Source organism: Cicer arietinum, chromosome 1 (assembly GCF_000331145.2).
Source record: "Cicer arietinum cultivar CDC Frontier isolate Library 1 chromosome 1, Cicar.CDCFrontier_v2.0, whole genome shotgun sequence".
In the NCBI taxonomy this organism is placed as follows: domain Eukaryota; kingdom Viridiplantae; phylum Streptophyta; class Magnoliopsida; order Fabales; family Fabaceae; genus Cicer; species Cicer arietinum.
This window is the reverse complement of record NC_021160.2, coordinates 3467358-3528305: the sequence shown is the minus strand read 5'-3', so window position 1 is coordinate 3528305 and position 60948 is coordinate 3467358. Positions and strand designations below refer to the sequence as shown.

The following is a 60948-nucleotide window of genomic DNA, read 5'->3' as shown; positions in this document are numbered from 1 at the left end:
AACATGGAGTATTTTTGTATTCATAATCGCCATTAATGCAAATTAAAAGTTAGTGAATTGAGAGGAAAGTATGCACTAATCCATATGAAATGAAATAAAAATAAAAATAAAAATATTAGTTTAAAAGTTAATATATCTGGTTATAAATTTAGTTTATATACTTTTCAACTTTTCACCTATAATTTTTACTTATAAATGAAATATTAATAAATAATACATTTGGAAAAATAATTAATAATACATTACAAACTTAAATATTCTGAAATACTTCTTTTACAAATGAAAAAATGAATAGTCAACTACTTAACATTGATGATTTGTAATACTAAATTATATATACTTTACATTACTATATTTATGATTATCATAAATAAAAAAATTAAATAAAATAACTTAAAAAAACTGTATAATTTTTTTTGTCTATAAGTGATGTATAAAATTAATGAGAGAATGTAATTCAAATAAATAATTAATATTACATTAAACATAATATTTATTTTTAGAATTTATCTACTAAATATGACAATTGTTATGAAAGGTATAGTACTCCCTCCTGTAATATTTTGGACAAACTTCTCTAGATTTAAATATAAGTACAAACATCAAATATATTTTGGTTAAATTTAGATAAAAATACATTTGACTTTTTGACAAAATTGTCTTGCCATATCCGAAAGGATCCAAACATGATGTAACAACAAATCAATAGGGCCCTCTCCTTTCCTCTACAACATTTAATTTAGAGCCTCATTTAATAAGTTTGGTAAGAAACTTTTAAAATAAAGTAAATGTTCATTAATCTCTTTGATGTAATGTATAATAAGTTTAAAAATTTAATTGTAGAGACAATATCGTAATAAATATTTAAAGGTATCGTAAGAAATGAAGTAGAATAAAATAGTTTATTAAAAAGAAGGAATTTAAATCCTCTTAGATTTAAATAAAATTTAAGTAGAATTCGATATATTTTAATGATAAAACGATAAAAATAACTTTATCTTATTTAATTCAAATATAATAGAGTCTAAATTCGAATAAAATAATAAATTTTACTAACTCTCTTTAGAGATGAGAATATGTTAGGTCGACCAACAGGAGTCTATGGCCTAACCTAAGTCAGGTTAGACTTTTTTCTTAAACAGATAAAACAAAGACTTCTAAAAAAGTATATTTAGTTAAAAATGTCAAGCTACAAGCCATATAATAAGTCTTTTAGGTCTATTAGGTTGACATATTTAAATAAATATAAATAATATTCTTTTACTACATTAATTATTATATTAAATTTTAATATTTTTGTTATATATCAACTTTTAGTAATCTACACATATTAACCTCATTTAGTTTATAATATATTTAAATATATTATTATAAAATATAATTTAAGTATAATTATATAAAGTCATATTCTTCAAAGTGTGATGTTAAATATCAAAATAAAACTTAATTTCATTGACATATTAACTCGTTAATCTATTTAAAGATATGTTTGATTACTTATTTAAAAATATTATAATGAAATAGACTTTTAAGTAGGCTAAAAGACCATATCAAACTACTCATGTTTAAAAAGTAAATCTATGACATACCACATATCAGACTTAGCTTTGCACTTTTTGACAGCCTGAGACCTAGTAAAATGTAGCTCGGTCTAACCTATTTCCACTCTTAATTCTTCTATAAAAATCCCAACTCTAATGTAGATAAATAAAGAAAAAAATTGAGACAATAAATACTTAAATTTTATTACTTGTTTTACTATACATAAATAACTTTAAATGACAATTAAAAAGGTAAAAAAATGCTAATAAATAACTCCTAAGATATTGTTTAAAGAAACAAAAAGTTTATAAAAAATGATGTAGTTATTACCTTAATATATGTTTGAATAATGTCTCCAACAAAAAAATTAAATTTTATTGAATCTTTAACCAATGCAGTTAGGATATTCTTAGCATGATTTATTACAAAAAAAATATTTAATACTCCCTACATTTTAAAATATAAATAAATTTTAGTTAAAGAAAATTAATAAATTTAATTTAAAATTTAGACAAATTACAATAATTTTATTTTATATATTGAAATGGAGTACATGAGATTACATATATACTAAATTTCTTAAAGAAAGAATTAACTTATCTAGAATATTCAAACAATATTTCTGGTACACACGTTAACAAGACATTCAAAAAATCATATTGTAAAATTTTGAAAAATAAATTTTTTTATACATTAAAATTATCATTTTTAAATCTCAATTATTTTAATTGATTTCATTTGACTTTTCATAAAATTTATAATTCTTCAAGAAGAGAAATAAAAGTTTTTTTTAATAAGTTTATATGGAAATTGAGTTTTCAGCCAAAAATATATTATTATGGAAATTGAGTCTTAATAAAAAATTATATTATAATAAGCAATTCTTATGACTTGCTCAGCAAGTCGATCAATTAAAAAAATATAGTCCATTTTAATTTATTTGGAAAAAAATATATCAATCCACTGTTACATACGGTTGAAAAACTGGTCAGAGTCCTTATAACTTTTAGGCAAATATGGACAGAATTTTGAACTAAAATACGCAATATTTTGTTTGATAAAGAAACTTCCAACCGTTTCTGTTTTTATGTTATGCTGGTTACAGTAGCTTCACCTTTGCTATTTGTGTAAAAAGCATTTGAATGAATCTGCAAAAAATTTCACCTTTTTGGGTTGTGATTCATTGCCAGCTAGTGGTTCAGTGAAGATAATCTTGTGAGCTTTTTATTCTGAATAGTTTGGTAATTCAATTGGAAAAATTTGTGTTCTTTGTTTTGGGAACCATTGATGGACATTAGCTTGAATTGGAAAAACCCAGTTGAAATGGAAAAGGGGAAAAAAAAAGGAAGAATTTTTATTGGTTAATTTTTGTTAAATTTCAGAGGGATTATTTTGTGTGAGGAAATTATACTATATAAAGGGTGTTTGAGGATTCATTTTGTATTGAGATTTGTGTTTTGGGTTTGAGGGTTGTGATGTGATGGAGGAAGGTCATAGCAGTTCCAATTCTATGCCTCCTTTCTTGTCCAAGACTTATGAGATGGTTGATGATCCTTCAACTGATACCATTGTTTCATGGAGTGTCACCAATAGGAGTTTCATTGTTTGGAATCAACCAGATTTTGCAAAGGATTTGTTGCCCAAATACTTTAAGCATAATAACTTCTCAAGCTTCATCAGACAGCTCAACACCTATGTAAGCAAATTTAATTTTCTTGTTGTATGTTTGGTTTCAATTTTAGACGATCAAAATTGATTTAAGTATTTTGGAATTGATTTTGACATGTTTGCATGCCATTTAATAGAACTCATGTTATGTCTAAAATTGATTCTTAGTTTACATTGGGATTTGTAGCTTTTGACTCCATACATACTTTTGTATTCAACATTAATTTTCAAGTCACTTTATCCAAACAAAACCATTTTATCTTCGATTGGCTTTTAACTAATATCAATTTTATAAAATCAATTCATTCAAAATCAAAAATTTTCTAGTACAGAATCAAACACGCACTTCGAATATGTTTGATTTCACTTCTGGATGGAGCAAAATTGATTCTGGAGGCATATAATTGATGTTGACACATTTTGGTGTGCATAATAGAATTGATTATGATAATTTTAGATGTGCTCGAGAAAAAGTGATTTTGGCTCCAAAGTCAATTCTAACTTAAAAGCTAAAATGTCGATCTTGTAACTCTACAATTGATTTTTACCTTTAAATTCATTGTTCTACTCACTTTTACATGAATGTTCTCAAACATAAATCATTTTACATTCAACTCACTTCTAGTTAGAATCAATTTTATAAAATTCATTCATTCAAAATCAATTTTTGTCACCACGTAACCAAATACACATTCATCTTCATGGATTTGTTAACACGTTTTGTTTGGTTTTGTTGTTGTTTGTTTTTATGATTTATCACACCATAAAGGTTTTTTTATTGCTTGAACTCTGTCATGGTTTTTGGTTTGATTAGGGCTTTAGAAAAGTTGATCCAGAGCAATGGGAATTTGCAAATGATGATTTTGTAAAAGGTCAACCACATCTTATGAAGAATATCCATAGGCGCAAACCGGTTCATAGCCATTCTTTGCAGAATGTCCATGGCCAAGGGGCTGCTGCTCCTCCATTAACAGAATCTGAACGGCGGAATTTGAAAGGCGAGATTCAAATACTTAAACATGATAAACAGCAACTTCTTCTGGAATTTCAGAGACAAGAACAGGAGCAGAACATCAATGAGATAGATTTACTTTGCCTGAAGGATAGGTTGGAAAACTTGGAACAGAAGCAACAAAACATGCTGTCTTCTGTTTCTCAAGTGCTGCAGAAACCTGGTGTTGAATTAAGTCTCTATCCACTTACAGAGAACACGGAGAGAAAACGAAGGTATCCGAGAAATAGTTCCTTTAGTGATGAAGCTAGCATTGAAGATCCTATTGAAATTTCTCAAATGTTATGTGGAGAAAACGCTGATAGTACATCTGTTCTCTCATTAAGCATGGAACGATTGGATCTGCTCGATTCGTCCATAATGTATTGGGAGAATATTATGCTCGATTTGGGTGAAGCTTCTTTTCAAAGTCATTCAAACATAGATTTTGATGATTCTATTAATTGTGCAGATAGTCCGGATATATCTTGTGTACAACTAGATTTTGAAGTTCTGCCCAAGTCACCAATGATCGACGTGAACCCTGAGCCTGCTGTAGCCGTTGTTCCCTATCCTGTTGCATCAGAAGAACAACCTGCAGCAACAGCCCCTGTGACTACTGGTGTTAATGACGTATTTTGGGAACAATTCTTGACAGAAAATCCTGGTTCGAACGAAACTAGTGGAAAGAATAATGAAGGTAAGCCTGGTGAACAGGACCAATTTTGGTGGGACTATAGGAATATAATTAGATAAACTTCCAAAACAGATGGAGAATTCTTAATCAAACAGAGAAAACTGTGGAAAGTGATTATTCCTTTTAGCTTTTGATAATTTTGGCTGTAGGTATGCATATGGTTGGCTCTGCTATATATGCATAACCCCTAGTTTTGGTTGAATGTTATCATGAACTATACAGTTTTTTTAGGCATTTATTTTACTCTTACCTAGTTTTGGACTGGTTGAATTGTTGGCTATGCTATATATGCATAATCCTTAGTTTTGGACTTTTTGGTTTGATGTTATCATCTATTATAGAATTTATTCAAAGATGTTACTCAAATTAGTTTATCAAATATCAAAAGTGGAAGTTGGTTTATCAAATTGTGATGTTGAGTCACAATGCCATATAGAGAAAAAGGGCCTAATATTTTCAGTTACAAATTGCCTTTGATGGCATTTCTTGAATCATGTAATGGATTAAATTAGATGTAAATAAAGTAGGTGATAAAGGTTTAAATATTCTCTATGCTACCAGATTGAAAAATGAAATGTTCTGAGTACCTGTTATTTGTATTAAGGTTGAGGAGGGGTAGTTGTTGTCCCTTTGTTTTCAACATAAAAACCGATATATTCTGAGATTATTATGCATGGCTATGCTGGTTTGCTTATTAGAATGGAAAGAACCATTGATTAATGAATTTATGACACATGAGAGTATTACATTCAAATGAAATCTAGGCTAGATTATTGGTTTAAGTTTTTCATATTGGGAAATGCAATAAATTATTTTGAGTATATTTTTGTACTTTGTAATGCTGTTTTTTTCATTCAATAATTTTTACCGAACTGTTGAGTAGTAAATTTATTCAATAAGGACTTGGAGTATTTACATTTTAACTACAAGAACTTAATGAAAACTAGACTTATAAATAAATACATTATGGTGTGTGAGTTGGGGGAGAGAATAAGATAGGTCGACCAATAAGGATATATGACTTAATCTACGATAGATTTATATTGGGCTTGATTTTTTTTATTTATAAAAATAAGTAAATTAAAGCTTTTATTAAAATCAATTTAGTTAAACATGTAAGAGTGTCAGACTATAGGTCGTCGATAAAATCTTTTAGGTTTATTAAAGAAAATATAAATAATATTCTTTTTTTACTATTAATCATATATTAAGTTATATACTTCTTACATCAATTTTTAACATAGTTAAACGTACGATAAAATAAAATATCATAGTATAAAATTAGATTCTTAAAAGATTATGTTCGATATTAAAATAAAATTTAGTCTTATTAAATTATTACTTTATTAGTTTATTTACGAAAATTTTATTAATACCGACAATTTTAGTAGCTTTAGGTTGTCTTAAAACAAATTATAAAAATTTTAAATAAATTTTCAGATCAAATAATATTTTTAAAAAGGTAAGTGAAAGTTAAAAGTAGATCTATAAAATAATCAAGTTTAACCATTTATTGTAGGTCGGACTAATATATTATTGTTGCACACACTAAGTACATATTGTGAGGCTTACGGTAAGAAAGCTTCAAGATAGAATGGTGATGAATTACTATATATATTGTGAAACTAACTTGTGGTCTTTATTGTATTAATTTTTCTTGTATTCCTCCTATATTCCGTTGGTAAAAGTAATGATGGAAATTTGGATTTGTGTATCGTTTGATGAATTAACAATTACTTGACTAGATTCAAAGTTTTGTTATTATGGGGTTGAATTCAATCGGTGTGCATAGTTTATTCTTATTACTTTAAATGATGTGTCATGTGTTACGTTTTCATTCACATGAGCATATTATTATTATTTTCAAAGTACGTAAGAAAATCACCATCAAGGGCCCGCAACAAAGTTCCAATAGCTGTGACTATGATGTAAAAAGACCTTGATTTTGTCATTTAGAAATGTAGTTACTACGTGGTGTGCTCAAATGGCAATTCATCATTGATTATTTCCTTCCCAAAAAATGTCTATTTTGTAGAGTTAGAGAAGACTAAGAAAAGGTAAAGATTAGTCAAAACAAAACAATAAAGGGTAAAAATGGTATATATTACCCATTCTGCTTATTGGATAATATAAGGATTAGGATAAATTGTATGAACAATTTTTCTCACCCTCACATTTCTAAATTCATGTTAGACAATAAAATAAAATAAAGTTTTGAAGTTTTATTCTGTTTTGATTTTGCACAAATTAGTTGAAATTAGTGTCCATGAACCCTTTGCTGTTAATGGTTTTTTAGCATTTTGGGTTGAGATTGGCAAATTGCCATGTCTTCAACAATTCAACAAAAGTCTATGATGATCAAATTAGAGGCTTCCACCAAATTAAAGGTAATAATCACCAGCCAGCAAATTAAAGACAGTTATAAAGATAAAATAAAATAATCCACGTATAGCTAAACCCAAACCAGACTAAAAGGTCCTTGTATAAAATGCATGTTTGAATTTAAATCGAAACATAGAGAAAATGAAATACTTTGACCACACAAAATTCTCGAATCTAGTATAGTTTCAATGTTTCTTTCTAGAAACAAAATATGCGATATAATGATCGCAGTCGTTGTGATTAATTTATTACAAATACTTCTTAATTTATCATTGATTATTAATTTAATAATTAATTTTATTGATCTTAATGATAAAATAAATTTTATTTACTAAAATATCTTTTTAAATATAGTTAATTGATAAGTTTAATTATTTGAGATATAATAAATAAATATATATTAATATAAAAAGTTAATTATGAGAGAGAGTGAGATAAATAATTTTTAGTAATTAAAATGTTAAAAGATTTTTTTTCTCTCATAAATGAACCATTAAGTATTTGAGAAAATCTCAACTCATAAAATAATAAATAACTTAAACCAAAATAATGACAAAAGACACTTTTAAAATGAGCCGAAGGGACTACTATTGAAAATTTCAATGTCAACTAAAATTACAATATCTTGTATAATTAATGTTTTGTTAAATTAAGAGATGAATCAATTATGTATACTTTCAGACCAAAATAATATGTCTATGGCCAATATTACATTGGTCTCAAAATACACCAGATTTAGATCCCTTAAGCAAAGTATCATATGTTCAAACTTTGTGGATAGATATATTAGATATAATATTATAATCACTCTAGTAATTACGATTAGTTAATTATTTTTATTATATTAATAAGAAAAGCAAACAGTCAAGAAAATAGATCCCATTAAAAATAATCATTAAAGTTTTTGATTGAGATTAATAATCAACAAAATTAATAAATATTACGTACCAATAACATGTCATCGCATAATATTGCGTCTTTTAAGTAAATGAGAATGACTCTAAAAATATTTCAAGGAATTTAATACATGAGATCATACATATATATTAATATGGAGTCCATAATTAAATGATATAAATTACTATGATAGGTAAATCGTCAAATAAAACTTATAAATTCCCAAAATTTGTTAGGGAGTTCGGGACACCAAAGAGTAATGGACTAGGATTGCAATAAATTTTGATACTATATTTCTATGACTCAAGATATTAATGCAATAGATATATAAATAAGGCTTAATTGCACTTTTGGTCCCCCTATTATAGGTGAAAATTGAAAGTAGTCCCCCCATTTTGTTTCTCCTCAGTTTCAGTCCCCTAAACAGAATTTGAGTCCAAATCATGATGAGTTGTCATTTTTTTAATGACGTGTCAATAAAAATGCGGACGTGACAGACGCATACGTGGAATAAACTTATTATTATATTATTTCTGATTAAAAAATATAATTTATATTTTTAAAAATCATTATTATAATTGTTAAAAATCATTATTACAAATAAAATTTATTTGTTAAAATTAAATTAAAAGAAAAAATACCTAAAATAAAAAATCCTAAACAAATCAAAATCAAAAGGATTCACTCATGAACCCTAAAATCATGAACCCTAAAATCATTCTGAATCCTTTTGGATTTTATGAAATTTTATGAGCGACAGATATATGAAATGAGGAAGAGAGCTGAGCTTAAGGCTGTTGTGTCTAACCTGGAGAGGCCTTGGGAGGTGGTGGAGAAACCCCCCAAACTGTTCTCTGTCAGGGCCGATGAGCAGCTCAAGGTTTTGGCTGATAGGTTTCAGAAGCCTGGTGGTTTTGACCTTTGGACTGAAAATGATGGACCTCAACTGTTTCAAACACCTGATGAGTTGCCTTCTGCAAGGTTCTTTCCTAAAGGGGTTGTTCATAGTATCAAGCCTTATATGAAGGTTACTGGTGATGATTTGGTGGAGGGACCAAATGTTTTGGAAGAGGATGGCGATGAAGAGCGTTGGTCAGAGGATGTTGATGACGGTGAGGGTGGTTCTTCTCCTTTGAACTATGGGAGGAATGGAGTGAATGTCAGCGGGCGATTGAGAAAGAATGTGAATGGAAGGAGGTATTTGTCAGAGGATGTTGATCGGTCCCATGGTGAGCGTTCTTCTCATTTGAATTCTGGGAGGAATGAAATTGAATGTTCATGGTGTATTGAGAAAGAATGAGAATGGAAAGAGACATTCATTACTGGACATTCATTATGATATGGGTTTGCAACAAGATGGAAGTTATCAATTTTTAATTTGAGTCCAAAAGGATTCATGATTTTAGGGTTCATGAGTGAATCCTTTTGATTTTGATTTGTTTAGGATTTTTGATTTTAGGTGTTTTTTTTTTTTAATTTAATTTTAACAAATAAATTTTATTTGTAATAATAATTTTTAACAATTATAATAATGATTTTTAAAAATATAAATTATATTTTTTAATCAGAAATAATATAATAATAAGTTTATTCCACGTATGCGTTTGCCACGTCAGCTTTTTATTGACACGTCATTAAAAAATGACAACTCATCATGATTTGGACTCAAATTCTGTTTGGGACTAAAACTGGGGAGAAACAAAATGGGGGGACTACTTTCAATTTTCACCTATAATAGGGGGACCAAAAGTGCAATTAAGCCTATAAATAACATCTCTTTATATCCAACATTCAACAAAATTACCGTGCATTATGCAGTAAAATGTTAGTAGATGCGTACGAATGCCCGAAAGGAATGAACATTTTGTTGGACTGTCGGTCATGTAATAAAACAATGGTAAAAAGAAAGGGTTGAATAATGTGATTTAGGAATGGGTTTGAGTTCCAAATTCCAACAAGTATTACTGAATTGTGAATAGCAGCATAATATATGTCAGAAATTCTTACACGTACGGTATCAAACAAGTTTTGCCATATTATTTTGCTAAAGACAAAGCCTCTGTTCTAAGTATGATTCAAGCAGATATAACTATTTACAACAAGGAAACTTTAATGCTTCTACTTTTTAACAGTTATATATATATAATTCCATAATGCAACTATACTCTGGAATTGGTACTGTAACTTAATACTGTTAGCTTGGATTTATACAACCATTATTAATTAGATATTTTGTCATCGTGTAGATGTGGTGGCATTAATGCCTAACATCAGAGCAATTGGGTGACGTGTACGTTTTGCATCCCTAAGAGAATATCATGAGGAATCTAGGGATCTAAATTCGTTGCAACTTAATGACCATCGTTACAACATTTTGTTGGATCTTGTTTTGGAGGTACGGTGCAACAACTCGATAAATTTCTTGTATTACAATTAAATATATATCTTTATTAGATAGATATATGCATGCATAAATATCTCTTTACTAATATTTTCACCGTAATAAAATATTCTGTTAGAGAGAATGTAATAGTTAACTAGAGGCTAGAAACATGAAATTAGAAGAGATCTATATGCAACTAACATTAAAATTGTTAAAGATGTGGATAGAAACATAAGAGTTTGAAGTAAAATGAAAGCAAGAAAAAAATAACAAATACTTGTAGAAATAAACTATTTACATTTCTGGTTAAGCCAGTTAAATAGAAAGAGATTGTTATTGATAGTAACCCCAATGAATTTGTGAATTGAAACCAAAACCATGTTGCTTCATTTCAAACCATACCTGTCTGAATACTTTGATTATAAGGTCATGATACTCATCAGCATTCAAAGTCAAATAACATGCCAAAAGCTCTTCCATTTCTTCTGGTTTCTTAATCCCTTTCTCTTCAATCATTTCAATCATTGAATCTCTGAAATCCTGTTTTGGATTTAATGAACATTTTATCACAGCAAAACTATCTAATTCTGGTTTACCAATTTCCTCCCTTTCTAATTTCTTCATTTTCAGTTTTGCTTTGTTCCTCATTTCTTCTAGAGCTTTTATTCTGCAAATTTCAATCTTTGAAACCATCCTTGGTGAATATATTTTGACCCTTGAGACTTTCTTTGGTTTCCTCCTTTGAATTTCTCTGTTAAAATTCAATGGTCTTTTCTGTTTCTCACTTTTTACCTTCAACTCCTTCAAATTCAACTTCTCAGAACAAAGTTTCTTCTGAAACAGCCTTTCACTTTTCACATAACCATTTTCTTTGACACTTCTTAAACTAGAAGGATTCTTCAACCCTGCATAATAAGTAGCAAAAGAATGTGTTCTTGGTGTACAAATTGTTCTTGGTGATTCAAATTGAAACAGAACATCTTCTTCTTCTTCTTCTTCTTCTTGTTCTTCAATCTCTTTTACTTCTCTTTCAAGTTTCAAGAGTTGTTCTTCCAAAACTTGTTGTGCTTTCCTCTCAAATCTTCTCCTTATGTTATCATATTCCTTGTCTCTATCATACTCATCAATCTTCAATAAACCCTTCTTATTATTATTATTATCATTGAACAATTTTCTCTCATGAACTTCTACACCAATCTTCTTCTTCTTCAACTTGAGTGTGCCTTGTCTTCTTCCATTTTTCTCATGTGGTGGTGAAAGTGAAACAACAGATGAAGAAGAATTATGCTCTAGTTTTTCCTTCTGCTTAACTTTTGCATGATTTGAATCTGAATTAATTCTCATGTGTTTTAGCTTTGAAAGCCAAGAAAAAGGAGAGGCATAAGAAATGAAAGAAGATGAAGATGAAGATGAAGTTGAAGTTTTTCTTCCACCCCATTTCATGATTATGTGTTTGTTTGTTTGTTGTTTGCAATGTTTTGGTAAATACTAGGTTGAAGAAGAGAAGTGGAAGATAATGTGAGTGGTGAAAGACATGTGTGATACGGTTAGAATGTTAAATAGGAACGTGGGTTTCCTATTGTTTCCTCACTTTCATCTAACTAAAATTTTATGTTTTAAAAGAGAAAACCCGCCATAAATCTTGTGACAATTAACAACTTTTTTGTTGCTTTATAGTTTGTAGAGTCAGAGAAAGTTGTGTACTAAATCAATGAATTACCCTCTTTTTTAGGCCCACGGAGTACTGTGGTGGTTGGTTACATTACATTACATCTAGGCAACTTCTTTGTTTATTATAACTACTATTATTACTTTGGTAAACACTTTATTACTATTTAATTACCATTCATTTAGTCATGTCAGAGATAAATTCAATTTCTTCATCAAATTTTTAGTTGATATACATGTTGGGTCATAAAGGATGTAATGATCAATATTATATTGGATTCAAAAATTTTAACATTTATTTTTCATCTATGATAAAACTTTTATTCACAGTTAATACATCAACAGTAAAAACATACTTAGAAGATTTTATTTATATAACAATGATTTAGTTGTGTGAGAGAAAACCTAGTACCTTTGTTGACTTTTCAAGTAAAGATAGATATTCCTTGCCGTTGAAAAATCTCGTATTTGACACAGTTTGTTTATTATTTTAAAGATAGTGTGTTTTTGAATTACAAGTTAGTTGGAGCTATCAATAAAAAGTTTATGATGAAAAAATAGTTTTTTTTTTTTTACTTATAATTATTTTTTTAAGCGGAATTAGAGTGTAAAACACATACTAAAATTGACATTTCGACTATATTGATCATCGTGATAAACATATCACTCTATGAAGCATGACTATATCAAATGCAAAATTTTCTAACAATAAATAATCCATATTGCATGAGACTAGGTAAGTTTGATTTTTTGTTGGAAAGTCGCAAGCCTCCATTCAAATTTATGTTTGGGAACTTCAATCTAAAGATTTAGTTGTGTGACAGTCAGAGAAACTAGTTTGTTTAATGACTTATGTACAATTATGTATCTTCTTTAATCTAAATTTGCGAGTACATAAATCTGAGTATTATGAATCAAGTACATTTGATGATCTTCTAGTGAAGGGCACCGACTCTACTAGTGCACTATTAAAAACTAAAGTTTGTGTTGCATGGTTACATGATTAAATACATAATGTTTATACATACACAAAAGAAATTTTTTTAATAATAAGAAAAATTGATTATATTTTTTATAAACAAATTTTTTTACAACGATAACTGATCAAAAATTGTTATTGAAAAATTGATATATTTGTCTTAATTTAAATAAAAATGATAACCGATAAGTTGGTGTGTCTGCTTTTAAATTAAGATCAAATACATTAATTTTTTAATAATTATATTTTATTTTGGAGAGTATTAACTATGAGATGGAAATTGGCATTAATGTGGTTAGATGGAAAGATTAATTAGATGGGTTATAGGGGTTTCTTTTTGGATTTTGTAATGGTCCCTCTAGGCGACAATTTGCTTTGTATTATTCCCGGCCAGAAACGCACATCTGGTCCAACGTTTTGTTTGTTTATTTTTGGCAGTTGAGAGAAGCCTAAGTCTCAAAGGTATAGATAAAAATAGGTCGGACAATACTTGTCTTAAATACATACTTGTTTTGGTACACAGTATAATGTCGGAGTAGATAAAAAGAAAGTTATGGATAGTAAGGAACCGGCTGTATGTTTCCATACTCAACATTAGTAAGGAGTCTTCTATTTCTTTTGAAACATGGAGATGATTTCTATGAAAGTAGTGTCATAGTCATCATGTTTCTAAGGTTTATGTGACATACTAAAACTTTAAAATTTATGTTTTTATTTTTTTTAAATGTGTATTTATTTGACTTTTGAAATAAATCATTATCATAAAGAAAATATGAAATGCTAGTTAATAGATATGTATTTTTGAAAATAATAACAATTTTTTACATTTTTATTTTTATTATTTTGAGTTAAATATATTTTTAGTCTTTATAAAATTTTGACCTTTCAATATTAATCTCTATAAAATAAAAATACATTTTTTAGTTCATAAAAAAATATCCAGATATTACTTAAACAAAATATGTTTAATTGTCTTTTAACTTTAAATTTTTAAATATTTTTTGCACTCATGTTTATAGTATTATAAAAAAATCCTCCATAAAAATTTAAATTAACAGTAGAGACTAAAGTGCATGTATGATGGTATTTTTATTTTAAAAAGACTAAAATTAAAATGTTGAAATTTTATAGAAACTAAAAACATACTAAATTTTTTCTAAAAATATAGACAATTGTTCATTTTAAAATTCTCGACAAAAAAAAAAGTTACGCAAGTTTTAAAAAATAAAAAACAAAAATATCTTCACAAAATAAATAGACCTTTAATGTTTTAAAAAAGTGTCAATTTAGCAAATATTCAAATTTATTGAGCTAGCCCGCTAAGCTTGATCTCCTATAAAGTTGATTCAACTCAATTTTTGGAAGAGATTTTCTTCTCTCCTCCAATATTCTAAAATACTCTTAAAATTGTTTTTTTTTTCTTTCAATTTTTATCTGTCTTTATTAACTAATCTATAAATAATATGTTTGAATCGATCAATCTATCTTTTTAGTATTTAATGTATTTCTTACTTCCGAATTAATTACTTTAGTGAGTGTTTAAATTAACTAATCTAAATACGAAATATGAATTTCAATATTTTCAAAAGCTTTTTAAATTACCCAATTCATACACAATTCAAACGCCGTTGCAAAGATAGAAGTTTGATGTATGCACCAAAGTGCATGTTTGAAAACTCATCAAAAAACTACAAATTGAGAATTAACTAATGGATCTTAATTGTTCTATACTTGCTGAGGTACTTGATCTTATGAACTGTAGCAGACTATTTGTAATGTGCTTAGTACTAATCCATAAGTTGGTATGGCTAACGCAGTAACACCGTACGGATTGAATAGTTCATAGGTATAAAATCAATGAAAATGTTAAAGTTGGTATTTCATAAAATATTATAGGTTTGGACTGGTTAATTTGGACACTATCAATTTAGACGATTGATATTTGTAACTACCATGATTGGTTAAATTTTGTATGTATATATATAATAATCAACTATCAATTTATTAATCAATTATTCAATATTTCATTTAAGGGGTTATGACGTGATACATTAAATGAATATAATTATTCCACCTTGATTTTATATTAATGTGATACACTTCAAACTAATTTATTTTTATATAAAATTTAAGTCTCTTGAAGACTTATTTCTCCGTAATTAGTCATTAGACAATTGTAATTACTGACAAATTTATCCTAAAGATGACCTAAGTTTTATAGAAAAGTTAGTCTCGAGTGTGATTACAATGATGTAGGATTAGGGATGTAATAACGAGTCTATTTGGTTCTTTTATTTGGAGAACAAATTATGAAAAATAAATAATAGTTAGTTTGGTTTAGTTTTTGCAATTTTTTCTAAGAAAATCTGAACTAAACCGCACATTAAATTGATTTAATTTGGTTCAATTGAGTTGATAGTTTTTAAAATTTAACACACTTATTCTAAAAGATGTAAATTTCTTTCTCATATTCTATTAAAATAAATACTTAAGTTACAATGAGGAAAAAAAAACTAATGATTAAAAACATACATTAATACAATATATTTTTTAACATAACAAACCTAATAGTGTGTAATAATAAAATATAATGGTTTGTTTGGAGAGATTAGTTTTTAATGACATTAAATTGATTTCCGATGGAATAGGGTCATGTTTGATTGTTTTCATTCGACCACACATGGCAAAATTCGAACCAATTTAATTTGTTTTGAATTGGGTCTTCGAATTCATCAAATCATTTGCATGTTACTTAAACTCCTATGTAGAATCCACATTCGATGTGACATATTAACTTCACATGTCACGCCTTATAGATTGGTAAGATTGATCTACCCGATCTTGCCTACTTTGTCATGACAAGCTCCATTACACAAATGGACTAGATTGGAGTCGTTCCACTTGTTATTTTCTTGTAAGTTATTAAGCTCGTCCTACCAAAAAAAAAACTCACAATAGTTAGGATAAAAATCCACATAATGAGAATGAACACGAAGAAGAGTAATTATTTGTAAAATTAAGTGGATATTAGTGCGGGTACGAGTACGGAAACTATAGTACCCTCTCCTTCCCGCACTCGCACTTATAAAAATATATTATTTATTTATTATATTAGTGTTTAGTTTAATTAATTGTTTTCTTTTATATTTTAATATCTATTAATATCATTGGACCACTATAATATTTATAATCAAATGATTAATATTTGCAAACTTTTTAAGAATTTGATTATGATGAATAGGTAAATAACTGTGACTTTATAACTAAGAGTTATGTCTTATTAATCGTGACTTTATAATTATACTTGCAACTTCCTATCAATTGTTTTTACAGATTTCGAATAATATTATCGTAAGACTTGCAACTTCATAAAGTATTATTATAGATATTTGAATGTGTATCGTAACAAGTGTTCATTTGAAATGTTTTGAGTTAGAAAATATTTTAGTTTATAATACTTTATTATTGAATTTAAGATATTTGAATAATTTTTAAATTTAATCATAACAATATCATTTATTTATCGATCATTTTAGTTAAAGTGTGGGTAATGGGTAGGATACAGGCACTTAGATACCCAGATGGAGTGGATACACGGATATGAGTATTTTTTTAAACTGCAGATATGAGAACGGATATTATTGTACCCTACCCAACCCCTACCCATTGTCATCTCTATTAGTCACTATGAGCTACGAGGGCCAATGGGCAAGAATGACTCGTTTTAATTTTCTTCTATTTTTTCTGATAAATTTACTATTTTAATTTTTTTATGTCACTTTCTTATATTAATTTCTCACAATTATTTATTTAAAACAATATTCAAATTTTTTATTAAAAAAAAATCGATTTAATAGATGTATGATTTTATCTAACTATAACGTTGAATACCAGTTAAACTAAAATTTTATTCCTTCAGTTGAACTAAATAAATCACTTATAAACTTTAAAATTTTAAAAAAATTTGGCTATTTATTTTATTAAGTTTATATATTTAAAATTATTTTTTATACATAACTTTTAAATTACATAATCACTGTCAAATTTTTTACTAATAATACTTTTTCATAAACCACATAGTGTGATGTTGGAGCTAGACTGGAATTAGAGAGAGTTTAACTAAATAGATAATATTTTTTCAAAAACCAACCAGTAATAATAGTAATTAGACACATTTTATACTATTATGAATATATTTACCTATTTGCAAAAGTAAAAAATTAATTTGAGTGATGTTTATAATTCTGAAGAATTTGGCTATTTATTATAATGAAATTTGGAATACCCATCTTTGAGAACAAATCACCATTCATCCCTCTAATTTCATTTCAATAAGCCATTTTATTCTATAGTTCATATTTTTTTTTCATACTTTTGTCCTAGCTAGTTCATATGTAGTTATTAAGCGCAAAAAAACTCGGTGCATGGGAGGAAGAAGGAGTTGTTGCAATACCTTTGTGATATTTAAATTGTGATCGAACTAACAACTCTTCAATTTTAAAATACATCTCAAGACTCAAAGTATATCATGTGTCAAGACTCAAAGTATATTATGAATTGATTCTCAAATCAAAAGAAAATATTATATAGTGAAAAACAACTCTTTAATCTTTAAGATAAAAGCACATTTGCATCAAAACTTAGAGTGACATTACTAATAACTTCCTGATAAAATGTTAGGTTGATGTTGTACTATTCTAAGTTTAGGGTTTAAGTAGACTAAGAAGAGAAATAAAAGTTATAACTTGATTCTTCAATTTTTTTTTTTTTTGTCAACTGTTTCTTCAATTTTTTTTTTTTGTCAACTGTTTCTTCATTGTCTAAAATGAGAAAAACTACAATTGAAGTACTAATATAAATGGGCCAAAAGAAGAGTCCAAACTCAAATACACATCATAAAATTATTGAATTAAAAGATAAAATACCTAAGAAATAATCCCAAATTATATATCATAGTCACGAAAATTTTATCTTATATCCCTATATTTATATTTATACCTCCACATTTTAACAAAAACTTAATTTTATCATTTAAAAAAAATCAAACGTTATTTGTGCTACACGTTTGTGTTATGAGAAAGTTGAAAAAAATATTCTAATACACAAATGTGTTCGAAAATTTAAAAAAAAAATTATGAAACACATAGTTTAGTTTGAGTTTCTTAAAAGAATTTGTGTTTCAAAAATTTGAAAAAAATTTATAGCACACAAAGTTTAAATTTTCTGAAATATTGTCGAAAACTTAACAAAAGTTTTTAAATACACAAATTTCGAAATTTTATAAACACATTTGTGTTTTTAAATTTTCCGAAACTCAAGTCGAATTTAGTTGAGTAGTAAAAAAAATTATCTTTTTTGAAAAAAGAAAAGGATAAAATATGTAATTTGTATGAAATATGAAGTAGGAGTATAAATGCAGGATATAAAGTATAATTTTCCATAATCATTAAACTTAATGGGTTTTTGAACTGCCCTTTTGGGCCTCACTTAATCTTCACGGCCCAATATTTTATGACTTGGGCCTCTATAGTAAAACAATTCAGAAAATTGGATTTTGTATCACTCAATAAATTAATTGTATTGTAAAAAAATTGTTCCAAAATCATGTCATTTCACTAAAATTTTCAGCAGTAAATTTTTTTCTCCAAAATTCAGTAGACAAATTAATATTACCGGAAATTTTATTTTAAAAAAATTCAATGTGCAAACTTCTTTAGATTATTAAAATATTCTGAATTTTAAAAAAAAATCAAAATTTCTGATAGTTTGTGTACCATAATTTTTCGGTAGTTATTTATTTTCTGAAAAATTAAATTTTGAAATTTTCGATAATAAATTTTATTTTACAGAAATTTCAAAATTTGAAATCTCTTATATTAATTTTTTTTTTTTAAGGTTTAAGGTTCAATACACAATATAATTATTAGAAATTTCGAAAATCATAAAGTTCTGAACTACCAGAAATTTTAGAAAAATGAGATTTTCGATTAGAGAATTTCAGTGATAAAAGTTTACTTTTTTGGAATGTGAGAGTATGTTCGATTATCTAAATTTGTTTTAATTTTTACTATTCACTTAGAGGTATTTTAACAAATTAAGAAATAAAAATTATAAATAAGAGGTACATGTATAATTGAGAGAGTACAAAATCCAATTTTTTCAAACTAAAGTCATACGGTTTTCTTCACAAAAATATTAACAAAGTAAATCAACTCATTGTTGGGATCCAAAATGCTCTACTTGAGTTATTTGGAAAACAACTTACCAAATGATTTAGAATCATAAAAGACTTTGATACAACATCTCAACTCAAAACCTCCTTAAATATTAGGTATATAAATCATTACTCTTATATAATCAACATTTACTACATTCATACCTGATATAGGACTAATCACTTAGACTTAAAACTCAACAATTTTCCTTCGCCCTTAAAATCCAACTATATGAATAAACATAATTTTAAATTGTCATTCACAATCACAATTAGAATTATAATATTGTAAATTTTAAAATCTAAACAATAATATTACAATTATCATATAAATTGTATCATCTATATTTTTTCGTGAAACAAGATGTTAGTAGCATACCTCCAATCACGACTGTAAATTATTATATATATATTTTGTTAGTGTCATCATTAACAACCTTTTTACTCCAAATGCGGCATGTCATTCAAGCTCAACTGTGCCATCATGTCTCTAAATACAATACAAGTCTAGCAAAATCACTAATTATTTGTATGCCTCCACTCACTTTACCATTCATTTAGTCATGAATATTAAACACTCGAATGATAAAGGCATGCCCCACCTTACCTCACCCGTTAAAGAAAGAATCTCAAGAAGAAGATCATGCTTGTAATGAAATAATTTTAATCAATGAGACATGTATGTGTGTCTAACTGAAACCCTTAAGTTTCCTTTCAAAAGGTTAATAGAGCCACTATTAATAATTTGCAACACCACAGCCAATGCGCATGCATGAGAGAATTTGAAATTACAAATTCAACAATTTTCGTTCTTTCTTTTTTTTACGAAAGATTTAACAATTTTTTTTATTGGTATAGCAAATTGAAACTGAAATATAAGAAATTCGAATTTTGTGCATAAAAATTGAAACTAAAATCTTCTTACTCTTGAAATAAAATAAAAATAAAAATCATAACTGATATACTTAATTATAATACTATCTATATATCAAATTTTTAATTATTATTTTTATTTATACTTCGTTACAAAATGAGTGCTAGATTAATAGTTTATAGAAAAATGTTAAGAAAATCAAATAAAGAAATAAAAGTAGTGCATTCTACACTTTAAAAATTCAAGAAATAACTTTTTTTACATAATACTTTGATTTGATTTTTATTTATTTATTTAACATGTGTTTAAAGACACTTATTAATATGACTATAATTTATATTATATGTGTACTTAACAAATTATGAGTAATTCGATTGTTTTCTTTTGTTTTTTTACTCTCGACGAGGGACTTATCTAGAGTATCAAGGGTAGGCTCCAGCCCCTCCCCCTACCCAAATTTCTAATAGCTTATTTATTATTATTTATATAATATTTGGTATTTTACAAGGTATGTTCCATATTCAATACTAATATATATAATTATATTATATATATTAAAAAAACACATATGTGAGTATATCTGATTACTTATATTTTTTTAATTAAGTATATGTTAATATGTATTCTTAGACACTTATTATTTATTAGTATACTAATAAAAAAATATAAATTTTATATTAAAAATTATATATTTTTCTTATTAAAAATTGTACATTTTATTTTATTAAGATATATTTACGATAGAATTCTTAACATGTGTCCTTTGAATTATTATTATCTACGTTTTTGTTTTGTAATATTATCAATTAATTTTGTTAGTTTTCCGTTCTATTAATTTCTAGATTCATCCGTCCTCGTGAATTATCACATTAGTCAAATCCTTACACATAAATTGTTAAACACCATATACTACCTCTGGTCCTAATAAATACTCATTAAATACAAAAGAATTTGCCTCTTAATATAATTTATGTTCAATTTATTAGATATATTTATTTATTTTTCAAACTTTATCTTAATTAACAGTACATTAATGTATTTTAATCATTTTTTATATTAAATAAACATATTTTATATTATCAAATTTTCTTAATAAAATAAAATTTACACTAAAGATTTATATTTAAGGAGAGAAGTAACATAATCTTCGCTTGGTGTTAAAAATTCAATTGAATATTTTTTGACGTTTACAATGCATGAATGTAATTGGAGCAAAACTTGGTAATCAATTGGCTGTATGTGTCATTATGTTGAATGTGGAAGAAGAACAAGTGATGACTCCCATGACTATTATGCACCACTCAATGGAGCCAATAATTTTGGTTTCGAGAATAATCCCCTCTTTGAAATATCTTCCATCTTTTCAAGATCTTCATAATTAACCATTATAAAAAACATATGAAAATATTTCTACAAAAAATAAAGCTGTCTTTGGTAAAAAGAGAGGAAATACTATAAATGACTTAATTTAATATTTCCTTTGATGTTATTTATAAACAAAAAAAAATTAAAGAAAATTGATATATTTAATAATATATGATCTTTCTTTAACTTACTTTTAGTTATAAATAAAACTAGAGAGTAGCAAAAAAATTATAATTAATAGAAATAAATTATTTGATAATTAAAAAAAGATAAATTAAAATATTATATTATAAATAAATATTTAATAAAAATAAGAGTTGAATTAATTTGTAAATATAACTATAAAATATTCTTTTGTACCATTTGATGACACAAATGCATAAGTGCTTTCTCCAAGCACACATGAATCAAAAATCAAGGCACAAAACATCTCTTGTTTGTGTGCTCTACGTTCGTTCTAACTTTATGCTAGTAGTATATTAAAGATAAAAAAAGGTTTATTGATGTCATGGTGGACATAAAGAAAGAAAATTAATCCGTATAATGTTAGATTCTACTAGTAGTTGGTTGGTAGAGAGAACTTGTGGAGTGTGTTAACTAAGAATTTAAGAATCCTGCGTGTTACGCACTTGAGTAAACTGCCAGCCAATTTGTTGACTAAAAAATTTGACAATATATTTAATTTATACAAACACGCTTTGTGCTAAAATGACCACAAACAACCATATCAAATTAAAATATAATAAGTGAATCATCATTTTAATCTATTTTTATTTTACAATTCAAACTATATGGGATTGACTGTATTTAATAAATGAAATTTTTTTATAGGTTGGTAAAATTTAAATGACTAAAGACAGAAATGATTTATTTAATCATAACTCATAAAATAGTATTAGAATGCGTGTTGTAAATTTTTTTTCATAAAATAATTATTTTTTAGATAAAATAAATACTTTTGTAAGTTTATGTCTATTTGTTAAAGTTTGGAAAGAAAAATGAAACTAAAATATGATTATAATTTAAAAAATACTTAAAATAAAAAGCTGTTTTTAGTAACTTAGAAAAAATATTAATTAATTATTCAAAAAAAATTAACTTTTTACTACGACAGAATAAACACAAACAACTTTTTATTTACTTTTAAATATCTAAAAGATATATCTATATTATAAATATTAAAATCATCATTGTTTTTTAGAATCTGTAACAATTGGGGGCTTTAGACTCTACAATATTAACTTCTGAAACTCTAGCACAATGTATAATTAGACGCAAATAAATAGATTGCCACTTGAAGCATTATGAATATTTTTTCCAAAAGAAAACAAGAAATTAAAAGCATAGTGTATTTTTGCTAGATAGTTTATGAATTTGTGGTGAAAAGTAATATGATGACCCGCACAAATGTCCCCAATAACACACATGTCTCCATCTACTCAATGCAAGGAAATAAAAAATGCAAACAGAACGAATTATAGTAAAATGAAATGATTGCATGAGCACAATATCAAATTAAAATATAATAAGTGAATCATCATTTTAATCTATTTTTATTTTACAATTCAAACTATATGGGATTGACTGTATTTAATAAATGAAATTTTTTTATAGGTTGGTAAAATTTAAATGACTAAAGACAGAAATGATTTATTTAATCATAACTCATAAAATAGTATTAGAATGCGTGTGGTAAATTTTTTTTCATAAAATAATTATTTTTTAGATAAAATAAATACTTTTGTAAGTTTATGTCTATTTGTTAAAGTTTGGAAAGAAAAATGAAACTAAAATATGATTATAATTTAAAAAATACTTAAAATAAAAAGCTGTTTTTAGTAACTTAGAAAAAATATTAATTAATTATTCAAAAAAAATTAACTTTTTACTACGACAGAATAAACACAAACAACTTTTTATTTACTTTTAAATATCTAAAAGATATATCTATATTATAAATATTAAAATCATCATTGTTTTTTAGAATCTGTAACAATTGGGGGCTTTAGACTCTACAATATTAACTTCTGAAACTCTAGTACAATGTATAATTAGACGCAAATAAATAGATTGCCACTTGAAGCATTATGAATATTCTTTCCAAAAGAAAACAAGAAATTAAAAGCATAGTGTATTTTTGCTAGATAGTTTATGAATTTGTGGTGAAAAGTAATATGATGACCCGCACAAATGTCCCCAATAACACAATGCAAGGAAATAAAAAATGCAAGCAGAACGAATTATAGTAAAATGAAATGATTGCATGAGCACATTTTAGGCCCTACAGTTATCATGAATTGTGAACATTAAGTGGAATTACTAATCTAGGATAAGCCCTTTCAATTTTGACTATTAAGATTAATTTGTTGTTGTGGCCAAAAAGGGAAAAAAAACATGAAACAAAATATGACACCAGAAATGGTTTAACTCTTTTGTAGAGCATTCTCTATTCTGTCTTCATATAACTCAACATTACACATGTGCTGAAGCTAACTACTCAACAACAACATTGATGTGAATCTCTTAGAATACATATGGTATTGATGTAATTTTTTATGACTTTTAAAGTTTCAATGAAAGAATCTGTAAAGACTTCCAATAAAAAAATGGGAACTTAAACAATTACAAACACAGAAGTGTTACCACTATAATACAGGTACAGAGATGGACATTGGTACTGAAACATCACCAGCAAAGCTTGTATCCCTAGTTTGAGCTGAATTGCTAGCAAATGCATAGCCTACACCTAATCCACCATAATGTAGAGATGCATTTTCACATCTCTGAAACACTCTAGCAAGTGAAGCTGCTTTTCGTCTAGCTCGCTTTGTCCCGGTAAAAAGTAGGGTTTGAAGTAATCCACCCAAAGCCGGTGCCTTTACCACCCTTTCGGTTGCAGCTGAACCACCACTCCGACATAACTCGAGCAATGCTGCAACCGCGTTCTCTTTCCCCCTCGGTGTTCCGCAGCGCATCATTCCTATCAATCCTGCTACTGCTTCTTCCTGATTTACTACTGCTTTGGCTCCAAATGGCTGACGAACGATTAAGGCCAAGGCACCAGCTGCTTCTTCGGCAACTCCTTCGTTCCCCAAAGCCGCAACTAGAGCTGTCACGGCTCCTGCCTCAATCATCCGAACACAATTCTCGGTGTGTGTGGAAAGATTGAACAAAGCTGTTACTGCATCTTTTTTCCCTCTAGGAGTTCCATCTTGCAATAGTCCTGCCAAGGCTTCAATAGCTCCCGTTTCATCCGCAATTATCTTCTTATAGTCATGGACTGCTGATAGGCTGAACAATGTTGCAGCAGCATTTTCTCTTGCTTCTGTTGTATGTCCGAATCTCAACACATCGACAATTGATCCAAGACAACCTCTCTCATCCATGATCCGGCTTTTGTTCTTATCGTAAATGGATAGATTGAGCAATGCAGTAACTGAATTCTCCTGAGCAACGGAATTACGCGATGAAAGTAAGTTCCGAAGATAAGGAATTGCACCCGCTTCTGCAAGGAAGGCGCGATTTTCTTTGCCGGTTTTTGCAAGCAATCGAATCTCCCGAGCAGCTATAGTCTTTCCAGATTGCGATCCATTAGCTAACTGTTGAATGAGAAGCGTTGCTGTGGCTCTGTTGGCTTCAAGGGCCGCTTTGGTCGGACATGCTGATGCAAAAGCTTCGCTCATTGCATCCATCACCTCTGGTGGATCAAGGGGAATTCCGTCAGCGCTACACCACTGCACAATCAAATTCCTCAAGGCGCGATTCGGGACAAGACGAGTGTGAGCAAGCATTTGACCAGTTTTCGGGCAAGTTGTATGCCCTTCATCCATCCACCTTGAAATTGAACTCCTATCATAAGTTTGACCGGTGGAAATAATCACGGGATCTCTCATCAAATCCAATGATATTGGGCAACAAAAGTCCTTTGGAACAGTTAAAAATGTATCAGCAATTTCTTGAGTAATCAAACCCTTCTTTGGTTTCTTCTGACTTCCATTTTCCAAATCAAGTTCATCTTCCTCAAAACCGAAAAGCAAAAACCTACAATACCGAGTCATAGCCACCAACCCTTTAAGCACAGAAATTGTTGGCTCAATATCACCCTCATGATTAACAATCTGCTCCTCCAAAGCCTCAATTTCAATCCTACAACTAGCAGCATCAACAATCTGCAATTTATCAACATAGAAAGATCGCAATTCGGCCGAATCAGGAATCCTCCCATTCTCAAACTCATCAAGAAACAAAAAGAAACGAATCCTAAGAGCATCATCTTCCATATCTATAAAAAGCTTAGCCCTCCTTGACTGATTCAACAAAAGTTCAACCTGTTCCCTAACATCCTTACTCAAACCAACATCCTTAACAGGAAAAACATCTAAAAGGGTCGAAATCTCTTGATTCAAATCATGAAAATGACCCGAAATCGAATGATTCTGAAGCAAAAGCCACAACTTACTCGATTGCGCGCAATAATCAAGAAGAATCTTGGAACGATACAACAACAAATAAAGCTCCTTAAGACAAAGCAAAGCTGTAGGTGGAAGGGAAGAACCTGAATCATTCAAATACTCCAAAAGAAACTGAAAAACTTCAACTTTTCTGATCAAAGACCGTGAATTTTTCCTCTGAAAGAAAAAGGAACGCTTTGAAAAACAACACACAAGCTCGTTCGCCACCGCCATAAGGGTCTGAACCAAAGCGACATCGCTTAAATCAACGGGAGCAAGAAAAGCTTCCAACGTCGGCGATCTTCGCCGCCGCAGCGAAGAGAAAATTGCCCCTGAAGCCATTTTAATTTTGAAATGAATTTTCTAGGGTTTCTGAAACCCACCTTTGAAAACTTTTAAAACAATTTCAAGGGGTGAAAGGCAAAGACTTGCGAAATTTGAAATTTTCCGAGAAAGTATTAACCAGATCTGTGGAATATTATTTTCTGGGAAAATTTTGAAACAGCATACGAAAGACAAGGAAGACTATGAAACAGTTGTTATTGTTGTTTTGTTGTTGTTGTTGGTGTTGGGTGGAGGTTTGAATGTTCAAAGGGTTAATAAGAATAGATAAAGAAGGAGATGGAAATTTTGAGAATTAAGAAGGAAAAAGAAAATTCGGCCGAATCCGCGTATTAAGAAAATAATAAAAAATAAGAAAAAGGGACTGAATTTCCAAAGACTTTTTGTTTTCTCTGAATTTCTAATTTTTCTGTACCGTGGGAAAAAAAAAAAGAATGCAGCGTTGGTGAAAATGACTTTCCTATGTTTGACGAATAGGTTATGTAGATTCTGGTCCATTCAATTTTATTTTATTTTTATATCTCTTTTAGTTTTTTCTTTGCTTTGCTGCAAGATAAGGAAAAGGAGGAGTGAAAGAAAGAGAAGATGAAAGATGGGTTTGTTTGGCTTGTCAACCTTACAAACAAAATAAAATGGGTCGGCTTTTTTTGGAAATTACATTTATGGTGTTTTTGGAATAATTTGAGGTAATTTGTACTGTTGTCAGGAGTGACGACTAAATAGTAATTTAGTGTTTTTTAGGGGGTTATTTGGTGGTATTGTGTGTAGGGTTGTTTTGGTTTTGACTTTGTGGTGAAATGGAGTGGGGGATACCTTTGATTTGATGTCCTACTAGTATTATTTTTGCCTTTGTTGGTTATTATATCAGACAGACTTACCTAAAGTTCATACTCCTTGATATGTGTGTATCAAGTTTCTTTTCCCCCATAAGGTAAAGGATTAATAGGGATGGCTTTGTTGCCGTTTTGAGCCTTTTATTACTTAGCTTAGATTGCTTTAATTTAAACTTGGCTGCATGAACATTAGGAAAATGTTTTTGAATTGCACATGAATGAATTCTTGCATGTAATTTTCGAAAATAAAATGTATAGGCTTGCTAACAATGAATGTATTTCATAATATGGTACTTGCTGTGTTTATTGGCGATGTTTTAAATTGATATTTTACTTAAAATTTATTATAACAAAAAAAAAATTACATTTTAATTTAAAATTAAAAACAGTAAGAAAAACACTTAATAGAATGCTCTAAGTTTTCTCTTCTTATAAAAAATAAGATTTAATATATAAAAAGGATGCATTAGATTTGGTCTCAAGTGGAAGAGTATATACAGAAAAGAAGTTGACTTGAGAAGGATAATGGGACCACGCGATTATAAAGTGCGTGGAGATGCTTAGCTTAGCTGTAAATGTAATTTGGTGACCGATTAATTGTTTAACTCTTTTGACTGGACTTCCAGAACTTTCTGCAGTCATGCATTCAGAGACATTCGATTAAAAATAAAAATATTTTCTTATTAATTATAATTACTTAAATTAAAAAATTGAAATATTATAAATAAAAATATATTAATTAAAAAAATTAATATTATAAAACAATAATAATTTGAAATATATAAAACATCTAAAATGAGACGGAAGAGTTTTATTTAACAATTAAAATAAGATAGTCAAGATTAAGCTGCAGTCACTATTTATATTTGAGAATCTGGAATCCATTTCCCTTTTGACTCATGGGATTGTTTTAACTTTTAACTTAGTAGTTTCCACATAGGATAAAGATTTCAACACGAAGAAAAACACAGTTTCACTTTCACACACTCAAACGTAGGAAGAATGCACTTTAATTTGTAAGCATGAGATTTTGCCAAGTGGCAAATATTATTGTTGGAAGATGCTACCGTGCCTCTGCTTAATTTATGGGTTTTGGGCCAAAAACAAAACTAACAAGAAGAAATAAAAAATGTGATTCTTTAATACCAAAAGATAAACTTTAACGAAATATGTGCCCTTTCGACGAAGGCAGAAAGTGATTAATTATTTAACCTCTTAGAGGGGTTAATGTTTTTGTAGCCAACAAAATGACCGACCACGGAGATTTCAAATTGTTATGATCACATAATTTCTTTACCTATGAACAAAGGCAGGCCAAAGTCATAAGTCAATCATATAGCATATGTTATACAAAATTAAATAGAAATTGTCAGTTTTTCTAATGTGCACCACATGTAGATCGAAGACTTGGAAAGAGATAGTTCAAAGTTGTTCATGGCTTTAATTTAATATTGCATTTTCTATGGCTAAAAAGTATGCTAGCCTTTTTGTTCTAGAATTTATTTGTGGAGATTTTTGAAATCAAAGCTGTTGTTATTTTTTTAGGGTATGTAGGATGGAACTAAAAAAGAGTTTTATATTAAAAAAGTCTTTTTTTTAATATTTTTATAGTGTTGAATGCATACTTCAAGATAATATTTTTTATTTGATTTTTTAACAATTGTTTTAGAGCACTTTTGAACATTTTTTTTATTGTGAAACAAATAAAAGAAAAGGCTAAGGCCTAAATCAAACGTGTTATTGCTATCATAGGAAAAAATGGAGTATCTAACTAAGTTGGAAGCGGGCATTAAAAGATGTAGAAAAATTGCACTAATAATAATTAATTAAATACGTTTCCTTGATTCCAAAAGAAGCATACATGAAAGTCAATACAGCATGGTCCTAAACAAATTAGCTGCAAGCTACTTTAATTTATTCCAAATATTTAACAACAAGAATGCATGCAATTTACTAAGGCTAACAACCGGTAAGAGTACTCTTCATTTCGATCTTTTGATGGAGATGTCAATTAATAATTATTAGTTTATAAATATTTAATTGATATAAAGGTACACATTTTGCCTTTTATTGTGTTTTTTAACAATTATGTTCTTTTTTATCTAAAAACAGAATGGTAATTATTATCTAAAATTTATATACGTAATTACAATGTCTCAAATTTAAATTAAAATAAAACATTTTATTTAACAATATTGATATTTATTAATTGAATTAAAATATTTTATAATTATAAATAATTTTTTCACAATACTCGTAAAGTTAAAAACCTGAATTGTATCTGAAACTATGTTCACAACAAAACGATATTGACAGCTTCTATTAATGTTATTCTTGGTATTTTATAAATAGAATAAAAGAAGCATTCAACAAAAATGAATCAGAAAATACACATCAAACTTGGCCGGACATACATTGAATAATTGATCCAGGGAATATTGGACTACAGGCTTAAAAAGCAAAACTAAAAAAAATGAAAATTATATTCTATTATATCTTTATACTTAGATTACCATTAGTTTTATTCGAGAATTTTTTACCCCGTAGTATGCCAAATCCCAGAAAAATATAATATATCTCTTATAAGATACTGAATTTGGTTTGTTAAGTTAGTGGTAGGTACTTTAATAAAAGGTGGAACGTTCTTTTCTCTCATTCATTCTATTTTCTAAATTTAAAACTCTATAAATCTTCGTTACTCTCAAATCAAACTCAATTTCACTTTTTTTTACCTTAAATCCACACTAAATCTTCACCCTTCATTCATCACCTCTTAATCACTAAGGTAAGTTTTTTTTGTTTATTTTAGTGTTATGTTTTTATATTTTTTATTTTAGTGTTTATATTTGGTTGTTGTTGTAATTTCAATAGGTACTTCAAAATAAATTGCGACACAACACGAAGAATTCTACGACTGGAAGATAACTGAAACGACGATGAAGAAAATACGATTTAGGTTTTTTATAGAAGAAGACTAAAATATTTGTGATTAATTTTAGGTTAAAAAATGTTATAATTTAACTATTTTTTAGTTTTTTTTGTTAAAAAATGGTTATGTTTTAATATGTTATAATTTTTGTAACATAAATTGGATAGGAGGACTATTATAAAATGAAACTATATTTGCAGAGATGTTAACCAAACAAAAAAGCTTATGAGGATCAAAATAAATAAATAAAATTATAATTGCAAGTACTAAAGACATATTTAAACATTGTTGTGATAATAATTGAATTTATGTTTTTTAAGTTGTTGTATGCCAAATATTTGACAAAATGTTTTGATTTGTAATGAGTTTATAGTGATATATAAGTAGTTTATATTGTTGTTGTAGTTTAAAGTAGTTTATGTTAGCTATCGACAATCATTTGTTGATGTAAGGGCAATGATATGATATATTAATTACCTTTGTAGTGGTGTCATCAATCATTCTAAATATGCAATTAACATGACTCTTCAGCTCTGATGGAGTACCGCGGTTACAAATTTCAAATGTTTATTGGAAATTTTAAATGCTCGAAATAAACTTCAACACATTCTTGAATCATGTCTAAAATTATAATTAAAAAAAGAAGTTTAAGATCCGTAATGACCCAAAAAATTGGTATTTATATAACTGTATATGCACTATTGACCCCACAAATTAAGGTTAAGTATGAACCACACAAATTGTATAAAAGTGTATTTTACTTGACGAAAAAATATATCAATATCCTATCGGATTCACACTTCTAGTAGTTAATTTACATAAAAAAAACAAATTATACCGATGTCACTTGAAAAATAACACTTCAATGTATTACTAAATTCATACATCCCATAATTAATATACACCACCGGATCCTGGCATCCAGTAATGTATTTCACTTGAAATATAACACTTCTATATACTACTAGATTCATACATCAATGTCAATCATAACTTGTTTTGCAATATTCAATTTCAAATCAATTGTTTCCTTCAACTTCAAGCCAGGTACAGGTTCATATATTTCTTCAATTGCAAGCTCAAGTTTTGGTTCAACTTCAGACTCAAGTTTCAAATCGACTACCAGCTAATGTTTGGACAGCCTTAGCCATAACTAACTACAAATATTTAACACAAATTAAAACTCAATTATGTATAAAATAGATAATTTTAGACCACATTAACACTTATTGGATGTATAAATCAGATAATGTTAAATTTTTGAAATATACACTACCATATCCCAGAATTCGGTACAATCAAGTACAAAACTTCAAAAACTTTAACAATCAAAATGACAATGAGGAATGTTTTAGAGCTACATTACCTTTACAAGAAATATAAATAGAATTCGTAATGTCAATGATAGAAGAATGGGGTTTTTGAATTCCAAAAATATAAAAATAGGTAAAGAATTTAAAGTTGAATGTTAAAGAAGAAATGTTTAGTAAGAAAGGTGACAATGCTTTTGTGTTGGTGCCTACCGGATACTTACACCAAATTTATACATCCGATAATTTATCGATTTAAAAGTTGAGATCCAATAAAGAGTAAACATTAAAATTTATGTTGCTTATTTTTTCATAAACATTAGAATTTAGAAATCCAAATTTTTCAAAAAAAAAATTATATAGAATAATAAAACTAACGTTTCTTCTCATATTTCTTTTTTAAGAAAACTTATAGTGTAACAACGACTTAATCTACATCGACGCTAGCATAATTTTTTTGCTTTCTTAAGATCCACACTTCACTCTTTTTTCTTTTCAAAATTTGAAAAGTTTGGAACGTACTTATGTTTCAATTTTTTCAAAAAATAAAAAATGTGAAATGAGTTTTTTAGAGTACTCACTATTTGTTACGATTTTTTTTTTTTGTAAAATGTTTTATTTAAATACTTCATGACCTTTTTTTAAATTTACATGGTTTGAAGGTGCATAGAGACTATAAAAGGATGTGATTTGAAGGTGTATAGAGACTGTATAGAGGTGTGAAGCATAATTTTCACTGAAAAACTATGAAGTTCTTTGGTCTTTATAATTCCTTTGACCCCTGTATAAAATTAATAAACAACTAATGATATTTTTCCCTCTAAACTCTTATATAAACTACAAACATTTATTAAATGAATTTTATTGTTAACAAATAAATTAAGAGTAAAAGAATTTAAATTATCTAACTTTATTAGTAGTGTTTTTATGTGTTCCAAAGTATAAAGGACAAAATATTAGAGAGGAGAGAGTAGTACATAAACATCTTTTTTAAATTAACTATACATTTTACTCAACTTAAAATTTACTAAATCAAATACAACATTGCCTCCAAAAGTTAAAATACAATCTAATAGAAAAAATAAACAATATCAAATAATTAAAATTTCAAAACACATATATACAAAGAACCATTTTTTAAAACACATATGCACTTTTTAGCCTATACAAACAAAGCAATATCCCAAAATATATACTCTGTTCGATTTAAAATATAAACAAAATTAATATATTTAATCTATACATTTAACTCTATTTTTGTTTATATTTATGATTATCAATAATTCCACATGATCAAGAGCCTCCTTTAGAAACAGGTGCAGGTGCATGATCCTTAAGGATTAATTTAGTTAGAGAAAAGTGAAAGTTACAACTTTTTTATCATAGTAAATAGGTATATGTTTAATGAGTAATTAGTTGTGTAAGAAAGAAGATTTGATTTGACAGTGATATTACTATGTAATTGAAAGAATGCAGGTGGATTTAAATTTGTATGCATGAGCTATTTTGCTTTCATCACATCATAGAGTTATACAATCAATTTATTTTATGTGTATGATATGAAAATGTGGTTGGGAAAGGGGATATTGATCTGTATAAAAGTTGAGTTGTTCCATTCACCATATTGAAAGGGAGTTAATCAAATTATAAATTATCTCCCACAAATTTGAGGAATTAGGAAGCAAATGTTAGGCCTATCCACAAATTATATGTTGATTATGTTAAGATAATTCAATATTACTTGTGCTCATGCGATTTTTTGGTTTAATATGCTCTATCAAGACTATATATAAAAAAACTATTTGAAGTTTTTATTATTTTAATTTTAATTTTTTTTAAAGTAGAGAAATAGTTAAGAAAGTGGTATTGAATAGAAGTTAGAAATGTCATATATATTGTATTTGATAATGAAAAGAAAATGTCCTACAATTAAAACAAACAACTAAGACGTGTCACTATTTTTCATAAAAAATATGTGTTGATTTTGGTCAAAACAATATGTTTTCATTGCAGGATCAAACTATTGCTATTTGGAATGTTATTTTCACATTATTTACACCTTTGTTTAATATTTGATGTCTTGGTTTTGGTGCAAATAAGGCTTCTTTTACGTGCTATAAGGTCTCAAGACTCATTGTGAAAACATGATAAAAGCTCGCGGTTCATCTGGTTGAACTATTTTTTGTTTTTTTAAACATCAAAACGACGTTATTTTGGAGTCTAATTTTTTCCCCTTAGGTTCTTTTTTAATTTAAATAACATACCAAAATGAAGTTGTTTTGATTTTGATAATTGTATTACACTTTCATCTTCGTTCCTTTGCAGAAAAGGCGTATATTATGTTTACTTATGACATTTCAAGTGAAGTTTAATTTTAATTTTGTAAAATTTATGAATATTATGTTTAAACTAGTAGGCACGCCTATTCAGTAATCGATCCGATTTTAATTAGCTTGTTAATAAGAACTGAAAATGCTTCCCCTGTTCCTTTGGCATATATGGTTATTGGTTAGAATTAAATTTAGTTACTATAAAAGAAAATCAAGTATTCAAAAATTTCAGCTTTCTTTCACCAAAACAATCAATATTTTTATATTTACTTGAAGAAAATTAATCAGGCAAGAAGTACACACTTCACAAACTCTAGAGCAACACTCTTCCCATGAGCATTACAATCCAAAATAAAACCAAGAAAGAAAGAGCACAAGCACAAGAGAAATTAAAAAAAAAAAACATAACAACCTTCAAATAGGTTGGTCTTCACTTCATCAACTGAAGATGGTTAATGTTGCAACTAAACCAACAAAAAGGGACACAAACATTGTTCCTTGAAAGCTAATTTTTTTGATGGCACCAGAAGTAGCCTTGTTTGTCTCTCCTTGATCATCATCTGAAGATGAATCTTTACCAGCTTTAGGTGCCTTTGCCACAGTAGGAGCAGGAGCTATAGCCTTAGGCTTAGAGAAGTCCAAAGGAACAAGCACTTTATCCACATGATATATAGCAAGTGTTTTATCAGAGTAAACAATTCCTGTGAGTGTAGCATTCACCACACCAGTTGAAATATTCACACTGTTTCCATAAGCAGTCACATTCATTTGATAACCAGTAGGGCTATCACTGGCTAGTGAAAGCACAGGGTTGCTAAGTGAATCAAAATTTGAGCTTGATACATAAACAGGAAGAACATGAAACTGTATCAGTTGTTTCTGTTGGCGTTCGCCGAGCGAATTGAAGTATCCGGGTTTTAGTTGCGAAAAGGCACCATCGTCGGGCGCAAGAATGGTCAAACCGCCGGACTTTGTTGTCACCAGCTGTGCGTTGATTTGGTTGATAATTTGTGTGGTTTTGAGCAGGCGGATTAGTGTGTTGAATGATTTCGCTTTCCTTAGAATTTTGATGATGTCTTGACCGGAAGAAGAGTCAGATGAGGGTGATTGAGGTAACGAAGGGACTAATGGTTTTGCCGGTGCTGTTGCGGGAGCTGGTATGGCGGGGGCAGGTTTCACAGCGGCTTTAGGCGCTGCAGCAGGTGACTGAGCTAAAGTAGTAGCGGTAAAAAATATATGAGCAAATAGTACTAGGACTGAAAAGAAGATAATTTGCTTCATCTTCTTAATATTTTGCTGCTTTTGCAAAGAAGCAAATGATAGGTAAGTTTTTATTGCTATGAATGTTTGATGTGTGGAAGTGTAATGGAGCAAAGTGGTTTTATAGATGGTAATAGTGAGTGATAATTGAGTGCATATGAACATAACCAATAATAGTATGAGGGTATATCTTATCTGTCTTTGTTAGAGATTCAGGTGGTACATCAAGGAAGATAGATAAAAGGTCACTGAAAATGAGATTTGGCTGCTGTAGTGTGGCCACAAACTTTTGCTTTAAAATGAAGGGATTAGTGAATGAATGAATGAGAAGTTGGGTGTGATCTGAAACAGATACATGGTAATACAGATAATAAAGCCACCTTTTTTAATTCAAATTAGTTGATAGATGTGAAATCAAATCAATGAAAAACACATTTAAGCCGGTTGTAATTGTTTATGTTATGATAGAATACTGTTATGTTATTATTAGAAGTTAATCTGTGTATTTAAATTCAACATAACCAATGAAAAAGTATTTATAGGAATAGTTTTTTGAACTCTTGATGTTTTCTACTTCTAAAGATTCCTTAAGGCCATTTGCCTCAAGAAAAGAGTTATCAGGAATTCAACTTGAAAAACTATTCTCAGTGTGTATTACTTGAAAATGGTATTGTGGAACTGTCATAAGAAATGTAATGAATAGACTGAAATTTCTGTTTTAAGCATGCTTTTTTTCTATAGGAAAGTTGTTGGTATTAATTTGTTAGGGGGAAGAAGATTTGTTAGTAGCAAAGATTAAGTTCTGCATTTCTTACATAATACTCATTCGACATCTCAACCCATATTACTACCAAAATCGAATGCGAATGAAATGCATATACTTTTTTTAAAAAAATATTTTAAGTTTGACTCAAGCATCTGTCCAACCAAAATCTGAGCATCATTTAGTGATTTCTCAAATGCATTAGAAAATAGAAAACATGCTTTAGAAGAAATCTGAACCTGTAGTATTTTCTATTCCTATATTAAATTTGATGATCCAACAACATTTGGAGTAGAAAGAGCTGTAGAAGCAAGAACACTTATTAGAATCACGCATTTAACAGTGACACTAAACCGTCAAAGCGAGTTTCGACAGGTCGATTTTTCCACTATGACGGTACGTTCCCATTTCTAAATTGGATCTAAAATACAAAGTTGAATTTAACATGTTCGAGCTTGATACAACGGTCCAGATTCATGATTTGATAATGCAAATAATACAATCAATATGTCTACAAACTTGCATTATAGATCTCACTAGCGACAACCAGTAGTAACTAATAAAAATTCTACTGAAACAGTTTAAAATTTCCATCAAATAATTTACTAGAAAGGAAAAATGTGTACAATATCTTATCACTAAAATGGAATTAACTACTACAACTACTTTCTTACATTTTCTTCATCTGATATATAAATGTAACTACATACGTTTATTTAATTAAAGGAAATAAAAATACAGGCAATACAAATAACCTATTGAATGAACCCAACCTTTGAAAGATTCCCAAAACTACCTTGGAGATTTCGTGGAGAGACATTTCCCACATGTAACAAGGTTCAGCAATGCACGTGGTTTTCGTGTTCGGATTTTCAAGCGCGACAGCTGCCAGTAAAATAGAACACATAAATACTGTCCTCATAGTATATAAAATAATGCAAAACAAACTGACATCATGTTTAGGGGAATTTAGGAGAATTTTCACTTCAATAATTATTTACTCATTCTATTAGGGGTTCAAAAGCTTAGCAGAGTCGTGACAAGTTCCAAATCCCTACTATGGATCTTAAACTACACAATGCATGCATGCTTTTATGAATAGCTTACGAAAACAAAAAGACTTTTGGTTTGGCTAGAGCTCTAAAAGCTTGAACCTTAGAATTAGATCACCGCCAACTATATTCAAAATTCGGTTAATAAGGATGTCCCTTCCTAGTTGATTTAATGATCTAGCACAAGATATTTCAAATTGAATCACACCTAAAATAGATCTGGCTCAGTGTAACATAATATTATTAATATGGTGCATTCAAGTTTATGGCTCATGAATATAGAAAATGAATTAAAAATCTATGACTTATTGCTCAAAACTTAAAATATTGCAAAAGGGAAACCCAAACCAGTTCTTTAGCTAACTGGAAACGTAATTTTCTAATTATTTATGCTTATGGACAATAAAACTTAGAATCATAAGAAAACAAATCACCTTCCGACGAGTCGCTCTAGAAGCTTTCCAACATAACAAACTCCTTGATCTTGGCTCCAGTCTCCTACAGGGTAAATAATTTTAGAATTAATAAGCAGATATATCATATACTAAGTTTGTTTGTGAATCTCATCTTCTTACCATCATTAAATTACAAATTATGCCGCATTTCCTCTATAAACAATCTATAGTGCACATTGAAATAAAGGAGGAGGAAGGAAAAGAAACATACAAATTCTCTTGTTCAAGCTTTTCGGCAATAGAAACTGCTTTGCGTTTTGACCACCCACTTCGCTGACCTTCTGCCTGCTGGATTACATGAGCAAGAGATACCTTACTTCTTACAAGACTTAGGCTTTGACCTTGCTCACTAAGCTTTCTTCTGTCTAAATGTGACTTTACAGTCGGTAATTTTTGCGACTGCTGCCCATTATTCTTGTCCTGCATATGAGATGCTTCTTCTTCTTCAACAATTTCACTCCTTCTCTTTTCAACAGATTCGTTTAGTGAACGGGCTTCAGTGCCAACATGAATTAAGTCTCTAATCTGAGATGAACCGTCATTGATAGCAGGCAATACGAGAGGCAGTTGAACAGGAGAAACTGCATCTTTATTTGACTCACATCTACTTTCTATGGTTACAGATGATCCAAGAACAGATTCAAATGCTTGTAAGATGTGACCGGTGAACTTCTCAGCAGTAGATTTGGAAAGTTGAGAGTCAAACATTAGCTGCACAGTTGGAGCTGCACAATAAAGGATCATGCTACCATTAGAATTTAGATAAAAGGAAAAATGTGAGTGAGAAACAAAAATGTCGAAGAGACAGAGGCAACAATATCACAACAATATCAATAAGTTCAACAAGAATAAAATGAAGTTTCAGAAAAAGATCAACCCATAAAATGGTAAAAATATCAACTAATGAGATACATCATAAAAAATAAATGCCAAATAAGTGAACTGAAAGAACTCAAAATAGAAATCCCATAATTATTATTCCGATTACCATGCATGTAGTAAGTTCTCTTAATTTTTTGATAAACTCTAAAATCCATAAACCATGATATCAGTACTTAGTACTAGTAGTAGTACAAGGCCGTAAGCCACCCAAACCCGTCAGTGGGTTGGGTTGGAAAGCAAATGGATAATGTTTCTCAATTTACTTTCACCCAGCTCACTTAACCTACAGCCAATGTGAATTTGAGCAGGGTTGGCTCACTTAACCTTGTTAATCTTCAATTTTTGAAATATTTTCATAAAATTAATTTTTTTTTCATGTTGTTTCTTTTTCAAATTTTTCTTTAATTTGGAAAAACAAATTAACAAGCCAACTCACTTAACCCATCAACTCTTGATGGACCGAGCCCGGTTGAGGTGGGTTAGCTCATTATGACAACTTTACATATGATCACAATCTCAATCTTTGATTTGTCAATTAATTACCATAACTTGGTACTTTTCCCTCTATATCACTTTAGAAGAGTCAATTCCATGAATGACAATCTTAAGAGGGAACATTTAACTAAATCACTACAAAAATTTATTAATTGCATTGTTAAATAAAAATAGTGAAGATGTGATTTTCACCTGCGCCAAAGCTAATGAAGATCAGCTTGCCAGCTTTATACAAAAACTCTTTGAGACCAGGATAGTGAATCCTCTCTAGCACCTCTAACCATATCTCTTCAATTTCTTTGCGGTTTTTATCCAGAGTCTTCCTTTCATTTACCCTAGTCTTTTCGGTGGAATGTGAATAAGTATGTTGCGGAGCAAAACCAGACACGCTAAGTCTTCTTTTCTCTGGACTAAGACCTTTTGTCATACCGTCTGCTGAGCTTCCAGCATGGAAATTTTCCATTCTAGCATCCATTGACATTCGCCTCGTTCTATTAGGAATTTCAACAGGATTACCGGTGTTTCTATTAGCTTCTTTCACATTTCCGTTTTGTAGAGCGAAGGGACTATGATTGAAACTATTATCAGATGAAGTAGGCAATACATATTGCTGGTCTGGAGCAAGTTGAAGCAATGCAGCTGTCAACCACGTTAGCTTGTCATTGGACATCCTCAACTGCTTCTCTGCCTCAGATAAAGTTTTCAGAGCTTGACGAAGCTTTTCCATGTCGTCTTTGGACACTGAGACAGAAATCATTATCAACAAATTGTGAAAGGAAATAATGAAAAATGTATACTCATAAATATGAAACCAAATTTAGTCTCTGTAGTCTCCACATAGACAGAAATGTAAAGCCATAAGGTTAGACAAAATTTATTAGAAAATCCATATATATATATATATATACACACATGCATTTATATGTACATACAAACACATTTATCTATGTATGGTGTGTGTAAATAGATATGTATATAAAAAATATTAATCAGGAAATCCATTTATATGTATGTGTATATGCACCCATGCATACATACGTTTGCACATAGAAACGCATTTATGTGTGTGTACATACATGTGTATATACATAATAATTATCTGAAAATTCAGTTCATATACATACATACATATATATATATATGTGTGTGTGTGTGTGTGTATGTAATACACATGTAAGTATGTATGCATGCATATGTTTAAAGGATGATGAGAATTTCAAATGGGGAAGCATATATTTTTAGTTACTTTTGATCTGATCTGCGGACTAACATGATCAACCATCAGTGTCACCTCAGTTTGCAAATAGTATTTGATAAACTAGTAAACTATCTACAAAAGAAGAGAGTATTTACTCACATGGTTGTCTCCGGAAGAACTTCCTTCTTCGCCTTTCTTTAGTGAAATCATAGGTCCCAGCAAGTATATCAGTAATTACTGTAGCAAGCTGTGACATCAAAGCTATTGGTTCAACACCAGCTTCCATTATTACTCTCAAATTCTTCACAGTGTTAACTGTGTCTGCGGATAATGCCAAATCGAGCAGATCCACCAACTTCTCATCGGATATAAGCCCTACCTGAAGAAAGTATTTAGCAATATTAACAGCAATTCACAATAAAATCTAGTGAAAGAAGTACTGACAAAAGAAACAAACTAAACATAAACAACTGACCAGCTCTTGAACAAGTGGAACAGAAATTCTCTGACCAAGCAAACTAAGTTGCTCAAGGGTCATCTCGGCATCTCTCAATGATCCGTCTGACCTTGACGCAATGAGTTTCAAGGCATCCTTATCAATATCTAGCCCTTCTTTGGTTGCAATCCACTGCAGTGTATACACAATATCTGCATCCTTCAGCTTTGGAAAAAAGAATTTTTGACACCTGGATATTATTATATGAGGCAAGACATCAAGACTAGTACTGACAAGGATAAAAACCACACGTCTAGGTGCTCGATCAATGACCTTTGATATAGCATTCCAACAATCTGCCGACAAAGTATCACAATCATCGAAAATAAATACTCTGTACTGTGATGGAAGCTGCGAAACAATCATATTGTCGAGTAGATCCATGATGTTCTCAAAGTCAAAATTGCTGACTGGACCAACTTCCCTTATATTCCTACTCTTCCCCATATCATGTGCTACGCAATAATTGCAAAAGCCACAAGGTTTTGGGTGTTCCGACGAAGTACAATTCAAAGCTCTTGCAAATATGCGAGCAGTGGAAGTTTTCCCGGTGCCATGGGGACCATAAAATACATACAGCAATCCAACTTTCCGTCTTATCACTGCATTTGATAGAGCTTGTGCCACTAAATTCTGTCCAACCATATCTCTGAAGGTTCGTGGCATATATTTTTGCGTTAAACTTTGGTGTCTACTATGATGATTCCGTCTCAACTTATGTTGGCCACCAGATCTAGCTTCAGAAGCAAGATCAGAATCAATATCTTGCTTGAATAAATTATCACCATAAATACCTAGTTCACCGGAATAATCGCGGCCCCAACAAGCATTTTCAGTGCTTCCATGAGATCCAGACGCATCGACTAGCAAAGGCAGTGCCTCGGCATCAGAGTTAGTACATGAGCTAGAGTTGTCAGCTGCCACCGGCATCTCAGAAAGATTTCTTCCATTGGCAGTAAATGTCCCTTTTTTTAACTTCGAGTCAGATAAACCACACGACAAACTTCTCCCAGCAATGTCAAGGAACGTTTTACCTCTATGATGAATTCTTGACCAATTCCAAGGCATGCCACACCCATTTTTTGGAGCCCGAGTAACATTATCATCTGCATACTCGTCAACCTCCTCCGAGTTATATTTCTTGTTAGCAGAACCTTGTGCAAAAGAGTTGGAAGCCACAGACAATTCATTCTCAGCTCCAATATCTCTTGATGTTGTAGCAACCCGAGTTCTTCTTGTGCTTCGAAACTTACGCCTTTTTATCCTATTCATTCCATTTGCGTGACCGCGCATTCCGGCTTGTGCCTCCTCAATAACTTTCTCCTGTCTTGGTAACCTTGCACGGAAATGAATGTTCGACGATGCTAAATCATCACTATCCAAAGGAACATCATTCAGCTGTTCCGAAAGAGTCTTAACTTGAAAATCTTGAACATTCTTCCCCCTCTGTCTATTCTTCCTCTCTTTCGATTCAGAATGCCTCGAAACAACATCTTCCGCCAAACTTTTGCCAGCCTCGTGAAGAGGTTTCTCTTGACTAACTTCCAAATAATCAGGCCTATTACTCTTCCTGCCAGATTCCTCTCTCCCAACTTTCCTCCCATCCCCTACTCCACTCTTGCTACTCCGTTCACTAGTTGCCACCTGTACCACATCATTACCCCTACTAACCTCGCCAGGAGCAACTCTTGATGTACCTTTACTCACCAAAGGTGGTGAGGTTCCAGACATTCTCCTACTGTTAACACCTAAAGACCTTCTTCCCACCTGATTCATGGTATCATTTTCAGCTCTTTTGAAAAGCAAGTCAACAACAGAAGGAGAGTGCCATGATGGAGGACTTGCAGAAGGATCTCTAAGAGAATGCGATCTTTGAAGCACAACAAGGTCTCTCATAATAGACCTATCAGCAAGTATTGGACTGTTTTTATGCATATGGTTCTTCAAATGAATACAATTTGTTAAATGAATGTGGTTTCTTAGATGGTCACTAATATCACCATTGGCATCTTTGAGTACCCTATTGCGAATAGCCCTAGTCATGATCAAAACACCAACCCTACTGACAGTAGAATCTCTTCTAAATTAATGAAACAAATCAGAAAATATATCATTTTTTTCTATGCCAATATTTTCACAATTATGGCAACAAAAATTAAAATGCTAAATCCAGAACACCCATTAATCATTACTCAGAAACGCCAAAAAAACAAGGGTAGAATTTAAACTCACCAAAATGGAAACAGCGACTCTCATGGTCAATTATACCATTATTAAATTACCACCACCACCACCAAGATTTGACCCAATAACAAAACACCCTTCAAGGAAAATCATCAATAATCACCAAAAACTTCCAAAATGAGACTACCCAATATTTCGTCAAACCCAAATGAACCAAACAAAACTCCAAAAAAAGAAACTTTGTGAACCAAACCAGAGTGTTGCTACCTCCAAGCAAGACACAATTTTGATACTAAAAAAGGAAAGAGAAGAGAAAAAGTGAAGACCCCATTATCTGAAAGGTCAAGTGTAATTGAAATACCAAAGTGTTTGACAAAATGAGAGAGTGAGAGGTGTAAAGAAAGAACATTTGTAAAAGGGAAGAAAAAGAGTAAGAAAGAACAGAGAAAATGATAGGAAACAGTTGAATCACCTGAATCAGAAGGAAAAGGTGAGACACCGTTTGTAGTAGTAATTAAGCATCACCAGATCTCTGAAAAACAAGGTTCACATGCAGTTCACGAGGAGTATGTTGTTTGAAAAAAGAAAATGATAGTTGTAGTCAAAACCCATACATAGATAGTTAGAGAGAGAAAGAAAACAGAGGTGAGAGAGAGAGTGAGGGTGAGGGTGAGGGGGGTATGGGGGTTGTAAGATCCGTTGTTGTAAACAGATTCAGGAACAATTCTTAGTACAAAGGACACACTGCTAATAAAGCGGTGTGTTTATGTGTTTATTTGCTAAGCATGCAAAATACTTCAACGATTGCATAATGCATATTCTTTTTTTCTTTCTTTTTTTAAAATAGGTCATTCTATATATTTAACTAATAATCCTTCAATTTTTTTATATTTTAACTTATCACTTTTTCTTTCTTTTCTTCTTTTATCCACAAGTTTGAATTTTATGTTTCGGATATCAAATATTTTCACAGTCTTTTATTATGTGAAAAGTATTTTTAAGACTATTTTTCTATTTTTTATGTTTCTTTTAATGCATTATTTATGTCTTCTATTTATTCTATTTATTTAGTTCATGAATTATGAAAATATAATACGTAGTAATATTTTAAATTATTATTTATTTATTAAATTAATCTTTTAATTACTTTAAAAATAAAATAAAAATTCTTATAAAAAATAGAAGGAGAAGATAGTTCAGATATTCAACACTAATTGTTTAATGTCATGTTTTTTTATATTTAATTATTTTTAATTAAATTTAAGTTTATAATTATATCAAACAAATTTTTAAACCACCAAAAAATTTACTTTAACTTAATGGAATACAAATAGTTTTTATTTTTATAGTTTAGAGACACAATATAAGAGAATACTGTGATAAATTTATTGTTTATTCTGTTTTTGGTTGATTATTATTATTCATTTCAAAAAGAAATTAATAATTGGGTGTTTGTGGATTTTGAATGAGAGGACGGGGGCCAATGAAACCCGTCCCGTTCAAGTTCTATGTTGTTGTTTTGTTTTGTAGTTGTACATTGTTTTCTCATGGATAGACTTTATATTTCGATTTGGAATTGTTTGTATTTTAAAGTACAAAGACTTGATGCTGCTTGAAAGAGCTCAAAATTTGGATAAATTAAAATCATGACATCAAATCAAAATTTTCCTATGATGTACATACCTTACATGATGTTGCCTATGAATGATATATATACCCGATAAAACCAAGTGGCTTGTTTTACACTCCCCTAAAATGTGACTAATACATAAAAAATAATTATAAAAAAAAAAAAACAAAGATAATTTTTTATATTTAAAATTAATAAAGAAAACATAATTTTGTTTTTCCATTTAAATTTGATCTTATAATTGTTGAAACAAATCAATTTCCATTAATAAGCGAACAAAGATCAAAACAACATTTATTTGCACATTTATCAAGAGAGATAATAACACAGACTCTTCCAACAATAGCAAATAGAATTTTAGGACTTCAATATTTTTGTGGAAGTCTAAATTCTAACCCAACATTGAATATGAATTTATTGTTGCTTTTTACAATTGCAATATGTGATCTATTGAGAGATGTAATATATTTGGTCACAAAGACCAAGATTCATGAGACTGAACCCTCATAAGATCTCTTTTGAAGAGAAAGAAAATTCATAATATCTTTTATTAGGAGAGATCAAATGTCAATGGCTACTCAATTTTCAAATGAAAGATAACTTATCATGTAATTCAACGACTCTTAAAGGTTTACCTTCCTTAAAGATTAACAACTGCCTATAAGAATTGTTTTTGCAACCTTCTAACTAAGTTTTGTATTCATTTTTTGAAATTTAAATTATCAATTGTCTTCTTTAATGTAGGGTTTCGACAACTGTGTTAAAGGAATTTCACATAATTTTTGTAAGATTTGTGCAAAAGAAAGAGGAACTGCCATTGCTAAGATTTGTGCAAAAGAAAGAGGAATGCTATTGTCCAAGGCCCAACCATTGATACTTGGCGGCAACTATTAAAGACAAAGAACAACCTCTACGACAAAATTCTAGTAAAGTCCTTTCTCTCTTTTTTAAATGTATGCCAATGTTTTTTATACAAGAAAAAGTCTTTAATATTTTGTATCAAATAAATTTATCTCCCAATAAACTAATTATTTATCAATAAAAAATTAATTATTTAAGTTAAAATCAATCCCATCTCATCTAAGAAAAAACGAAAGAATTATACGTATAATCAATCATTTATATTATTTTATCTGTGTAAAATTTACACCTTTTACACTGATAATGTATAATCTCATAAAAAAAATAACTTAATCTTTTATTGTAATTATTTAACCCCCAAGCAAGTGAAACTTAATGTAACCAACCATAAATAGTGATTATGCATCTGTACCAAAAGTCGTGTATTAAAAGATTTGTTGTTTATTTTCAATGACCCTAGTTGATGTATTTAACCGCCTACAAAAATAATGTGAATAAAACCAACATAACACACTATGACATGCCCTTTATTTAAGCAGCGTTGTTTTTTTCTAATTGGCAATTTCCACCAATTATTTGGTAGGTGGCACTGCCTATTCAACTAGTATGTGGGTTGCATTAATGACACTTTGATATCTACATGTGGTGAAAATACAAACGTAGCTGCATATCGCAGTATCAATGTTTTGAATTCCGTTCATTATTTTTACTTTTCTATGAGAAATACCGTTATATGCATCGGATACTTTTTCTGCACATGTCATTTTGTCCAATTTCAAATCTTTACAATATAGTACTAATATGCATGGAATCGTGGGTACAGGTTATTTTATTTTATTTAGTAGCGCTACTAAATCTCACTTATGGGGTAAAACTTATAGATTGATATTTCAAACAAAACAATAAATGAAATTTATTGTTAAATGAATGTTTATATTTAAGAATAGATGGAGTATGTTTTTATCATTTTAAAAATGAGTTCTACATAAAATTATGAAATCTACATAAATTTTATGAAATAAAAGAGTGGCTCTTAAATAAATATCAAATTGAGTGTTTTCTTTTACTATAATTGGGTTGCTATTTTTTTTTTTTATCTCTTTCTTTTATTTTGTAGTTAACCATTCCACACAAGTTTTGTTTCTTTTATTATTTTTATATCATTGAGTCATGATATGATGATGATCACTTAGTATAAAAAAGATAAGATAAATAGTTATATTATTTTTTAATAATCGAAATACTGTTATGTGAACTAGTAGATATACTAAGTTAAATATTGTCCAAGTTAGTTATTGGTGAATCCAACGATGTTTGACTTAGATTATCTTTTCAAGGTGTTGTATGATATTAAAACCTATTGGATTTGGGCTTGTTTTAAGCTTTAATGAATTATCTAGTTTTCAAAATCAATTAAAGTCTATATTAAGACTCATTTCTTATGAATTTTCTTTTGAAACCTAATTCAATAAAGGATCACAAGGGTGTTAAAGATCGATGATGTTGTAGATATACATCTATTTTGGTTCTTTATACTCCTATGAGATTGCGTACTTAATACTCCTAATTGTTCCTCTTATATAGAAAGACAATGGAAGATTTTCATGAAAAATATCGTTGTTGACAGTTATGCTAGATTTGATGTAGAGCGCAAAGGACTATTAAATTAACACAATGATTTATATTTTTTGAGATCTTATAACACCTACGAACATTCATTTCACCCGACGTTTTGAAATACTAATTTAATTTTCAAAAAATATTGGTTAACACATTTTGTTTTTATATATATAATCTATAGGTCTAGATGTCTTAATTGCAAATGTTTTATATGTGGTGTGATGTACAAAGGAGGTGCGAATCAACCCATCCACACAGACATTCCGTGCTACCTTGATCATGTACAAAATTACACTAATTGTTTGTGCCCTATAGTACAACTTGCAAGAATCACATTCCTTAAATTAAAGATAACCATACCACTCCCCGACAGCAAATCAATAGATCGGTAGTACAACTGTATTATTGTTATTGTCATTATTTTTTTTCTTTCTTTATAGAGTAATTTGTAGTTGTAATTTACCTAAATTAAAAAAATAATAATGATACATATTATTATACATCCTCACCTTACATCCATTTAATTTTAATTATACGTATTTTTAATCCACTAATTTTATTTTTCATTTTTTAGGAACTTCTCTAATTTTCTTTAAAAAGTTATGTTCATTACAAATTTATTTATAGTAATAATGTACAGGTAGGTGGGTTATACAGGCAAACCAATTTTTTGTTGGACGAATGTAATTATTTACAATTGTCTGAACAAAAACGACAAATCAAAATCACATAGGACTTTTTCATTTATGGATTAATAATTTACATCACATGTCGGATATATAATGGAAGGTAGTACCATATGAGAAATTTAAATGCTCCAATTTAATTTGTATGGATGAAGGAATGGACTTAAATGAATTTTGATCTAACATGGTTCTCTATGGAATCTCCAATTGTTGCAACTGATATATGTTCTGTTTTGGACCACATTTTCCTTAAGTTCACTCTGAGACAAATTCACATGACTTTTAATGCTTACTGCTTGCATTCTTACTTACCAATCTAACATAGAGCAAAATAAGTGCAATGGTTTAGAGAGAATAATGCTTTTTAAGAGTTTGGAAGATTGTCTTCAAGTGTTGTTCCTTTTTAATCTCTTGCTATAAAAAAGGGGAATATTGGAGTATTATATCGTTCATTTCCGGTGGTCCAATGGAAAGTGCCACTGCAGTTATTAAAATCTCTTTACAATCAAAATAATGATATGAGATTAAAAAAAAAAATTGATTATTTTTTAAAAATATTCAAAAAATGAGAAGTCATTTTGTGTGAATGTGTTGTAATAAAAATTATTTAAAAAAAATCATTTATACAAAATGAGTTTTTTTAGAAGTTGTTAACAACATAAGCTATTTTTAGATTTTTTTTTTCAAATACCACAAACACAAAAATTAGCAATACAACAGTGATATTTAGATATGTATAATTTTTTTATATTTGTTTAACACATATTTTTTTCTTTCTATTATATTATTAATATATTACATCATTATTTCTTTTAAGGCGTCGTCAAAAAAATATACGAGTGTCAAACAATTATTTTTCATGAAAATATGAAAATACTAAAATTTAGTTAAAATACTCATTAATAATAATTAGTAGACTAGTTAGATGAGTTAAAATATAACAAACAAAAAAATCTATTCAAGAAAATTTGTTTAGCAAGAATAATATTATAGTTGAGATAGTGAATAATACTAAATATGAGTAGTTATGTGTGCTTATATTAGACAGAGAAACGAGTAATTTTTTTTTTAGATATAAAAGGGATAATAATGAATGATATTTGACATAGTAAAATAAGATTTATTAGTGAAAAATTAATTATTATTTCACGAATATCACAAAATAACAAATTATACAAGACAAACAAATATTCTTAACTTTAATATAAGACATTATTAGTAGAATATAGGGATAGTTAATGTATGTGATCATTTGTCTGGTACCTTAGGCTTAAAAAAAGAGGTTTAAAAAATTGTCTCACATATTAGGTTATTTTACCCAAGTAAAGGACAATTATAATTAAAAAAAGGAAATCAATAATTTTATTAAATTATTCTCATTACTATATGTAAATGCAAAATATGAAATAATAATATGAAAGTGATGCATAATTATAATTAACTAAATAATATAATTAATTAAAAAATAATTAAAATTATATCAAAAATTAAAAGTGACTATTGTTATCGGACAACTGAAATTAGAATATTTTGTTGTAAATTAAATAGTTGATAAAATGTGACAGATATTATTAAATATAAGAGTATTGTTAATTAATGAGATTCTAACTTTTACCATTTTGTAAACTATTTAATTTACAATATATATATATTAATGGAAGGAAACAAAAACAAAAACTAAGGTACAACGTTGGAGGAATAAGTTCCCTTTATGTCTTTGTCAAAAAGTAAATTAATATTAGTAGCGATGACATCTAATACAATTAACGAAAAATCCACATCATGACCTTAAGAGCAAAAGCATTCACATAAGAATTGACTTCATTTAAAAGAGGTTTAAAATGATAAATGGAAGTATAACAATTTTGGACAATATGAATGGAGTCTGTCTCAACAACAATGATATGGATCAATTGCATATCTCTAACCAATTACATTCTTACAACAATACCCTTTAGTTCTGCAAACAGAGCATTTTCCAAACTAGTGTTGCAAATAAAACCTTTCAAAAAATGACCATTGTAATCTCTTATTAAGCTTGACAACACCATCAGGAGACTTATCCCAATGAATTGTGCAGTTTCTAGAGTTCTTAGAACTAAGTCGAGAACCCTATTCTTTGACAGCCCACAAGGAGACCTCGAAGAAAGTGGATCAGTTGTAATATTTGAACTCAACATTGTTCATATTTGTGATAAATTGATTCTAAAACTCCTAAGCATCTTCACAATTTTGGAGCATGTGCATCATATATTCTCATTGATTTTGGCACCAAAGACAAGTGTCATCACTTGTCATGTTCCTCTGACTTCGTAATGCAGTAGTAAGAAGATAGGAGGGTATTTCAAAGCATGAACACTTCAAATTTTTTTTCTTCATATTTGTAGGTTTTATCATAGTTGTAGTCATTTTATCTTTTTATGTTGTTAATTTATATGATGTAAGTTGGTTCACAAATTCTTCCTTTTTTATTTTAACAATTTAAATTATATTATTTTCAATTGATGAAATTTTAACTAATTTAAATAAAACAAAATCGTTTCTTATAAAATAAAATAACAAAACAGTCGGGTCATGCATGTCACCAAATAGTTTAACTAACTCGTTGAAATATTTTTTACAAATAATTAAAAAACTTCAATGGGATACTAAACAATTAGATGGAGTGAAGTGTTTGATTAAACTATTAAATCCCCATTAATCTTATATAATATTAAGACACTTTTCCTATGGTAGAAACAACAAAAGATATAACTAGCTCGCTTTTTACCACTAATAATAAAATAAAAACTATACTGTATACCCTAAGAAAAAACTTTATAATAAGGAACCAATATAAAGATACTAAGCACTACACAAGAAGTTGATAACATTTAGGCACCATCCATGTGTGACCATAATGCACCATTTCTTTAGATTAGATCTCGAAACAAACATAAGAGGTACTGGAATGCATCGGTGAAACATGTGTGATTACATTTTATGCCTATTTTTTTTTAAAATGGTTAGTTGAGGAAAAGGAACCTTATCTGAGAGCTAGTATTAGAAGCATGGATGAAAACATAAACAAAGTCAAGGTTTATAGCAAGCTCTCTCGATTCGATTAACTTTTTGTCGTTAGCTACAGATAATTAAGATAAAAAAGAAGCAAAAAACATAATAAGCTGAGTAGGGTAGTTGATGATTTACTAGGAACCTTTTTCTTTGATAGAGAATAAGAGGGAGCCTAATTATGGTATAGTGGAGAGAATCATTTGGACTCATTGGGAAATTCGATTCGTGTCTAGTTCCGGAGAAACATATATTATTCCAATGTTTAAAAAACTTTTTAGATTGATGCAATCTCTAAGTGATGGTACTTGAGAAAAGCAATTCAGTGAATTTATTTGCATAGGATTTGTTTAAACAGAAGTAGGGAGTTGCTCGCACTCATGACTCATATGTCATGCACCTCCACCTTTGCGGCGGGGAGGGTGCAAGGTTAATTCAATTGGAATCTAAACCTTATACTATTTGCGGGAAAATATAAAGGAATTTTATTGCATAATTTGTAGGTAAAAATTAGTTTTATGTTTTAGGTGGGTAATTAAAAAAAAAAAGAAAAGAATGAATGTTAAAAAAAAGATAAAAATTATTATAAAAAAAAAAAACAAAGAATGAATATTAAAAAAGAGATAGAAATTAGTTTGTGATAATTATAAAATTGAAAAAAAAATACACCCACCGTGGGGCTCGAACCCACGACCACAAGGTTAAGAGCCTTGCGCTCTACCAACTGAGCTAGACGGGCTTTTTGATACTCAAATAATCAGTTAATATATAGCACAGACTCACTGTAGCTAGCAATCCTCTTGTCTTTGCGTGCCTTTGGGCCTGGCCCAAAACCTTTGTTAAAATCTATGATTTGAAAATTAGATTCGGTACCCTACACTTAAACTCCTACTACCCTTACAATTTTTAAAAAACCCAATTTTAACTGTGTAATTTTCACATTCTCTCTTGGATTTGATAAGAACCGGATATTTTTTTTTAAATATGGAAGAAAAAAATGAACAAACCTGAAATTTAAGTTTTTTTGAAAAATTTGACAGTGTTGACTTGAGCTAATAGGCCATTTGTTTTATTTTCAGATATGTAGCAAGGGAACGTTGTTAATATTGCATGCATTTGTTAGGAGAAGTTAACAAATTGAATAACACGAATTGGACTAATGTACGTGTAAAAACAAAAATTGTCTTATTTATGACACCAACAAACAAAAATAGTGCAAAATAATATGTTTTTTTTACAACTTCAAAATAATATATTATTAAATCGGATCACATGACGAATTCCAATTGTTCATTCATGCCAAAACACATACATAATTAGGAAAATTCTATGGGATCTCTCCTTATTTATTCTTAAATATATTGCTGCAGGATGGTATAACATATTTCCAAAACAAAGTTAATTATTAATATATATCACGTACTCCTCCTAATTGGTTTGAGTTTTGTACTAGTATATATGTATTATATATTTATACTAACACAACAAAATTACATGATAAAACCATGACTATATATATATATATAATAAGTCAAATTAAGGATTCAGATCAACCCCAATAGATTTCAATAATGGTTTCTATTAATTAATGTGGTGCATTATTGCCTCTATGGCTTGGTCCTGAAGGTGGTACGTGGCTTTTTGCAAGGAGAAAAAGGGAAGCTTTTCCTGGATCAAGCTCAGACATATTATTATCCACCATTACCATTGTAGAAGTTTCTTTTCTATTATTTTCTTTCTCCATAGCCTGAAATAACTTTGATCTAGTTGAAGAAATTCCGTGTGTGAGTAACATTAATAAGATTATAAGACAACATAGAGATTGAATTTTGGCAGCCATATATGTTGTTCAATTGTAAATTAAATAGATGAGAAAAAGAAGATTTTTTTTTGGTTTATGAATAATTGGTATCATGAGGATATATATATATATATATATATATATATATATATATATATATAGTGGACTATGTTTTTTTATTATTATTATTAAAGGGAAGACTATGTTTGTACTTTCGGTTAGATTAACATTGAGATTTGAGAAATAACTTTGCCACCTCCCAAAAAAGAAAATACTAGTATATTTAAGTGAAGAAGATACATCTTGACAAACTTTTTAGTATAAAAAACTTTTGTGTACGATTTTGTAGCTAAAAACCCTTAATCGGAGGAGGAAATTATGGTTCAATCCGCAACAATTTGCGTTTTAATTTCTTGGCTCTAGCTTTGCGATTATGTTAAGTAAAGAATAGCATGTGCCTTGACAATATTTGAGATGAAAAATGAGTGGTAAATTACACATCAAATATTTTTTTGACCTGAAAAAAATGGTTACTTTTGTAAATAATAGTGCAAGAAGGAGCACAAATTAACCACGGAGACATTGTGAAAGAAACTCATACTTTCTTTATTGAATTTAATCTGACTTTGTTTGGTATTTACTCAATTACTACATCAACTAAGGATGTGTATGATAGCTTTATCGTGGTTATACAAAATATATGACAAAATTTTATATTAAATAGTGTGATTTTTTTTTTTAGTTATCATAGAGGTTGCTATGTTATATATGGAACTAATGTAGAAGTGTGTGTGAAAGGCCTAGCTAGAAAGTGTATCATGGAGTTTTTCAAGTTTACATGCGTATTGGTGTGCTTGATGGAGGGATCCAAGCTCGCTTTTGTATACTTGTGTGCATAATAATAATATTATTATAGGGATAAGGGTACAAAATTTTGTTCCACGTGGAGGCCCGATTTCTAAAATTCAAAATGTTGCTATTACATTTCTTTTTTAACTACACGAAACGATTAATTTTATGTTAGTTCAAAAATGCATTTACTTCATTCTACCTTGAGATTACCGGTTCAAACATCTTAGTGTATCAATTGTCTTCACCGTATTTTATTATTTTAAACTGTATTTATGTAACGACTTTATACTACTCACCTAGTATGTCTTTTATATTCTCGATCATTTTTATAAGAAAGTAAAAATTTACCAATAAAAATTAATATATTTAATTTATATTATATATTAGATACATTAAATTTTATTGATTAAATTTTAATATAACTATTCGTTATATAAAAAAATGAGAGTTTTACTGAAAATGTGAGGATACAATAAAAGCACAAGTTGTGCTAAAAAGAAATAACCATAACTCTAAAATCTAACAAAAAATGAATACAATGAAAGTAATAAAAGACTAAAACAGAAGAGTCTGTATACAGCCTTAAATGTTATAAAGTTTTTTATTTAACTGTAATTTTAGTCTATTTATTTTTATTAATTTATATAATTGATTTTACTATTTAAAAAATAGACAGTTTTAGTATTTTTTTTTAAATTTTTGAACTAAAAAAATATAATGTGGTATATGATTTTATGATATAGAACTATTTAGATATATTTATTATTCATATGTCATTAAGTTTTTCAATAATTTTATTGTAATTTCATGAGTATCAATCGTTCTACATCATCGTATCACATAACACATTATTTAAATAATGTAAAATCATCATTTTTTAATTCAAAAATATAATAGAGAAACTAAAACTATCAATGGAGCCGATTCAGTAAATTAATAAAAATAAATGACTAAAACTGCAATTAAATTAAATTTTTTTTTAGATTACACAAATAAAATAGCTGCTAAAAGTGTTATTTATACCCATCCTATTTATCTAGTGGAATGAAACATTATACAAGTAACCTAATTAAGCTAAGTGAAAATTTTAGTTAGATATTTGAAACAAGTTTAAAAGAATCGAAGAATGTGAAGTATGAACCGTCTTAACTCCAAGACATGCACATTGAGTGCTGGGAGAAATACACGTCCTTGATGACTTTCAAGTGAACTTAAATTATTTATTCAAACACGCAACCTCAAATGAAAAAAGAAAGATTGGAGAAAAGGAAAAAGAAACATAAAATAGAAAACTCAACCAGTCAATGAATAGCAGCTCACGTGTATCATTTTTATTTTTACCAAACACGGAGGTAAAGCTCCCAAACTATTAAAATCCTTTTTTTGAAAAATAGTAATTACTCCGTTACACAGTTAGCATTACTTTTTTAAAAAAATTATTTCAAAATGAATATTATTTATACTTTGTAGTATAATTTAATTATTTTTTATTTATATTGTTATTTAAGGATTACTATAGATATAATTTTTAAAATATTATTATAATTTGTATTAATAATAATGAAAAATCTACAAATAGTTAAGAATGATATTTTGGTAAAATGAATAATGTATTTCTTTTAATTATTATATTTTTTAGTATATATGCAAAAATCTTAAACCACATTTATTAATTTATTGTGAGACTAAGGGAATATGATATAAATCTGTTTTCAGAGACAGAAGCAAAAAATGTTATGCACAATCATAAATCAACATCAACAAAAGCATCAACAACTTGACTAACTTTCGCGAAGAACTTAGTGTGCCAGATATCTAAACTTCATTAGGTTCGGCAACCAGTGTTATTGTAAACTTAATGCGAAGTTCAAATTACATGTTTATTCTAATTTCTAGTATCAAAATCTTTTTGTAAAAAATTGTTAGATAAGTTTTTAGTCTCTATTATGTGTTTTATTTTTTTATTTTTTTTTATATAATATTTTATTAATTTTTAGTCTCTTAGAAATTTTTGTCTATATTTTTTATCTTTGATTTTGTACTACCTATTGTACATTTTTTGAATGATTTTTTGCAGTCATACTTGAAATATTATAAGAATTTTCATTATAAAAATTTAAATTTTTTAACAAACAATTAGTTAAATGTAAATTTTTCAGCACAAAAAACTTAAATTTTATATTTAATTCATCATTTATTAAAAGAAATATAAACTTTTGTATGGAAGTTGTTGAATATATTTTAAATATTACTGCAAAAAATCATTAAAAAATTTGAATGATACACAATAGTTAGTTTAAAATTTAGAAACAGAAAATGAAAACTAAAATTTAAAAAAAATAAAAGTTGATAAAGTTTTATAAAAAGTTAAAACAAAGTAGTAAGATTTTATAGTGATTAAAATTTTATTTAACATTAAAAAAAATACAAAAATATTTCACAAACACTCCATTTTTCACATACATGTAATAAAAAATGTTCTTGTAAAACAAAAATACAAAAATATTTTATGAGCACTCATTTGTGCATCCATATACTATATATAGTTACTCACATGTAAGTATAATTGTTTTAGTTGAATAGATATTTAAATTAAATCATATTAAAAATTATAGTTAATTATAGAATTAAATTACATAATCATAATTTTGTCTGAAATTTTAATGAATTATCTATTTAATTGAATTAAGCAGGTTAAACATGTGACACAGATGTATATAAAATGAGTGTCGATAATAAAAAAAATTGAAGAAGGTGCAATGTGAGAAGCTAGTACAGCTTAAAAACCAATGGCATGAGACGGTGATTCACTTGGAAGAAAACCATGCAACTTCATGAAAAGTAAAAAACAGAGCAGCTGGTGGACGCGTTTTCCGTCTTTCTGGCATTTTTTGTTTCGCCAAAATGCTATCCACTACGTTCATACAGCTTAACTACAACCATGTCCAATGCCATTTTTTCCTCCTTCATGCTTTTAAAATTTAAGACTTTACCTACCTCCTTTAAAATTGGTAATAAATAATTGATATCAAACTTATGACTTTTTATTCAAATAAATATTTTAGATGTAGATAGAGATTAAGGTTATCTATCTTACATATTCTATATTCCATATTCCATATACCTATTTTACTCTTCACAATTGGGACACCAAATATATTTTATATGGGGTTATCGGAATCATTTTTTCTTGAATTTAGATCCTCTCTCACTTTGCACTATAAAATAGTTATAATTGATTTAAATTTTAAACACATTTTTTTTCAAACCCCACATTACCTAATTGAATAATAATATGTGTAGTCTAATATAGAATTGTTAGATTTTGATTCCATATATTAAACCTCATTTACTATATAGAATTGTGGATTGAAATTTAATTTTCTCAATTAACATGTTTTGCATGTGAAAAGTGGCCACATCTAAAGTTGTCAAAATACATGTCCCATATGAAACAAATATAGAATGTCATTTTCGTCTAATATATATAAAAAACATTTTATGCACTAGTGTAGATTTTACAATGATGTATATCACTTTAAAGCAATTTAATTATTTTTTATATTAATGATGAAACTCTTAATAAGTCGCAGTGAATCTCGTAACTTAATATATTTATATTTTGTTACATTTAATTTAATTTTAACTTAAAATATTAAAATGATTAGGTCATAGCAACGATAAACTACATCATTAAATCACTAAAAAAGATAGAGATGTGTTATTCAAACATACAAAGTGGACAAAAAAATATGGATATTATACAATAACACATTAGATATTATATTTAATGTGAGTTGCATGTGGACCGAAGTAAAGGAAATAATATTAAAAAATGTCGAATGTCATTTTATGTTTATACAAAACATTTATGCTCACAAGTAATTTTTGGACATTGTTTTTCTTCTTTTTATGGTAATTTTCTAATAACTGTATTTAGTTTAATTTGAAATCAGATCAACTAGTGATGGCTCGTCTAAAATTTCAAATCAACAATATCTCCAACCGGGGAAACCATACATGTTCCAAAGGCACAAAAGTTTTTTGTTTTCTATTAATCAAGACATGTTGTTGGTAACATTATACAGACCAAAGCAGAAGTTGGTCACATAGAATACAAACTTGTCATCATTACATAAATTAATTTATCCTTCCATAATAAATAAAATAAAATCCAACTAAAAGAGAAATACAAATAATCCCCAAAACCAAAAATACACATAAAAAAAACAGAGACATATATGCTAAGTTGCTAACATTTTGCTATCTTTATACAATTAAACTATCCCGTGTCTCCAATATAAATTATAATCTAAAAAATATCACAAAATTGAACAAATGAAATAATGTGTTATGGTATGAATGAACAAAAATAATGTAGAAGGTTTATTCAATGGCCAACACCAGGACTAGGAACAGATCGAAGAAGAAGACGTTGAGTACTTATGAGGTGACGTGCAATGAGTTTCTCATCAACTTCAACAGAGTTTCCTCTTTTGCTTGGTGCAGAATAAGGGATTTTGCCTTTAGGGAGTGAACTGAGAAACACACTATCCTTTGAAGATGGGTCAATTTTCTTGTTGCTGTGTTTAAGATGAAGCTTTCTTCCTTCTAGAATTGAACAAAGGGAAGCGAAGAGAATCAATAATAGAACTAATTGCATAGTGCCAAAGCGACCCATTGAAAGAAATGGAAAATTTGTGGATGAAAATTGGAGTCTTTGAAATATTAATTTGGTGTTAGTTTTTGTTTGCGAATAGAGGAAGTGAGTTTGTTGAAGGCAAAGACATGTTATTTATAATAGTTTAGAATAAGAGGACTTGGAGATCAAGTTTTGATTTTGAAGTGTGGGAAGTGACTAAGTCAAGATGAAAAAAATTGGAAAATAATAGTGAGAATATGAGTTGGAGAGAAATTAGAGGAGTGGGAAAGGTGTATTTTGTATTCAACAAAGAGTCATATTGGTCAGAGGAAGAGAAATGTGTGGTTTAATTTATTTATTTTTTAGCAAAAAATGTGATTAATTTAATGTGATGTTTCCAAAATAGCCGCTATTTGCCGTGTGGACTTTCCCAGTTAGGTGATGTTGAGATAGGACACCGCCCAACCCTTTTTGGTAATTTTGTTTTAACTTTCATTTTTCTACACCGTCAATATGCCACTCTAATTAATGTGTCCTAAGTTCTAACCTGGCTCCATGGCTCGGCTAAGCTTTGCCTTTCAAATGGCTGATATTGAAAGAATATTCAAAATAGTCGGCATGTTTTATAAGGGAACTCAACAAAAAAAAAAAAAAAAGAAGAAGAAAGAACACACTATGCTGGAGTTTATATTTACATAGATATTATTGTGAATGGTGTCTATTTTTAGGATTTGAGAGATTAATATTGAGACAATTAAGATGATATGTGAACTATTGTATTCGCGTTTAGGTTTTTAAAATTAGGTTAAGCGTAAAATGATTTTGGGAGTAGTATTTAAATAAAAATAAAATGCAAGAAATAATAATTTTTAAGTTGATAATGTAAAGAAGATGATTACAATCTATATCTGTTGGACTTTAAATAGTGATCTTACATATTTAAATAAAGTTAAATTACATTTTTGGTTCTTTTCGTTATATTTAGTTCTCAAATAGGTATTTTATGTTTTTCTTTTGTTCTCAATTAGATTCTTTAAGTGACATTATATTTGCAATTTTAGTCTTTATGGTATTGTTTAATTGTAAAAATATAATTTTTCATTAGTTCCATTAAAAAAAAAATGTCATCTGACCATTACAATTATGATACATTCATAACAGTATTGATGTGACAAATTATTATTATATTGGTCCTTTAACTTTTTGAAAAACTATATTTATGGTCCTCTAAGATGAATTTAACTTTTTTTTTTTTAATTCTTGTCGAAAAGATGAATTTCTTGTTTTGATTTTTCTCTAATTCACATGGTCGGTGTTTTGAGTTTTTCTATTAAAATTACAAATTTTAAGTTTTAAGTTATTTAAAGATGAAGTGGAAGAAGAAGAAGATCTGAAGAGGTAAAATATAAAGATTGAATTTAAGCGAAAATTGATTTAAACTAAAAGGATTAGAAGTGTATTTTTCCAAAACTTAAAAGATCAATATGAAAATCGTTTATTTTTATAATTTATGACATCAACACATTAACATTGTAACTGCTATACGATAATTTTTTATCAGAACCAACAAAAAATGACATTTTTGTAAACGAAAAATTACATAAAGGTTAACGTTGAAAATTGGAGTGCCACTTAAAAGATCTAATTGAAAAAAAACATAAAATGACCTATCTAAAAATTAAATCAAATATAAAAGACTCCAAATATAATTTAATTTTCAAACAACTAATTATAAGTAACTACCTTAAACAATATCAAACTAAGTCTAGCAAATCTTAAAAACTATCTCTAATAATTGCCTCAAATTGAAAGTGTTGGTTAACATTTCAAACTTATCTTTTTCAAAAAAAAAAAAAAAAAAAAAACATTTATAATATAACGTGAGATGAATAATACAAATAATTCAAGAAAAAAATACCATAGAACTAATAATAAAAATCAGAAAAAAACAAACAAATCATAATTACATTGTTTAAACAATAAAAGTTGAGTCAGATAGAATCAAGAACTCTAAATTTAAATGATCTTTAAAGATCAATTTTTGACAAACAAAGTTTAGCTACCATATCGTATAAAAAGATGATTAATAATATTTATTTTACCTATTACAATTAAGAGTTTAGAGAATACGTCAATAACAATAAATCAAATGTTTAGAACTACAATAAACTTTAATACTATATTTCCATCTATAATTTTAAAATGCTAAATATACAAATCACATGTTTTATATATTTAATATTTCTCATATACTTAATTGATATGAGACTAATCCCTCTCATCTAAATTCTAAAATTTTATACACTTTTCAATGAAAGAAATAGGTTAGGTTGGAAGTTGGATTTACATGTATGTTGACTTTGAGAATGAAAACAAGACGTTGAATGGAAAACAAAGGAAAGAAAAAGTCATGCATTGTGCTGTTGAATTAGATTACAACGGAGGACAGATTAAAGTAAAATAGTAGAAAAAGACAAAAAGGAGAAAAAGCTCCGAGAAAAATGCAAACAGACAAGCCATGGATCATTCATCCATGTCTACACCGAAGGTGTATTCCACCAGACAATCTCATACTCTTGAACCAAATTTCAAACATCATAGACACTTGCCCCACTATTTCATCGGCATATATGTCCACATTATGGTGACTAAAAGTTAATACTACCATTCATTTTTTTTTTTTTTTGACGGAATACTAACCTTCTTTTAGTTAGAGCACAATTTTTTGATTTCATTAGCATAAGCACATAATTATGGTATGGTGTTTCTCCTTCTGTCTCTTAATTTTTTTTGTTTGTTTGTTATTTTTTATTTTAATCTTCTTTAGACTAACTAATCCAGACGCGATTTGTTCCATTAAATTTAGAGGAGTAAATATTGACTAATAAAATTTTAAGATTTTTTTTATAGATCTTAATTAATCAATCTAAAGATGTAAAATATTAATTTAATCTTTTTTACATTTTCAGGTCAATTCATAATTGTAATTTTTTTTTGAAAAATTTCAAATTAGTATTTACATATCTAAGTTGATCAATTCAAACAATTTTCCTTTGAATTGGTTAATCCAAAAATAATTGAATCAAAAATAAACTTTAATGTATAAAAGTGAGAGGAGAAATTTGCAAAAATTATCAATTTCATATATTGGTTTTGAAGCTCTAA

General features: G+C 28.6%; 5 protein-coding genes and 1 non-coding gene across 6 annotated transcripts; 1 reads left to right on the top strand and 5 right to left on the bottom strand.

Annotated features, from left to right (window-relative positions):
- Positions 1–2514: 2514 nt before the first annotated feature.
- HSFA4C (heat stress transcription factor A-4c) lies at positions 2515–5298 on the top strand. The gene is made up of 2 exons (XM_004485877.4): positions 2515–3238; positions 4025–5298. Exons 1-2 carry the CDS (start codon positions 3023–3025, stop codon positions 4955–4957), a joined length of 1149 nt encoding a protein of 382 aa, XP_004485934.1. The 5' UTR covers positions 2515–3022; the 3' UTR covers positions 4958–5298.
- A 5595-nt stretch (positions 5299–10893) lies between these two features.
- Positions 10894–12003, bottom strand: LOC101515364 (transcription repressor OFP5-like). The gene has a single exon (XM_004486220.1). It carries the CDS (start codon positions 12001–12003, stop codon positions 10894–10896), a length of 1110 nt encoding a protein of 369 aa, XP_004486277.1.
- A 12076-nt stretch (positions 12004–24079) lies between these two features.
- On the bottom strand, positions 24080–26859 carry LOC101514941 (U-box domain-containing protein 17). The gene has a single exon (XM_004485876.4). The coding sequence runs from the start codon at positions 26451–26453 to the stop codon at positions 24306–24308; it is 2148 nt and encodes a 715-aa protein (XP_004485933.1). The 5' UTR covers positions 26454–26859; the 3' UTR covers positions 24080–24305.
- A 7229-nt stretch (positions 26860–34088) lies between these two features.
- On the bottom strand, positions 34089–35231 carry LOC101514610 (fasciclin-like arabinogalactan protein 11). Its single transcript, XM_012713009.3, has one exon. The coding sequence runs from the start codon at positions 35134–35136 to the stop codon at positions 34294–34296; it is 843 nt and encodes a 280-aa protein (XP_012568463.1). The 5' UTR covers positions 35137–35231; the 3' UTR covers positions 34089–34293.
- Positions 35232–36465: 1234 nt separating this feature from the next.
- Positions 36466–42642, bottom strand: LOC101514289 (protein STICHEL-like 4). Its single transcript, XM_004485874.4, has 6 exons — positions 40436–42642; positions 40120–40339; positions 38955–39503; positions 37597–38110; positions 37365–37428; positions 36466–36763 (listed from the first exon to the last, which is right to left on the bottom strand). The coding sequence occupies exons 1-6, from the start codon at positions 42497–42499 to the stop codon at positions 36671–36673; spliced, it is 3504 nt and encodes a 1167-aa protein (XP_004485931.1). The 5' UTR covers positions 42500–42642; the 3' UTR covers positions 36466–36670.
- Positions 42643–51154: 8512 nt separating this feature from the next.
- On the bottom strand, positions 51155–51227 carry TRNAK-CUU (transfer RNA lysine (anticodon CUU)). Its single transcript has one exon. It is a non-coding gene; the product is annotated as a tRNA-Lys (tRNA).
- Between the last annotated feature and the right edge of the window lie 9721 nt (positions 51228–60948).

What these genes read in the sequence shown, in the direction of transcription:
- LOC101515364 (XM_004486220.1), bottom strand. Translation starts at nt 12,003, where the DNA reads ATGAAATGGGGTGGAAGAAAAACTTCAACTTCATCTTCATCTTCATCT.
- HSFA4C (XM_004485877.4), top strand. Translation starts at nt 3,023, where the DNA reads ATGGAGGAAGGTCATAGCAGTTCCAATTCTATGCCTCCTTTCTTGTCC. An exon ending in TCAGACAGCTCAACACCTAT is followed by an intron (nt 3,239 to 4,024) that starts GTAAGCAAATTT and finishes TGGTTTGATTAG; the next exon opens with GGCTTTAGAAAAGTTGATCC.
- LOC101514289 (XM_004485874.4), bottom strand. Translation starts at nt 42,499, where the DNA reads ATGACTAGGGCTATTCGCAATAGGGTACTCAAAGATGCCAATGGTGAT. An exon ending in GTTCTTCCGGAGACAACCAT is followed by an intron (nt 39,504 to 40,119) that starts GTGAGTAAATAC and finishes TTTCTGTCTCAG; the next exon opens with TGTCCAAAGACGACATGGAA. An exon ending in AAGCTTGAACAAGAGAATTT is followed by an intron (nt 37,429 to 37,596) that starts GTATGTTTCTTT and finishes TTTACCCTGTAG; the next exon opens with GAGACTGGAGCCAAGATCAA.
- LOC101514610 (XM_012713009.3), bottom strand. Translation starts at nt 35,136, where the DNA reads ATGAAGCAAATTATCTTCTTTTCAGTCCTAGTACTATTTGCTCATATA.
- LOC101514941 (XM_004485876.4), bottom strand. Translation starts at nt 26,453, where the DNA reads ATGGCTTCAGGGGCAATTTTCTCTTCGCTGCGGCGGCGAAGATCGCCG.